The 72,089-nt window shown below is 40.0% G+C and overlaps 1 protein-coding gene and 2 long non-coding RNA genes across 6 annotated transcripts; all 3 read left to right on the forward strand.

Annotated features, from left to right (window-relative positions):
• The first annotated feature begins 5,024 nt into the window (after window positions 1-5,024).
• LOC128806360 (uncharacterized) lies at window positions 5,025-14,654 on the forward strand. Of its 2 annotated transcripts, XR_008436790.1 has the most exons (5): window positions 5,025-5,139; window positions 5,240-5,425; window positions 6,173-6,238; window positions 7,165-7,424; window positions 14,467-14,654. It is a non-coding gene; the product is annotated as an uncharacterized LOC128806360 (long non-coding RNA). The 2 variants fall into 2 exon arrangements; XR_008436789.1 differs by lacking the exon at window positions 14,467-14,654 and having other exon boundaries at window positions 7,165-7,815.
• Window positions 14,655-21,519: 6,865 nt separating this feature from the next.
• On the forward strand, window positions 21,520-23,201 carry LOC128806475 (inositol 1,4,5-trisphosphate receptor-interacting protein-like 1). The gene has a single exon (XM_053976050.1). The coding sequence runs from the start codon at window positions 21,871-21,873 to the stop codon at window positions 23,002-23,004; it is 1,134 nt and encodes a 377-aa protein (XP_053832025.1). The 5' UTR covers window positions 21,520-21,870; the 3' UTR covers window positions 23,005-23,201.
• Window positions 23,202-23,595: 394 nt separating this feature from the next.
• On the forward strand, window positions 23,596-29,286 carry LOC128806593 (uncharacterized). Of its 3 annotated transcripts, XR_008436880.1 has the most exons (6): window positions 23,596-23,852; window positions 24,095-24,254; window positions 25,376-25,482; window positions 26,227-26,388; window positions 27,396-27,546; window positions 28,893-29,053. It is a non-coding gene; the product is annotated as an uncharacterized LOC128806593 (long non-coding RNA). The 3 variants fall into 3 exon arrangements; XR_008436879.1 differs by lacking the exons at window positions 23,596-23,852; window positions 28,893-29,053 and adding an exon at window positions 29,193-29,286 and having other exon boundaries at window positions 23,878-24,254; XR_008436878.1 differs by lacking the exon at window positions 23,596-23,852 and having other exon boundaries at window positions 23,878-24,254; window positions 28,893-29,051.
• The last annotated feature ends 42,803 nt before the right edge of the window (window positions 29,287-72,089 follow it).

A 72,089-nucleotide genomic window follows, 5' to 3' on the forward strand; every position in this document is an offset into this window, starting at 1 on the left:
CATAGCTATTGAAGGACCTTAGGAGTCTTTCACAATTGAGTCAATTAGGAGAAGGACAGTTTTATGAAATTATACCCTGGGTTAGAAAAGTGACTGATGAATATGGGTTAAAAATTTAGCTTCCTTTTTTCATGCATTAAGTAAATAATCACACAGAAATCACAGCCATGGTAGCACTTCAGTGACATTTTCTTTATGGTTCAATAGTTAAAGGTGAATCTGTTGGTTTTGCAAAAGAAATGGAACTGGCAAGTGGAAGGTACAGAATCCTCTGTGTTCCTTTGGGTTACTGGCAGCACACCTGGTGATCCTAATTCTGGTCACTCTCAGCTTCTCCTCTTACTCTCAAATCTCCTGGGTGGAATTACAAACTCTTGGTGTGGCACAGCTCATCATGTCCTTTCTCAGGGTTTTTTAATCATGTGCCTGTTTACTGGCTGAGCTCCACTCATTGTCAGTGTCACTGATCAAACTCCCAGAGAGGAGAAACAGCAACTGAAACTCAGCCAAATATGGAGAAAAGCATTTCATGGAAGAAGATATCAAAAGTGCAAAGGCAAATGTAGGCAGGTGGCATCACTACAGAAAAAAATCTATTTGGACAGGGACATGAAAGTCTTAAAATTCTCATGGGTAGACAGCACAGTTTTGCATAACTTCACTCACTTCATCTCATCTTCTGTGTAGGCAAATAAGGAATAATTTCATATTAGAAGTCTCCACTAGCACTCTCTAGGTCTGGGTTCTCTCATCCCCTTCTTCTGATCCCCATGTTAGTTCATGTCTCCTTCCATCATAGGAGTCAAACCAAATTTCTTCTGAAAAAAAAACTGAAAAAGATATGAAGAGTTCTGCAATGAGGAATTTCCATGTTAACTTGGTGTTCTCAGACCACTGTTTCATACAGCCATAACCAATAGCCCATTCCATTTTGCATGGATTTTACTTACGTGCAATTCAGCCATTATTAGCCATGCCAGGCTACAGATTAAAAACAGAGAACCAATAGCATAGGGTGGGAGAGCCTGAGCTAGGAAAGAAAAATAAAACTCCCAGAAGCAGCACAAAAGCAATTTTTCTGCATTAAGAGATTGTCACAGGAATGGAAAATCCATCAAGGAAGAACACTGATGTGAACAGAGCTTAACCATTCCTGAACCAGTTAGCCCCCTGTCCTTAGAGGGAAATGCAGCTTGCAGGATATGAACTGGCATTACCAGCCAGCTGGGACAAACTGGTCTGGGAGGTTCCCAAATACACCCCAAGGAAAACTGCTTGAGACAGAACTTTGATTTGTGTGTCCATGGTAAAGCCACTGCCTTGTGAATCCACCCTCAGAGGGAAGGAAGCACCCAAGACTTGCAAATGCTCATGATCTAAAGGAACAACAAAAGTCACGGGTCTGATCTGCAAAAACTCCCCAAGTTTTAGTAATTACATAATTGGCATGGCTACGGCTATGTTAGTCCCTAAGCTAGCCTATCTATACATGCCAGGGGGTTTAAGATAAAGGGGTAGGAGGAAAGGGAAGGGAGAGAAGAAGAGATGAGTTATAGGGAGGGAGAGAGAGAAAGCAAGAGAAAAAGAGAGAGAGAGCAAAAGAGATTAGCAGCCATGGTTCCAGTGTCGATCCTGCTGATGGTGGTCTCATTCCTGGTTCAAGCCTTCATCCAGATGGGATTTCCAGGGTCCTGGGAGCACTGCCTGGGCTTGAGGGGGGTCCTTTGCATGGAGGGTTTTCCCTGTCCTGGAGACAGCTTTCTTGCTTTCTGTGCAAATTTGTTGTCACACACTGTCTGCGTTTTCAGACCTTTCTGGAAATAAGTCAGAGGCGTCAGGGCTCTTGAGTGGTCTTGTATGTTTGTCCCTGAAAAGTGCTGTTCTCCCTCTGCATGAACCCCTTCTCCAGTCACAATTTCTCTCGTTATGTTGTTCCCAGCAGTGCTGGGTTACTCCCAGCAGATCTTGTGTGTTATTACCAAGGCTGACTCCACGGCCGTGCAGCTGTGGCTGTTTGAGACACTCACACCAGCCTCCCATCTCCTGGGACTCTCCACCTGTGCTGCTGCCGTGGGATGCTGAGCAGGCTAAGGCCACCCAGCCTGCCTGGGACCCGGCCTGTCCTAATCCTCAGGCTGTCCCCCCATGCAGGGACACCGGCACAGCCTGCTCAGAGCCCAGAGAGCCTCCCTGAAGTGGGAATGTCACCCTTGAGTCAGGAATGGGTCAATAAGTGACACACTCCAGATCTCTTCAGGAGGCTAATAATAATTTTATTAGGAATCTATTCCTTTTTATATACTGTCCCGATACAGGTGGGCCTGATTGGTCATTCAATCAACATACCATCACCATTGGCTAATTAAGAAAACACCCTTTGGTAAACACCTTATGAGAAGACAACTGTTCAAAACACCAGCTGCAAGATTGTTTTAATTCTTTCTCTCAGCCATCTCAAAACTCCCCAGAACAATTCCTAGGAAAGTTTATCTGTTTCTGTCTCTGACCAGGCTGTCAGTATCCGCAGTGGGAGGGATGTGGCCGGTGCACAGCCTGCAGCCTGCGAAGGCCATCGCCTTGTGTGTGCCTGAGCAAGGCCTGTGCCTGCGCTCCTGCAGCGCTGCTCAGGCTTTGGTCACTGTCCCTTTTCCCCTGGGACCAGTCTTGGTCTCTCTTGTCTTTGGGACAGTACTTCCTCACTGTCACATTGCCCTTGGGTCTGCTCTTGATTGAGAGATTCTTTCCACTCTTCCTTAGCCAAGGCTTGGTCTCTGGCACTGGCGGACTGACCCCACCACTGCCTACAGCTTCTGCCCGCTGAGGCCATGGGATTCTGGCCAGCCGGCGAAGGGCTGGCCTGGCTGCAGGGGCTGTGTGGGGCAGCTGCCTGCCTGTCTGCCCCTGCAGCTCTCACCTGCTCCCCAAAGGCAGGAGAAGCTGCCATGGCTTCCTCTTGGAGGGCAGTACCTGCTGGCTCCGAGCCAGTGGCACCGACTGTGGCAGGAGCTAATGAGACAGAGTGAAAATTTAACAGGGTAGAAATCCATTTGGATTTAGGTGAAATGTGCCGCTTTGAGCTTGCTAACATAAGTCAAATATGTTGTTTAGTCTGGTAACTGCAGCACTAGCAAAACTGCCCCAGATGAAGAGAAAGAATGCGAATTTCCAAGCTAAAGAGATAAGAGATAAGAAAGACTCCTCGGACCTTGAAACAGACAGTGCAGAGTGACCCAGGAGTTCTTTCTGTACTTTCTGACGAAAACTGAGTACAAGTGTAACTAGCTGTAAGTGTAACGTGAAATCAGCAGAATGAATATGCATGAACGTATTGTGAAATGCTATGCACATGTAAATTAGTAAGAGTAATAAAAAAGGATCGGGAGTTCTCAGGGGCGCACAATGTCCTTTGAAGGGAAACAATTCCCACATGTGCCCGGCGCTGTATTAAACATACCGTCCCTACAAATCTTCATTGGAATCATGGGGTTTTGATTTTTCATCTGCATTTCACTGTGCTGGGCATAGCAGCGACTGTCTCTGCTGCTGTCTCAGGGCCCAGAGTGCTGAGAGAGCCGCACACCTCCTGGGCAGCAGCGTCAGGGTGCTGCTCATTCACTGGGCCCAAGGGCTTGACCCAGAGGTTGTAGCTGATGCGCTTTTCCCCTTAGGACAGCTCTTTGTCGTTGTTGTTTTCTCCTTGGGACAACGCTTCACTGTTGTCCTCTTCTCCTCAGGACAACACTTCAACATTGTCATCTTCCCTTTGGGACAGCTCTTGGTGTTTCTTGTCTTCCTCTTGGGACAGCTTATTGTCATGGAATTTCTTCCCTTGGCCAAGCCCCTAGGGGCTGTTACCTTGCCCCTATTGTTCTTCCTTGGCCAAGGCCCCTCATTAGGTTGGAAAGTTTGCTTCCAGCCAGTCCAGCACTCTCTGGTCACTGGGGATTTTCTCCAATTTCTGAAGAACTGGGCTGGCTTCCCTGAGCAAGGGCAGAGTGTGCTCTGCACGGGCTGGGCACCTCATGTTCAGCTCCCGTGGGGGCTCCCTCTGGGACAGGGTGCTCAGGTTCTCTGCAGGCTTTGCAGGCAGTGGCAGAGATGTGCTGGGGAGGTTTTGCCTCCCCCTTTGCACACAGGACGCTGCTGGGTCCTGCTCTGACACTTGCCTGGGGCACCATGTCCCTGGAGGCCAGCCCAGGGGAGCTGACACAGGCCTGCCATGTGCCCCCTCCTGCTCTTCTGTCAGCTGCTGCCAGGGCCTCTGGAGCCCAGTGGAGACCACACAGGACATGTACAGGGATGTGGCTCCTGAGCCCCACACAGGTCTGCTGGGATGTGCAGCTGCCCACTGGGCTCCTTGTCTCCAGCTCCTGAGAAGGTTCTGTCTCATGGAACAATGGCAGTGCTGGGTCCTGCTGTCCCAGGGGAGCTGGCACACACAGGCTGTGCTCCCAGTCCTGCTGGGCTGTCAGCCGCTGCCTGGGTCTCTGCATCCCGGCGGAGGCCATGCAGGAGACTCACACAGAAATGTGGCTCCTGGATTCAGTGTGTGTCTCCTTGGGCTTCAGTGCAAGGAGACACACACTGAATCCAGGAGCCACATTTCTATGTGAGTCTCCTGCATGGCCTCCACCAGGCCCTCAGGCTCTGAGAGCTGCTGGCTGTGCCCTGCTTAAGGCTGTTGCCCCAAGAGTTGGGGTTCACCTTCTCCTCCATTGCCATCTCTGTTCTGCTCTGCAGCAGAGCTCTCCAGGGAGCTGCTTCCTCGTGAGGGAGCAGAGTGGCTCTGCTGGGAGGAGATCCTTGCAGGTCAGGGCAGTGACACCCTGCAGTGTCACAATGGCCTCTCGGTGCTGATGCAGCCCCACATCACCAAGGGCCCTTGAAGGCATATCTGTCACAAAGGGTCACACCCAGCACTCGTGGAAGAGTGGAACCATTCTGATTTGCCTGGAAATGGCTGTGCCCACAGGGCTCAGCCCCTGGACTTCCAGACTAGGGGTGCCCAGGGTCCCATGAGGCTCTCATGAGGCTCTCAGCACAGTCCCCCATGACATCCTGATCTCCACATTGGAGAGCTCTGGCTGTGAAGGCCGGGTGATTTGGTGCCAAGCACTTGTCCCGATGGACACAGCTGTGGTCAGTGCTCCATGTGCTGGTGGAGGGCAGGGATGAGGGGTGTCCTCCCAGGACTCTGCCATGGGATGGGGGCTCTTTAATATCATTATCAATGCCACAGAGAGTGGGATCGAGTGCACCCCCAGCACCTTTACAGCTGACAGGAAGCTGAGCTGGACAGGTGACACAAGTAAAAGAAAGGACCATACAGAGGGACCTGGCCAAGCTTGAGAAGTGGAACTGCAAGAACCCAGTAAAGTGCAACAAGTTCAAGGTCCTGCACCATGGATCGGGCAATTCAAGTGTAGTAAGAATAATTCAAATATGCATCTATGCAGGGACACATATAATGCACACACGTATCACAGGAACACATTGAAATAGCTCCTGCAACTTTTTCAAATCAAGAGTTCAATTTAGTTTCAGCTGTCTCTGCTTTTTGACCTCCATGGAGCCATTTAGACGAATCTATCTTGAGATTGGTGAGGTTGGTGAAATCCAATATCAATACTTCCTGTCTCTGGCACTAGCCAGTAGCAAACCCTGGGAGTCTGGGCATGAGAAGAAGTGGTATTCTCTGGAATGCACTCTTGATCTGCTATGTTTTAGGCTTTAGCTTCTTGTGGAGCCACAGTTGATGCTTTTATACTGAAAATGACCTGCTCTTGTGGTCAGAAGAAGAGTTACCATGGAGAAACACATGGTTAACCTTGAGTGGTTCAAGTCAAGCTCTGCATAGCTGTAGGAAAATTTTAAAACCCATAATTTCAGTCTCAATCTAATCTGGCACATCAGTTCTTCAATGACTATTCCCTCACTCAGAAGATCCTTAGTGTGCAGATGGGAATGTTGCCCTCTAAGGGGATATCTCTCCTAGAAATAATGTGAAGTGGAAGATTGCTTTATTTGGACAATGATCCAAGCAGGGATTCATTGGGCCAGATGGCTAGAGTTGTGCTAGACACTCCAGGGTTGGCAATTATGGGGCTGGACGAAGTTGCCAGTGCTGTCTATAGATATGTTTAATTTTTTCTAATACATCTGCCCACAATAGGTTATGCAAATCACACCACTAAGCACCCGTCATTCCTCATCAGCTCTTGGGAGAGTAATTTATGAGGTAATTACACAGATAATAGGAATGTTGCTGCCATAGACAGAACCCCCCAATGTCCAAAACGTGGACACTGCTGCACTCTTTCCAATTACAGAAAAGCCGAGTGTAATGGAAATCAAATTTTTGATTCCACCAAATATAACCTCTGTTACTATCACACCTTCTTAACCTTGCAAAAATAAAAAAGTGTTTCCGCATTTAGTTATATTGTGCCAGATATTATGTCTAACAAAGTTGGTTTTTTAGTGTACTTTTCTAAACTTGCCATAGTTTAGGCTGTCTTGAGAAGAGGGAGTTTTATGGTCAGTCTTCAAATAAGATTATTTTTTTCCCATTTAGATTTTGAGACTACTGTTAAAAATATAGCATTTTAACAGACCTTCTGGCATCATTCATAAAGATTTAGTTTTATGCTTACAGTGAGTATCAAGCTATACTTCAAGAAAAATTGTAATAATGCTTTCTCACATACAGAAATAATGGAAAGATGAAAATAAGATTGAAGTAAAACAGCCACGAAGATCAAACACTTTTCAATGTGTATATTCAGACAAAAAAGTAATGAGTTCAGCTAACTGGCCTCCTTTAGGGCTAGTCAAAGTTTCTTCAGTCAGAAACGATCCTCTAAAAAATGTCAGTAACTACTAAATAATGTTATAGGGCAAAGACAAAACCAGTTAATCTCTTTGGTGTAAAAGAGGTCATTTCTATAGAAAAAGACCCCAAAAATTGAGAGAAAACCCACATATGTAATATATGCTTTCTGGTGTTTTTCCATCCTCTAGGATTTTCAATCAATATTTGTCATAAAATGTCATAATTGCATTGATCTAATGTCAGGTCGATGGCATAAGAAAGATTTGAAATGACAACTTGAGTAGAGGGATTGTTGAATTTAAACTGATATGTTTGCCTTCCTGTCAAAACAGTGCACGATCCTTCAGCTCATCAGCCACCTGCCTGAGCCAAGCCGACTTCAAACAGCAACGCTTCGATCAATATTTTTGGAAACAAGCTCTATTGTTCCTTTGAGGCTTTTGGTTCTGTTTTCTCCCTGTCACACGCTCTTCAAATCTAAATACCAGGTTATGAAGATACTTATTTCACCTCAGCATGGCCTTTGAGCATGGGAAGTGCATGTTGATGCTCCTAATCTGTAGTTGAGCTCACCAGCAAATAGACTGAACAGGTAAAGCTACTAAGGAGATTTCATTTGTGTAGAGTTTGAGTTAAATTTTTCACAATGTATCAGTTTGTAAGAAATTAATCACATTTATATGATATTTGCTTGTGATCATCTAGAAACCTTCTACATAGCGGAAGTCTCTGTTCTCTTTGAATTTCTCTATTCTGCTCCCACCAAAACATATTTTCTCAGATACACTGGTTGGATTCTCCTCTATAATCTACTTTGTGGAAAATCATACTCAGAGGCCTTCCACTGGTGGAAAAAAGGTGTAAACTCTTGTGTCAGCCAATAACAAAATAAGCTAAGAAAGCACAGTTCATTTCCCATTTTACTTTTTTCTTCAAAAGTCATCATAGAACTAAAGAATGGAAAATAAATGTCTTCATTTTGACATTTTTAACTGAAGTGTTTTCATTAGTATTTAAAAATAGTTTTACTTGAAAATGCATTGACATTCATTTTTAAAAGGCATTCAAAGAGAAAATATTTAACTTCTGGGAAAAAAACTGTTCAAACATATTTTAAATTTGCTAAGAAAACAAAGAAAAAAAAATCAGTTTAACTCCTATTTTGTTTATTTTTTTCAAGGCAACTATTAAAAAAAAAATCTATACACACTTGTCGTTTTCTTGAGAAAATGAGAAACTCGCTCAGCCTGCTCCTCTTTAGCTCAACACAATCTTCTTTGAGACCATCAACCTCATTAGATTATTTCTTTCACCAAGGCATCTCCTGGTCCCCATGGTCCAGTTCACCTTGTTAATGAACTACAAAAAAAAAACTTTTCCAGAGAACAACCATCACATTTCAGGCTGGAAGTGCAGAAAAACTCTTTGGAGTGCAGAAAATAGCCACCAGACTTGTGAGAAGCTGTACTTGTGATTCTTTCTTTCTTTCTGTGAAGCTCACCTGGCAGATTTTCTTGTGTCCAGCAATGTGGCTGAGCTTCAGGTTTTCCCTCTAATGTGATGTCAAAATAATCCAGAAACATGAAGGCAAAATAAGTTTGGTTTTCTTAGGAACAACTGAAAACCCTTCTTCTGTTAAATGAAAGCATGGAAAAGGCATTAAATACTTGTGTGTTTGGGGATTGTCCAGAGTGAGAACAGAATCATAGAATCACAGACTGGTTTGGGTTGGTAGGGAGCGTAAAAATCATCTTGTTCCAAACCCCTTCCATGGTCAGGGGCAACTTGAACTAGACCAGGTTGCTCCAAACCCCATCCAGCCTGGTCTTGAATACTTCCAGGCATGGGTCAGAAGCATCTTCTGAAGTTATCTTTTTTAATTCCTAAATTTTCAAATGAAATAGTAAAAAAAGGCTCTAGGGCAGTATTGATTGTAAGTGTTTTGTTAATAACCTGAGATGAGAGGGAAAAAACTTTTTATTTCCAGGCAGGAATAATTTTGAATAGATGCAAAAACTGGTTCAGGAACCGGTTCTAAGAAGAGGCTTCACAGAACAAGGTTACCCTGTGCCAGCAGCTCTCACTGTGGGCACATTTGAGAGACAGGGAAGCAAAAAGCAGCCTTGCATACCCCACAGGGGCATAATTAATGTCATTACCCATCAGGGAGCAGCTGGCACAGGGAGTTGTTCTTACATCAGAGATGTTGTTGCTATTTCCTCCTTTGTGTGCTCCCACATTGTCCCCTTGCTGTGGCTAATCCAACACAGCTTCCACTCCTGGGTGAGGAAGCAGGGAGCAGCTTGGATGATAATGGACATGTTATGTGAGAATCTGACATTGTGGGGCTTGTGATAGGACTACAGCAGGAATTTGGATGAGTTTTGGAAGAGAAGTAACTCTTCTCTGTACTTGTGATGACCCTTTAACTTCCAAAGCTGTAAATTAATGTTTTCAAGTCTTATTTTTGGAGAAATATTTGACAGTGTGCCAGAATTATGACTTACATCCAGCAGCACCTCATCTCTCCTATATGAGAATTGGGAAAGTTTCTGTCTTAGCAAGGTGTGCGTTGTATTTCTGTTTGAAAGAGATCTTGCTGTTATTTATAACACTGAAAGCCTAGAACAAAAATAGACCAAATAAATCACTTATACTAAACCAAATAAATCACTTATATAAAACTCTTTTGATGTATTATATAAGGGCTTTTCCTCAATTTCTAATTCTAAAACTAGAGGCACATGTACTTGTACTCTTTTATTTTGTTTCTAGTTTTCCCCAGTCACTCCCTGTTTTCATGATATATTTTCTAAAGGCTTGTGATGACAGGCACTTATAGCAAGAGCATTGCTCATCCGAGAAAACAAAGCTTAGCTGAATTCTCCTACAAAGTCCCTCTGCATGTGGCCTTAGTTCTAGCAGCAGCAAAATGAAAATGAGGAGTAGATAACAACAATTAGAAATGTGGTTAAAAATCTTGAGACAGCACTCAGACTTCAGTTTTCAGCTATAAACAAAAAATATCAGCAGAAAAAATATGAGTGCATGTATTTGGGGAAAAAAAATCCAAAAACAAACCATGCCTGGAATAAAGAGGAACAGGGTTAAAATAAGAGGGGGGATATGGAAGGTGTTTGCCAGGATAGGAAAAGAGAGAGGATGAATTAACTGTGCAGGGAGCTTGCTTCACACAGGAGATGGGACAAAATAAACCTGAGGAACAGAAAATGTTGTATTTTGTATAACTGGCAGAGCTGAAGAGAATTCTTCCTAACCCAGCAGTTTGAAGCCCTTCCTGAGTTAGGAGCTCTGGGAAGTGGGTCCCAGAGTGTCAGGAAGGACCCAGAGTGGGATTCACAGTGGACACAGCCACAGGGACACAGGAACAGGACACAGAGGGACTGTGACTTTGTGGACAAGGCTGATGGAGCAGATTGCTGGGGACAAGTGAAGAATGGGGGATGCTGTGCCAGAAGAGGGGAGAGAAGCCACAGGAAGGAGAATGGCTGGAGGAAGGTTTCAGGAGGAGGTTCAGGCCATGGTCTCGGCTGGTTGGTTCACAACCCAAACCCTGCCAGTCAGGTGCTTTGCTGTCTGTGCTCCTGCTGTGAACTTTTTTCTGAACACTAAACCTTCGCCTGAGACACTCTGCCCAATAAACATATTGCAGCAGAGAATTAATTAGTAGAAAATTATGGGATGTGTAACAAGTCAGCCTTAAAATAAGTCTCATTGCCACTTTAAGAGGAAAATGAAAAAGGGTTCCATCCAGTCAGATCAAAGATCCACTAAATTCACTGTCCTGTCTCTGGCAGTAGACAGTACTGGATGTGTAGGAGGAGCAGACCCCTTCACTTGGTGACACAGCAGCATGCAGGCCTTCATTCAGTTGCCCCCACATAGAGGTGCTTTGGTTTTTAAGATTCCTGCTTGGCCCTTCACTGCTGCTACAGAAAGCACAGGCACGTGGGAGCCATCCAGATGTCAAACACTGCAGGTGCCTGTGTGTGGGAATGGAACTGAGACACTGAGCTCTTTCAACTCAGCTGACAGGACCTTCCCTGATAGCAGTGAGGATCTGAGGGGGCTGGTTCAGAAGGAGACTCCACAGAGCATCAGAAACAGGTCAGATCAGATGAAGGCCATGTACATGTGAACATTTTATTCTCTGCTGTTTATTATTATCCAGGAGTTTCTGTCTCAAGCAGAAACTCAATGCCAGTGAACCTCAGAAGTCATCGTCAACTTGGGCACAATTGAGTTAGCATGACTTAATGAGTTGGGTCTCATCAGCTGGACTGTGCTAATTGAGTGCCTGCATACAGCCTGCACAAATAAAATGCATTAGCCTAAGGGTTAGGGACATGGATTTAAGCTTCTGTATCTTATTTTGCATTTGTGAAAAGACAGACATGCAGAAAGGTGAGATACTATAGCTTACCTGATGAGAACCTATCACTTACTAAGCCAAGATTTCCCACTCCTACTGGATTATAGATGTGGCTCACTCTTTCAGGGGAGTACATTCCTTTAATTTTTTAAAACAAATGAATCATTGAAAATTTATTCAAAGCACGGTTGTGGCCCTTTGTATCTTTCTGATGCAGAGAATGTCTATCCCTGTGTGCACTGTACCCTCAGGAATAAATAAATGATTTACACGTTTGTAGGATTAAGGCTTTGGAGCACATTTTTGAAAGAATGAATGTCAAATTGCTTGGGTGGTTCATGTAAACATGAGAGTTGTATTAAAAAAACAAAACAAAACAAAACAAAAAAAACTTTAAAGTTGTTAAACCAGATACTTCCTTTCTATTCCTTCCATGTGAATGTGATCAGTTTAAACAAAAAACCAAAACCTGTTTAAACCACACATGTGGATTAAAGGCTAAGGAATCCTTACAGAGATGAACTTGGTGCTTCTGCTTTTGAAGCTTATGGCAAAGCAAATTTGGAGAGTTCTACTTTTTGCCTGTGTTTTTCTTGGTGCCTGCCTGTCCACCCCCTCTGTCACTCTTCCACCTTAACTGCTGGTTAACCAAGTTAACTGCTGGATAACCAAGTCCTGCAATGCAGAATTACCTGTTCTGAGTCTTATCAGATATATGAGAGTTCAAAGGGAATATTATGCTGAAAATTATTGCCACTAATGTGAAGAAGAATACATGGAAATTGAGCTGCTTGGCAGGTGATATGACAGGTTCATACTATGAGATCTGCAGGACATGCCTTGGTAGATGGTTCTGGCACTTCCTGATGCCAGTCCCAGATGCTTGTGAGAAAAACATAATAACAGCTGTGGAAACAGGATGACCATGACAAGGAGCATGGGGAAATGTTCCTACACCTACTTGTTAGGCTGAAGTTTGCTTTTGACTTGAACTGAGAGATTACTTCCCTTTATTACCTTTATAAATACTAACATTCACCTTTTTTCCAAATAAACCTTCACTTTCCTTATCTTTGCTTGGGGGATTCTACAGTATTCAAGTTTTAAAAGCATTCAGTATTTTAAAAAGGCAGGAGGAAAAAGGAGGTCAAAAGACAATAGAAAGAAATATTTAATGAACATTCTAACTCATGGGCTACTGCTTGTGGTATTTAAGAGCATACAGATATTTTCTAATACAGCAATGTATACCTCATAAGTTTTGTTTAAGAAACAGTTGTGTCAAAAATAAGTTTTAGTTTATTTACAAAACATCATCTTGCAGAAACTTATGGGCCAGCATAGAAAAATGTATTACAGGAGAAATATGCTGCTCTACTCTGAAAATGGTAATGCATATTTATTTAGAATGTGTGCTGGGAATAGTATTCATTTTGGAAAATTACTTCTAGATTTTGATGTCTTCACAGTGCTTGTGTGTGTGTAGATTATTTTTATTTTTGATCCAACATTTCTAAATCAATGACCACTGAGCATTTTAAAAAATTATTTTAATGGAAATATTTATGTGCATATCTTAGTATGTCTACATGATTTACCTGTTTAAAAAAACACCAACCTATTGGAAAGTGCAAGTTTTGACCGGCACTAATGGAGTTAAGTTTTAGAAACAAGAGATTTCCCTGCAATTCCATGAATTCAAGGACAAGAAAGTAATGCTCTGAGTGGCATTATAAAAGAAATAAGTAATCAGGTTGCTCTTGATTATTGATATATAAAATAATATTAAATAAATAAACTGGTTGTTCTGAGATTACAAAGGAATGAGACAGTTAAAAACCCATCAATATGGAAACAAAGACTGAAAGTGGAGCCAAGGCTTGTTTCCTGGGTTGGATATTCAATAGACCAATACAATATGGAATGGAATAATTCAAATACAATATCACTCTCTTAAACATTTACTCACACCACTTAGCATCCTGTGATCCTTTCCATAAGAAATGCAGGCACCAAAACCAACTATTAAATACATCAACTATTGAGTGCAGTCCACCTCTGCTGGATTGACTCGAGATTAAATGAGTTAATTGCATATTCTCTCAGTATGAAGCACTCAAGCCACATATAAAGAGAGGATGATGCTTCTGAGAAACAGATTAATTGAAAATGTCAATTAAGAAAAATTATTGAAATATTCAATCTAATGAAACTGGAAAGAAATACATGGAAAACATGAATCTTTCCCCTTATTGAAGCTGAAATGTGAAAAGTAAATCAATGTAAGAGGAAAGTCTGGACACACACTGGGGAGCTGTGTGAGGGATTATTGTAGAGCAGAAAAATCAGCAGCACTTCTATAAGGAATCAACATTTCCTTCAGTGCTGGTGTCTGTCCCAGCCTTGCCTGTAGAGTGTGTGGTTGTGTGTGTAGGCACACAGCTGAGTGCTGTGATCAGCAGTGCAAGATTCATGAGGGCAGTGGGAGATACAGGGGAAAAGCAGCTTGATTTTGTAGCCCAGTGATGCAGCGACTCCCATGGGGTTTATTCGTCGTTCCTGATGTTGTTCACATGTTTTATTCAAAGACTATTTAGTTCGGTGTTGGTAAAAGAGTTTGACACTGCCATCCCCAGAAAGGGAGCAAGCACTAACTGTGAGCTTCCAAAGTCAGTCTGGTTTTGTCTGGAAACTCTTCATCTTTTCACCTTCAATTTTGATTTTTTTTTAGCAGCAGTGTGGTACAGGAGGGATGAAAATTGTCTTTAGTCCAGCCTGGTGCCTGTGCAGGAAATTGGTGCGTTCTCCTTGCTGGGAGAAGTTGTGCTTTTAATTGTTTACTGCCTCAAGGAAATCCACAGCTCCCCATCCTGGGATTTCTAACCATGGGGCTGGCATCGTGGAGGTGGCACCATCCCTGCCTGGCTTTGAGAGAACCCTGGGAGCCACTCTGGTGCCAAAGGGAGACCACTGCTCTTCCAAAGGGAGGTGTGGTTCCTGGAGAACGGGAAGGGCACTCAGACTGGAAATATTCTGTCCAGTGCCACATGAGCACCAATTTTACCTTTTAAACAGTAACTATGTTACAGACTCTCTTAGCACCTTCCTTTTTGAAGGGAAAAGTCACTTCCCACGTTATTACAAAAATATATTTATTTATCCACCTGACAACATGCAGAACTACCGTGAGAACGGCAGTTTGTGTTGGAACTGATCAGCTTGTTTTACCTGTATCCTCCAGCACTCAGATGGACTCAGGCTACACAATATTGGATCAGAGGAAAACTCACCTGACAGAAATCTACCTGGCTCTGCTGACTCAGTGGTGTGGATGCATCTGGATCACACACAGCAGATGAGCAGGACCCCAGATGCTGTTAAATGACATGTGCCACTAACTTCTGTAAAGGATCAAGGACTTTTGTTTTGTTTTGGGTGAAAAGTCAAACTCCAGATTCTGGTAAAAAAAATAGGATGGACAAAAGGGAAAAAAATCTTTAAAAACAAATTAAGCAAATAAATAGAAAATCAACTTTTTTGATATAATGGAAATGTAAGTTGTTACTCTCTAATGGTCGATAGGTAGAAAATAACAGCTCAAGATATAACCTTAGAAAGGAAGAAGCTCAAAGTTTTTAAAGCTGGGTTAATGGAGGAGCCTCTAAAGCCACCATGTTCACTGTGTTAGCTCTACAGACCCCAGGCTGACATCCCAATACTTCACATTTCTCCTAAATTTATTTCCTAAGCAAGTTAAAAAAGAGTGGGAAAATATTTTTAAAATGTAACCACTGCAGGATTGGGGAAATAGATATTATTGAACAAATCTATATAATTTTCCATATGATGATGATACAAATGTGCAAGTTCTTCTCTCTGATGATGGGAATAAATGAAAGTGGAATGAAATGCACACTATTTGCTAAGGCTGCAGAGAGCAGAATTTACATGCTGAAAATAAGGATTCTTTTGAATTTATTCCCTTTGCTGACAGAGTTAAAGATCAAATCTTCTGCTGGTGCACATTGATGTCTCTGCAGCAGCAGCCCAGTGCTTTGTGCCATACTGTAGTGATTTGCACAATTTGTATTTGTGCTTTCTCCTGAACAGCTGTGCTTTGCTCACCTTTTTGCCTGAAAGGAGCAGTGCTTTTATTTAAGCAGCTTCTGGGAATCAAGGTTATGTTCACCCAGTCTTTAGTTTACTTAAACTATGATTTGTCAGGTGTCTGTCTGTTCTGTGACATCATACTTGTCACTTAACAACAAATTCTGTTGCTAAATAGGAGCTCATTAATGAGAATATGGAAGAAGGGGAACCCAGAGAAGACATGAGGTAAAAGCCATCATCTCTCCCCTGAAAAAGCACAGTAGGTCTTTGTTTCAGTTTGTTTCTTTGCAGCATTTGCAGTGAAAATAATACCAAGGGAAAATCCTGTTGCAAAACTTGAGTGTCTGATAGGATTTCTTGATGAATTTTCTTTTAATAATGAAAAAATTGTGAGTTTGATATTAGGGTCTCCTTGGTCATGGCTCCAAACAACTCCCTCCCTCTATGCTGATTCAAAGTCAAAATTTGGTTAAAATAACATGCTATAAAATGAGCTGTGTTACCAGGATAGGAATCAGCAGCATTCATACTTATCTTCCACTGTGTGCAAAACCTGTTAAGATCAAAATAAATATTTGTGCATTGAAGTTAAACAAATTTTAAGATGTTTCATAGAGATAAGTGATGGAAAGAATCTTCACTAGCTGGATAATCATTCTTCCACTGAAAATATGCTTGTATGAAGACTTGACCTGCTTTTACTTAATTAATATTTTCCCATAACCATCCTTCTCAGTTGAGCTGTTTCATGAAAGTAAAATTTGGACCCTTGTTAACAAAACTCCCTCAAGAGGATAAAATTAATGGTTTAAAAGTGTGTACACATCTGCACATATATGTATCTCTCTAATAAATGATACTTTTTAATTCATAAACCATAAAAACTTCAGTCTGACTAAAGAGAAAACAAAGAAAGACATTCCATGCAGTTACTGACATGCAATTTTTCCTATTTTTTAAATTAAAATTTTCCTTTTAATTTTTCAGGATTTGAAAAACTAACTTAGTCTTTAAGTTTTGATTTTTAACATGACCTGGATTTTCATCTCAATAAGGACTGGTTTGTGGTCTGAAATCAACACAGAGTTAACTGGGTTCATGTGGGATTAGAAAGGAACCTTTCAGCTCTCCAGGTCAGTATTGATGCTGACCGTGGTGTAGGCTCCAAGTTATGGGATCCAGCTGCCAAAGCATTTCCTCCTCTCCTCCACAGAGCACTTAACTGTGATGGTTTATTTTTCCCCTGTGCTTGACCTGCACTGTAAAGGTCTGGATGAACCAAGTATCCTTTTTGGAGCTGTGTTGTTTGTGGTTTTCTTTGCAGTATTTTGCAGCTTTCCTCTTGCTTCTGTGTATTTTTCTTCTATGTGAAGAAAGGATGTTTCCTTCCAGGGAAAACAGAGTCCAGGAATGCAGAAAAATACATCTTTAGCCATGAAATATATTTTAACATAAATTAAGGACAGATTTTCCTCTCAAATGCTCTTTCTTGTGCTAGGAGGGATATCAGGGAACAGGACTTTTGTCCCTAGTCCTCTTTCCAGCCCTTGGGCTTCCTTTCATTTGGCTTTCCCTTCTTCTCCCATCTTTCTCTCAGGCAGTCTCCAATCTCCCATATCTTCCCTTAGGCTTTTCCTCCTTCATTAACAATTTTTTTTTTTTTTTAACAAAACAACCTTGTTCTGTGTGCAGCAGTACTTAACTTTAGCAACAGATTATCATTAAACCCAGACTAGAATTTCTTCAGGGCAATATTTCTGCCTGTACATGGTACTTCATGGTGCCATCCTGCATTACCAGTTCTTATGACTAACAATTTGAATTAATAATAACCGCATTGCTAATATCACTTATTTCACTCTATTTCTATATCTCTAGATAGCTTTTTTACTTTATTCTCTGTTTAAACAACCCATCTCCTTTTGTAAGACTATTTTCCATTCTCATGCATCATGATTTTAGCACTAATTATTTTGAACATATATATTCTCAAGTAAACTATCTATCCAGCAGGAGTTGGCACCCCCATTTAATTTTCATTTCAGAGCAGGGTCACTGTCAGCCATATTCTGAGTCAGCTCTGATACACTGAAAATGACAACTACAACAAGGAAAGCTGTCATGATCCAACAGGGATACTATTAATGATTCAATTATAAAAACACAGGAAGAATTTAATGAGCAGAAGGAATGTGGTAAATAGGGAGGCTGTAAATTAAAAAAAAAAAAAAAAAAAGTTTGTATCCACTGTAAGGAACTAAACTGATTAAAACACCAAAAATGCCTGAAAAGGAGCAAATCAGTTTGGACAGCTTGGCTAACAGTACAGTCTTGTTTCATATACACTGTAGATGCTGAGAAACAAATTGGTATTTTGAAGTATGGCAGCACAGAATTAGAATTGAAAAACAGCAGAATAACATCAATGTTATGCAATTACTGTGTGCCTGTGGTGGGGAAAGCAGAGTCTGGAGAGAGTTGGGGGAGGCAAACTGCACTAGTGTAAAAAGTTTTCAGACATAGTTTAACTCCTCTGGAAACCTGAAAGTAGAAAGACACATATTCTGGAGACAATTGTACAGGCAGAGAAAGAGAAGAGTAATGGTTCTCTATATCAGAAAGCAGGAAAGAATACAAACATTTTAAGAATCTATCGCTGATAGATTCTTAAGCTTCAGGATGCACTAGTTTTCCAAATAATTTCTGTACTGTTCCAAGGGGAAATAGAGGGTTTCCTTTTCCCCTGCATCCACAATGGGCCTGTTTGCTTTCATTCCTTCATGACCATGGACAGCACAAGTTTTCCTCTAAAAGAAAATTAATTCAAAGTCTACTGATCAATGCTGTGAGGTTTGCTGTTCACAACCTGTAAGGTAGAAATTGAGCAAAAATGTTATTTACTAATGAATTCTTCCTTCCTTTCTGTGGCTATGTCAGAATATGTTGTCCAGAATTAGATAAACTGATTTTTTTTTTTTTTTTTTGTTTGGACACAGATTTCTTGGACAATCTTTAGAAATTATGTTCAACTCCAGCCATGAATATAATATGAGATTTAAAACCAAATCAACTTCTCTTAGGAAAGAGAAAAAAAACTCCTCAAGTACTGGCACCAGCAGCAAAATAATAATTTCTTTTTTTATCAGCAATTTAAATGTTTGCATTTGTGTGTGGATGGATGGATGGATGGATGGATGGATGGATAAATAGATAGATAGACAGATAGATAGATAGATAGATAGATTAAAGTTATATCTAAGAATACATTAAAAAAAAGAAAAGATTGGATTTGAATGTTCAAATTCCATGAAGATACTTTCCATCAGGAAATTTTTTTCATCTATCCTAGACATCCACCATTCAAAGAGCAAACATTGGTTTGGCACATTTCATTAGCATATATGTGATGAAATACCTTAGAAATAGTTATGGCCTAGATACGAACAAATACAGTAATTAAATATCCTGAGGCAGATTAAGATGGAAAAGTCTGAATTTAGAATCCAGGAAAGGGAAAGAAGTGGAGGCAGTGCTAAATGCTGGAGGTTTTTTTGCATGTAGTTGCCTGGGGATGCACAAAAAAATCCAACAGAGTTATTTAAGTTAATGTTTCACATCAAAATAAAGATAACAGAATAAAATTATGAGGCCAGCCTTGCACAGCTGCTGTTTGAAAAAAGTGCATTGGGGTAGGAGCTGTTCCCTTAAATAAAAGCCTTTATGAAGAAATTGTACAGATGGATCCTTAAGTGAAGCTGAAGAGGGGAGTGGAATAAGAGACAAAGTCTTGACAGGGTTTTGTAAAACCAGGTATATATGAGGCAAAACTCTCCAGAAGAGCAGTTACCCCAAAAGGACTGAAGCAAGCAAACAGGATGTCCTGTTCTGAAGGAGATAGGAGGGAGAGCCTGAAGAAATCACCCTTCATACCATGTTGTGGCAGAGACAGAAACATTCTGGTTTTATTCATTCTTTTAAACCCTTTGGGGATTTCCCTTTTTATCTCTCTTAGAGGATACTCTCCCCAGGGTTTGCAATGTATCTTTATGTTTTCTGATTCTTCTTTATGAATGAACTGAGGGTTAGCCTTCATCTTATTTTCCACCAACAATGCTTGTGCTGTTGAAAAAATATGTTTCCAATCCATAATAGGGCAGTCTCAAAATTATAAAGCATGAGTGAAATAAGGCTAAAGGCAAAAGAACTTGCAAAAATTACAACTTCCAGTCTAGGTCTGGACTTCATGAAAATCAGGAGAGCTTCATTTACTGCCACATTAGGATGCCTAACTCTGGGACAAGTCTCCCACATTCTGTGGGTAAGGTTCTAAGGTTAGGTCAATGCTGACTTTCATACCAGCTAATAAGATGTTACTTCATCCCTAATGCGAATTTATATTGCCTTAAAATGGAAAGAAGGAGTTTGGCAACAGAATCAGTGAGGGCTTCAGGCAGAGCAGAGGGTGTTTCCTGTTGCCTACCCTTATACCTGCTTACACACATTTTCTGTCAGTCAAATTGCTTCTTCATGTTTATATCTTTCATGAATTTATCTCATGAGTTTGATCCACTGGCCAGTTACCTTAATATCAAGCCTAGAAGGATGAATACAGTTCTATAGAGACATTTTAGAAAAATATGTTAAATGACATCTTTTTAAACAGACACATCCAAATCCCTTCCTGCAGAAGCTATAAAATGTCCCGGTAAATATCAATACTGAGGCTGACACTGTGTGCTCAGCAGCTGAAAATGAGGCCTCTGGAAACACCTTTGTTGGAAACACTCCAAAAGGAACCATTTACCAGGGAAATGTTTTTTCTTAATGGGGAAAAACCCTCAGAAGAATTGGTGCATTCCTCTGCTGATGAAATATATTCTCCTTTGGTGACACAATAAAATTCAAATTTGACTGATAAAGTTAATGCAATAAATATGAATACAGGGAGGAAAGAGGAGAGACAGGGGGGTGGAGTAAGAATAGATAAAATTCAATTTCATGAATATCAATATATTTGTATATATCTCTACCAAATAGAAATAAAAAAGGGAATGAGTTTTGCATTGAGTCTACTGGGGAAAAAGACCTAACTGCATTAAGCATTAAAATAAGAATGAAAGGAGGGGATTTTTCATGGTGCCAAGTCTGAGAGAGCTACAGGACACATAATATCACCTGCTAGAAACATCATTATAGTAAGGGTTTTGTGTCTAAGGGGCTAAGCAGTGAAACAGCACTCAGACATCCTTCAGTGGGGGAAATTGGACAGGGAATGCCCTAAGCCTCCACTTAATGCAAATGCTGCAATTCCAAACATCCCCTCAGAATCACAGAAGCAATCAGGTTGGAAAAGATCTCTGAGATCATTAGGTGATCATTAGGTGATATCATGTTAGATGATCTGGTGGTCACCTAACACCACCATGGCACTGAACACCACATCCAGTCTTTCCTTAAACCTCTCCACAAACGGTGATGCCACCACCTCCCTGGACAGGCCATCCCAATGTGAAGAAATTCCTTCTGATGTCCAACCTAAACCTCCCCTGCTGCAGCTTAAGGCTCTGTCCTGTCATCCTATCACTGATTGTCAGGGAGCAGAGCCCAGCTCCCACCCCCAGATTTTGTATCTGCAGAGGACCTTTCAGTAAATCACAGGACTGATTTTACTCAGGTCACATCCTCTGTCCCTGAGCTGTGATGTCTCTACATACTGTGAATGTTGTTATCTCCAGGCTGATGCATTCACAGTCATGTGCACGTGTGTGAGCTACTTCTTTCTGACTGAAAACAATCAGCAAAAATAAAAATTTCTACTAATCCCATCTCTGTGGGACCACAGAAAACCCCTGACATTTGTCTGTAAGCTCTATTGTACATCTGGCCAGAACAATTCAGATTCACCAAAGACCTTGTGTGGGCCTGCTCTGTCCCCTCAGGACAGTCAGGGTCTGTCACTGACCTCTTCAGGTGTCAGCTAAACTTCACTCTTGGAGCTCAAGGCAGAGCTGGACATCTCATCCATATCCCACAGTATCACTAATACATTGTCTTAGCTCTTACACAAAATCTTTCCTTGTTCTGGGAAACTTGGCCTTAGTAATAAAGATAACAGGCAAGTCAGTGTCTCTGCTGATTGTCGATATTTATTAGATTTTGCAGAAACACGCACTAAATTTTATCCTACATAAGCCCAGGCTCAACTTAATCAAAGTTTAGCATGATCTCAAGGCTCCCCTCTGATTCTGTCAGTCTGTGAATTTTTTTTTTTATCTGATTTTTTCAGTACTTTGCTCTGTTCCACGATTGGGCTGGGCAGGATGAAGGTTGGGGAAAATGCCTAGGGGAATTTCTAAGCCAAAGCAAGAGATCTAATCCCTCTGGCCAGGCACTCAGGATGGGTCAGAGGGGCTCAGGGCTCTCTGTGGTGGCACTGGGGGTTTGTCTGCTTTGCCAAGGGACCCTGTGGGAGCTCCTGTGGGTCTCTTGGCATTCAGTGTTGTGATGCCCAGAACTCACTGAGCAGGGGGTGGGGATGGAGTCTGGGGCTTGTCAACCTCGTGATGTGGCCCTGGTGGCTGTGACATCGCAGAGAACAGGTCACAGTGGGAGCCAACACCAGGCAGCTCCTGTCCTGCTGCCCCTGTCTCGTGCTCCCTGTCCCTGCTGGCCCCTTTTCCCCCACCTGTCACAGGCCATGGCCGTGGCAGTCGCGTTCCTGGTGGCCGTGCTGGCCGTGCTGCCCAGGCTGACACACGACCCGCAGGCTGACGTGGCCACAGCACAACAGATGCAGCAGCGCAAGGAGCTCCTTCATGAGGAGATGACACGGCTGTGGCAGGAGGTTGAGCAGATGAGATCCCTGGAAGGAGCTCTTGTCCATTATGTGTTTAAGAACTGGCTGTTTTGGGCCACTGCAGCAGCCATGCTGGCGGAGGTCTCATGGCTGGCCTGGCAAAGGAAGCTTGCCTCCAGCAGCAATGATGATAACAAGGGGAAACAAAACCTCAACAGAGCATGCAGTGGTGCCAGGCTTTTGGCTGAGTCCACCCCGTTACCAGTGCAGGAGCTGCCTGACCCACACAGGAATCTGAAGCAGCTCGTGCATGACCTCCTGTGTATCAGCCGAGGGTTTTCCAGGAGGACTTTCATGCCACAGATTTACCCAGGCAGAGGAATGGATGGCAGCCATGAATCCTGGAGTATCTTCGAGAATAGAATCTTCTACCAGCTGCTCGTGTTCCTGTGGCCACCCCCTGGTCACGCTTTCATCCTGGAGCAGGACACTTTGAGGCAGCACCCAGAGAGGTGCTCTGACATCCGTGTGGTGCTGGAGTGCACGTGCTCCATGGAGCCTGCGATGGGATATTCCTCGTGTTTTGTCCATCGCTGGGGCAAGGAGCTGCTGTGGGATCACAAATCACTGGTCCTAGAAACCCTCTGCACGGGCTTCTACCTAAACGTGGAGCAAATCTCCATCTGGGTGCAAAACTTGCTGTGTGCAGCCTGGCTGCGTTTGCCTCAGTGGCCGCGCTGGCGTCTGACGCTGCTGCCCTGCTCCCGCTCCTGCAAGTTCCTGGTGAGCAGTCCCTCCGAGGAGCAGAGCTGCACTGAGATGTTCTTTGCAGTGCATGAAGGCAGAACAGGCAGCTTCGTAGTCCTGGAGTAGGCAGCAGCTTCCTCATGGATCATCTCAAGTGCCATCATGCAGCTCATACAGGACAAACCTCTTTGGCAGAATGGGCTTGGGAAAGACAGGTCCTGCTGGCCACCCTGATGGTCTGTGACAGGGTGCCTCACATGAGGAAGTGAGGGAAAGGCTGTGGATCTGGTCTGCCCAAATTCTAATAAAGGAGCAAAATTTAAGATTTTTTTTTTCCTTTTGACAAAAGCAAGAGTTTTAGCATTTTTATGGAACATTTAATGGAACATTTTATGGAACATTTCTGCTGCACAAAACCAGTTTATAACTGTCAAAATAAACCACTAATTAACAAACAGTTAAGTGTTGGTTGAGATTTTCCTTCAGTTCAGCACAAAAATGGAATTCTGCTTTGCAGTGTCATAATATTGCCAGCTTCTGTTTTTATTGACTTCCTAACTTCATAAGAACTTTCAGATGATATTGCCCATACATAAGGAATAAGGGAATACCCCAAATAAAGCACATAAATCACTGAATACTTGTTTCATACATTAGTCCAGACTTGAACAATAAGCAGAATAATCCATGCCTGAAGGACTGGATGCTGAGAGATGACTGCATTTCTTCCTCTGTGCTGATGGGCAAAAGGACTTTTGCCACAGGCATCATAATACAGCTGGGGCTGCATCATAATGCAGTTGAGCTGGGGCTCAACTGCCCAGTTGAAGTCTTGTCTATGAAGCATCTATTTTTTTCTCTAAGTGAATTAATGTATCATTTCATCCATTGTAAAGAATAATAAAGCTCAGCCCTTGCAGAGTGCGTTAGGGGGTTACACCTGCTGGCAGCACTGGCACATCTACATACTCATGGTGAGTACAGAGTGGAACACTCATGTAATGTCCTTACATTACATGAGGAGCAAGCTGCCTGTCTGAAAGGATATAAATGCCTGCAGAAATTCTGCAATAAAAGTCACAGTGCAGGTTTTGGAATACCGGGCAGGATATCTCCTGAAACAAATCACAGCAGACAGATTTTCAATACCTACTGCTCTGGTCAGGCCCAAAATAGCATTGTTGTGAAGCTGAAGTTCATCATTTGTCAAGCACAGCGTTCCTATAGTGGCTAGTGCAACGCAGTTCAGATTGTGAAATCAGCGCCAATGTGAGCCACAAGTTTGGTGCAGAGCAGGAAATTGGCATACAGGAAGAACTGCTTGTGACTGAACACCGCCCAGTTAAACTTCAGCTACCCTACAAAGAGCGCTTCAGGTGAGACTGTGGCTTCATTTCAGCACATGATTGCAAGCTGAGACACACCCCCTTAACTAGCATAAAACTGGATCAGGGCAGGTTTAGAATAGATATCAGGAAAGGTTGTTTACCCAGAGGTGGTTGGGCACTGGAACAGGCACCCCAGGGCAGTGGTCACAGCACCAACACGAGAGAGTTCAAGAAGCATTTAGACAAGGTTCTCGCACACATGGTGGGATTCTTGGGGTTGTCCTGTGCAGTGCCAGAAGTTATTCTACGATTCTATGGTTCTAAACTTCTAGCAACCACTAATAGGTAGGAATCATCAGGTAATTTCAATATACAGCTGGAGTTAGGTGATCTCTAAGGTCCCTTCCAACCCAAACCATTCCATGCTTCTAGGAAGCCTCGTTTTCAAGTCTGTGTTTCCCCCAGTTTACTTAAACCAGCCCTTGATTTTAGATGATTCAAGCCTATGATTCTTTTTCCAGACATGGTGGCATGCTTTGTTAGAGATCTGTATTAGTGTCTTTGAAAATCTGAGAACATCAGCCACATAAATATTAGAATATATATAGATGTATAAATAAAAAGGTGACGAAAATTAAAATAAAAATAAAAAGAAGGTTTCAATCTAAGAAAAAAAGTTCAGGAATACTCACAAAGATATGCATTTTAAAAAAAGCCTTACTGAGAAGTGAATCACAGAATCACAGAATGGCCTGGGTTGGAAGAGAACTTTAAGATTATCTCATTTCTTCTCCACTAATTCATGTTGCTCCAAGCCCCATCCAACCTGGCCTTGAACCTCTCCAGGGATGGGGCAGCCACAACTTCTCTGGGCAAATAAGAAAAGACAATAATACGCTATTGATATAGAGACCACGGTCAGAGTAAACAGGCAACAGGCTCCACTTCTTTAAATGTGTCACAAGTCAGCTTGCTAAGAGTTCTCTTATTTATCCATCAGCATGAACAACTCAGCCCTTGTTATGAGGTCCAAATTCCCATTTTAGAGCCCACAGGGGAGCAACAGCGACTTCTGCTGTGAGAGAAAATGCAGATCCATACAAAGAAAAGTGATTCCAGGCTGTCCTGTGGATCCAGCCATGAGCAGGTTCTCCACTTCTGTGCTTCAGGACATTCAGCTACTAGGACAGCAATACTGCCCAGAAGCTTTCCTACCATCTTCATTAGCTGTGAAGAAGCAGGTCTGACAGAAGCTCCCAGGCTGTGGAATCTGCCAGTAAGTCACTAATTGAGCTGTTACAAGCAAAACATCTGTAAACATCTGTCAAAAAAAAAAAAAAAAAAAAAAAAAGGCAAATGTGATTCAGCCACGGTGCAGATGAAGGGATAGATGACCTGCCAAGCTGTATTCTGTTCTCTTATAAAGGAAAAATCAAAGTGAGCCATATTGAGTGGCATGCAATGAAGGGTTTGCTTTATACTTGTCTTAGTTAAAAGCATAGGAATTTTTCTTATGTGAAATAGCTCTCATAGTCTATAGGTTGTTCATTAAATAAGAAAGAAAACAAACAAAAAATCAATTTGTGGTTTTTTTTTTTTTAATTATAGAGCAGAGGAATCGGGTATTGTTTTGGCAAGCACTGAGCATAAAGACAATTGTGAAACATAGTGGGACTCCTTTGATAAAATTAATGAGAAAGAAAAAGACATTTATTTCAGTTATCCAAGAATTTCTCCAAACCCAGTGAAACAAAATGCAAATAACTTTTTTTTTTTTTGTAGTGCTGTATCTGACTGTTGCACATTTTGTAGGTGTGAAGGTGCACCTCTTTTATAGAGAAGGGAAGATAATGAGATTTCAAATACCGATGCATGAATTCCTTCATTTGTGTTCTTTTACCAGTCATCTACACAACATTTAATAGAAAACTATAATTTTCCATGTCTGGAGAAAAAAGATTAACATCACTTGCCTCTTAAAGAGACCTGAAGAAAATGTTTACACTTAATTTCTTCATAGGAAGCAAAAGCAGCAGTCTGAGGCCAATGGAAAGATTGTCACATTCCAAGGAGAGCCCCTTCTGTCCACAACATCTCACAGCAGTGAGTCCTGGAATGGCAATTCAGAGCTGGCCCACACAGTGTATTAAAAATTGATTTCAGTTGAGATAAGACTGTAAAGGTGAGCATAAATCACACTCTTGAAACTGATATAAACATTTCATTAATTATCTGCTCTTTAAATGTGTAATGGTAGCACCCCTGGGATAGAAGGGGAGAATGGTGCCATCTGAAAATCCAAGTTCTGGCTGAGAGTACTTAAATAATGATTAACTGTGTTCATGTGGAAGTTATCTGGGGACATTGAATCTCTTAGTCAGACTTCCTGTGGTTTGCATGCCAGTAGTTTTCTGAAACACAGAATTAGGGGTGTGGGTGGCGTTCACTGGGAAGTCCATTTACATCAGGCAATTACTTTTTGAACAAAATCATACCTCTCATTTCACTGAGACCATGGAGGTGAGCAAATTGCTCTTTTTTTATAGGCACAGCTGAATTACAATCAGATTGCCCTCTGAGGAATGCAAGGAGGTTTTGATTTTCTTTTTCTTTAAATATTAGATTTTTATTAGATAAACTGAGTCACATAAAAAAGTGAGTGATAAAAATTCTATCAGCTATTGAGCCACAAAACCCAGAAATTTCCCCTTCTTTGTTCGTTTGCCCTGCTAATTATATAGATCTTAATTAAACAGGCCTTTGGAAATCAGTTGGAACATAGTAAGCAGACAAAGGATAAATCTACCAGGGAAAGAATCAGGTGCTAGCTGCTCTTTATGGCATCTACCAAACAATAACAAAGTGTGGAGGAAAATTTTCTTGACAAAAGGAATATAAAGAGTCTATAGATCAGCTGCCAAGAAATCTGTATTCTGGGTTTAAAAAAATCAAAGAAATTGAGCCAGAAGTCATCAGCTTTTAATTCTATCTCAGTCCTTGGGACTAATGTTTCTCACTAATTAAGCCCATCTGGAGTCCTGGAGTCAGAGGATGAGAAATATGGAGCACAGGGATTCTGGCCAGGTGAATTTGGGCATTGGAAGGACTGTCCATTCCATGGGCCAGCAATCTGGGAATTTGGCCTGACCTGTTCTTCATGGTTTTCTCTTTATTTTTTTTCCTCCCCAGCTATAACAGCCAAACCTCAAGAAAGGAATGAAGCGCAATTATCTTCAAGTTTTTATACTGATGAGAAAAAGCTACAAGGTCATGGGGAATAGCATAGGAAGAATTGTTTTGGCATGGAAAATTAAAATATAACAAAACTGCATAAGCCCTGGTAAGGCAGGTGCCTGTGTTAGCATTCATAGAAGGTTTCAGAAAGTGAGGAACAATGCAAACCATTTTAATTACAGCTGGTGCATTCTGGTGGAACATTAGTTTTACATCATGAAACCCACCATCACTTTCAAAGCTGTGAGGTTACTAAAACATTACTTTTCTGTTTAATTGTGATTGCCAAGTATGATGTGAATTTCCCCTCCTAATGCAATTTCATGCACCTTTAGGGCAGCATCTCTGTGAAAATTGACCTATAATTTGTGTGAAATATTATTGTAATATCCATGTTGGAAATGGAGCATAAAATTATACTAATATGTACACACAGGCCACATTTGCTTATTTTCAGGGCCTTGTTTCAAGACTATTGTTTTGTCTACTAGTTTTTTTTTTTCCAAATGAATATTTTTGCATAATTTAGTAAATATACGGAGTTCTAATTTGGATCTGAAAAAATTCAGATCACTATTACTCCATTGATATCAAAGCAAGTGTTTTAAGAATCAGACTCAGTTTATTAACTCTAGAGATATAATTTTAAGACACAACTGGATTCTTCAGTTTTACCTGTGATATCTGCAAACACCAGAGTTTAAATGTGTTACGTTTTTACCCTTTTTTTCTTTCATTTAGGACACTGAAATACTTTCTTCATTATTGACTAGTGGAGTTTTAGGACATTAAAAGTGTGGTCCCTGTAGGCTTTTATTTGTGGGAAATTTTTTAATTAAAAATAGAAATCTAGAATCATAAAATCCTAGAAGGATTTGGGTTGGAAGGGATTTTAAAGATTATCTGGTTTCAACCCCCTGCCATGGGCAGGGACACCTTCCACTATCCAGGGTGCTCAGAGCCCCACCCAACCTGGCCTGGAACATTTCCAGGGATGGAATGTCCACAGCCTCTCTGGGCAAAGAATTCTTAAATCTCTCAGTAACCAATGAGGAGAGACATTTGCTCTTGTAGGAATTCTCATCTTGTCATCTGAGCACACTCTGAATGAGCAACTTTTATTTCTCATGTTTAGCTCCCTAAAGTTGTATGAGATGAAGTCAACCAGTAATGTCCAAATCCACAGAAGTGTATAAATACTTGAGTCTAGCTGAATCTCATGAATTTAAGAGACTCTGTTTTTGGACCTGTGTAATTTTCTGGGAGAAAACTCCTAGCATGCCATAATTGTTATGCAAACCATAAGTCTTAACACTCTACAGCTGCTTGTAAAAAAACCCTGATGAGGAAATAAGTTAAGTCTGAGCAATATTTGCAAATCTCAGAGATGATATTAATTTTTGCAAGCTTGCCTAAAACTTATATTTGCTTATATTCCTAAAAATTCAACAGAAATAGAGACCCAGTGATCTCTTGAATGGCTACAATTTCCAAAGCCTTTTTCTGCCTTCGGAGAAAGTTTCTGCATATCACAGCAAGGCTGCAATTACTCCAGCACTGCAGAAATGTGCTCATGCTAAAGAAAGAGCCTAATTATCCTCCTATTTCCAGCTTGTCTTTCTTGGTACAACACTTGAAAGTTTGTGTCAGAGCATTGCCTGTAATCACACATGATCAGTTTGGGTCTATCTTTGGGTCTCAGCACCTGTATTGTGTTCCTGAGTTAATTTGAGGGGACGTTTTATGGTTCAGGTGTCTGCATGTTGGACCTAGAAGACTCAAGGGAGTGAATGGATGATGTCCACATTCAGTCAAGCTGGACAGGAAGTAAATATTTGCAAGAAATAATTGAATTAAGAATAAATAATGTGAATTATAACAGGAAAAGAAATTTTATTAAATAGGTTAGTTCTTGACAATGAGAAAGACAAACTCCTCTATCAAATCATCCCTGTGGGACTGTAGCCCAATGCTCCTTAGGGTGAAATCCTCAAGTTATGGACATTATTTTCTGTTTAAGAAGTTTATCTATGTTCTATGTCACCAAAATATTTTAACAATGTGTTACTCAGCACTTTTTTTTCCCTGTTTCAACAATATTTAATCTTAACTTGGACTAAATTTAGGACACTTTAAATGAAGAAACCTTTTTCTCTGTACAAAGCAGAACTGTCACTGTAAGGTTGGAGAGCAGCTCAAACACTGACCCAGAGACAAAATGATACCCTGAGAGAGAATCGCAAAGCATTTTTTCTGTCATATCTGCTTCCACATCAGATTTTAGGGTTGTCTCTAAATTTGTGATTTATCAACTGACTTGTGACTAAACAAAGATGAACATAAAGCAAAACTTTCGAACTGCTTCTGAACTCAGACTGATCAACTCCTTCAGACCTTCAATCTTGGAGTATAACTCAGAAGAATTATAAAAAAAGGAAGGAGCTTTTCAGCACAGTTAGGAAATTGGTCTTCCTATATTCTTAATCTTTAGGCGTGAAAGCTTTTTAACCTGCTCCATCATTTTAACTGTTTCCATCCTTTCCCACATCAGCATTGTTACCAAATATGCAATGCATACATACACAAACAAAGTATACTGAAATCAGAGGTAATTTATAAATTACATTACTGACCAAAACAGTCTTTATGGAAATCCACATAGTTGGCCATGTTACAAGAATTCAGTGGACCTTTCTGAGGGGCAATAGAATTTAAAATTTTACATGTAACAAATTGATTTTATCTCAGGTGTTTTAAATTCGTCACTACTAAATGTCAGTTGCCTGTTGAATAGCAAGTGGGATCCTTAAGGGGAGTCAGTTAATCTTTGTGGTGAATTATTATTTATATAACACTCAAATACTGTTAGCCTCTACACAGACAAGGATTGTGAGGACAAGTCCTTGCCTCACAGAGTTGAGACTGAGAATCTGATTCTGCAAAATCATTCCCACATGGATTTATTGAATCAAGCAGTCTCACTGAGCTCAGGGTTAAAATTCTTCTATACATTTAAACACACAAAAATTTTTGTATATGTATTCAAAAGTATCACTTGAATCTATTTTTTATTCCATCTCTATTTAATTCCACCTCTGTTTTATTCTCTGTTTAAAACACCTAGACAACGTTTTGGAACACAACAAATAAATTTGTGCCTTGTAAGTCTAATACTACAATCATCTTCTTTGTTATTGAAAAAAATGAAATAGGAAGAAGCTTCCTACAGTCAAGAGAAATTACAATTATAGACATGCTTGGACTTCACCTTGAGGGGGTTTGCACTTTAAGGAACAAATAACATTTCTCTGACATTCAAATAACAAAGGTGGATCCAGCACATATTACTGAATGACTGAAATCCTGGATCCTTCCCCTTCCTATCTTACCCTATATTTTTTCCTGCCAGTAAAGGCATATATTTCTAGTTTGATGGCTGAAAGCCAATCCCTTTAAATCAATTGGATCCTTGACATGAATATAAGAGGAATAGGCTTTAGCCTTGAGACTTTCGAGACAGGAATATATCATTATTTAAAGCCATCTCTGCAGAGGAAGTGGTTCAGGTGTTCTGATGTGCTTGTGGCTGAACTGCCAGACAGCAGACATTGAACCCCAGAACTCTGGATTTTAGAACTCTCCTGCCTGAGGTAAGGAAAGCTCCTCTATTTGCTCATTGACCTTTGAAGTTGGGCCAGCCAATATCAGTAGGGGAAAAAAGACACCACAGCAGATGGGCTACAAAGGCCAGCACCAGCTTGGAGACTGTGCTGAGACATTTTGTATTAACCAGAATTGTGCTTTAAAAAGCAGAAGAGAAATGAGAACCTTGAGAACAAGCAGCCCTGCAGCCACTGCAGTTAAAGTGAGGAGAGAAGGGGAAGAAGGAATTGTTGGGGGCTGTATTCCCATTTACTCCAGCACTTGTCTGCATGTCTCTCTTCCCTGGTGGGATGGGAGCAGTGATGCTGCTTTGCTCCCCTGGGTTCCCTGGTTTGTGAGGTCCTTCCTGCAGCTCTTACAGGTTTCTGGGAAGCTGCCACATCAAAGGAACAGCTGTGGTTTCAGAGGGCACAGCATAAAGGGGGTGGTGCTGCAGGAATGGATATCTCCAAAACTGCCCCTACTCAAATCTGTGTCCAGAGAATCATGGAATAATTAAGGTTGGAAAAGAGCTCTAAGATCATCCAGCCCAAACCATCACCTAGCAGGTCCACCACTGAACCATGTTTTAAGCACCTACACGTGCTTTGAGCCCAAAGCAACAATCTCACTATTTCACCTAAGGCAATGTTATTTCTTTACCAGTACCAAGGGAAATAAAATTAAATTATAAAGAAGTGAAGCCGTTCAAGTCCCTTGGGAGGCATCAAGTCCACTCTGAGAATCTTTTGTGCAAACCATCTGAAGAAAAACATTAGAGGCATTAGTTAGATAATGGATACACATATGCTGGGGTGTGTGAGTTTATATAAGTTCATGCACATCCACACATCCAATTCTAGACCTTTTATTCAGACTTTCACATGCAACATATTTGAGACAGTTATTTCCACATAATCTCTTTTTAAGTAGTGCAAATTATGATATTCAATGGCCATTTTTAATTTTTGGATGACAGCCTGCTTTCAGTAGAAGATGTTAATGTAATTAAGTGCATGCAAAGCAGAAGGAGAGGATACTGGAGAAATTAGAAAAGAGTAATTTTTGTGCTATCACTGCAAAGCAAATAAAAATAGTATTTCCTTTTCATTTATGAACAACAAAAAAATATATCTTCCCCCACGCCTGGCAGTCTAAAATGTACCTTATTGTTCAGTCCCCCTTTTGTACTCATTTCCTTCTCTCTTTACTCCTTTGGCTTTGTGTTTTCAGCTGGGAGCCATCCTACCTAGTAGACCACTCACATATTTATAGCCTGGCAAATTGATTCATCCAGGAACTGAAGTGTTGTCTGAGAGGCAGAAAGATGGAAAGGCACCTAGAATGGAGTATGGTGCCTAAACCAGTCTGCTGCTAATGTGGGCTTGGCCAGCTAAAAAGTGCAGTACCACTTCTGCTATGATAAAAGTGAATATAAATCCCGTGGGCTATCTTCATCTTTTTATGCATTTATCTTCTTTTTCTTTAATAAAATGTTTATTCTTGGCAATTAAAACCTTGAACTCTTTGATTTGCTTCTGTTAGACACTACATCCTCTACAGTGACATGAAATGTTCTTCTGGACTCTGAGATTTAATGCAAAAAAAACCCCTCTCAATCAAAGGACTTGGTTCTTATTCTGGCTGCTGGCTGTAACTTACTGAAATTCATAGGGCAAAGTTGGGTCTTTGAAGAAATGTTCACTAATTTAAATAAATCAAGAACATTGGAACTGTTAAACTTGGCATTAAGGGTTTCTGTCGGTCCCTTTGTTACCCAAATGGGATTGATCCTCCGGGAGGAAAGGTCAAGGCTAGGTGAGAGTCTTAGTCAAGGAGCTGAAATTTCGAGGGCTTTATCTGCATGTGAATAGCTTCTCTTTCACCCTCAGCACTAATGCTTTCCATTTGCAGCTGTCTGCCCTGCAGAGATGAGCCAGCTGTTTGTGAAGCCACTGCTTGAAATGACTGCCCCAGATATAAAGATAAACCAGCACTTGGGTTGTGTTAAAAGCCTGAACTCCAGTGGGGTCAGCAGTTGCTCCACATGTAAATCAGTTTTCTCAGAAACAGAAATGGGGTCAGTGAAGGGTCCTGGGGGAGTAGCAGAAAGGGGACCACCACAGATGATTCATGGTGTATTATCATTAAAATGGGTGATCTATGCAGAATAGAGATGAGACAGATGAATGAGATGAAATATTATGAATATTAAAGAGATAAGTACACATTTATGTATATTAGAGCAGTTAGTATCACTCATTTCTAAAGAGTGTCAAAGGTTGTAACGGAGTAGTTAAAGGCTGCTGCCTTCCTTTTTGGTGAACTATATTTGCATATTTATTTTGCAAAATCTCTTGCAAATTAATTTGGGTCTACCAGACAAAAAAGAGGAAATGATGAAGTTTGATAATGGTGGATGCAATGAAAAAATGAACAGACAGACATACTTGTCTAAATATATTTATACAGATGAGATTTGTCATTGTTTTGTATTATTTTGAGCATTCTATAAAGAAAGAGCAAAAAAACCCCATATATAGATAAACCTTGCTAAACAATAAAATTATCCCTGTAGCTGTAGCTTTGTGACAATATGTTCACACATTTTTGGGATAAATGTTAGGGCTGTGTCTTTTAGGTGATAAATATGATCGAGTCTTTAGCATTAGATAAGATTTTGCTTATTTTCTGTGAAATAAGATTAGCACTGACACCAGTGAACAGCCCAACACAGCAGCATTAACAGCAGTGAAGCTGCTTCTATTGCAATCCTGACAATCCCCATGTCCTGCAGAGAGCAGCAGCTGCTGTGAGAATAGTGGTGAACACAAATAAAATGAAAGTGTGGAATCCCCTGTATGAAAGGTGGTGTGTTTTCCATATTCTGACATTTTACACACACCAAAAATATGCTTTATACAATGAATATATGTAAAGAGTCTTGGGAAGAATAATCTGACTGAACAAAAGGTTTGAATTTTTGGGCTGGCAGCTAATGAGGGATTGCCCCATCCCTGGAAGCGTCCAAGGCCAGGTTGGAAGGGGCTTAGAACAGCCTGGGAAAGTGGAAGATGTTTCTGCCCATGGCCTTTTACTTGGGCTGGCCACAATAATGTTTGCCACCTATTCTTGTTAACAAAAAATTGAAACAGAGTCACGTGGGTGAAATCTCCAAATAATTTAACATTTCCAGTGCCACTTGATGGAATTAAAAACAAAATAAACAACAAAACAAAGAACTTATTGAGATTTGTAATTAGTCCCTTTTCCTGTCTCATTTATATATAGAAACATATCTACGTAGAGAAGTTTAAAAATAATGTAAAATAAATAAAACTGGAACTGCACCAGGTTTTAAAATGTAATTATGATATGCTCTATAAATTTGAAATTCTGTTGTGAAAGTACATTTGTTGTTCCATCAGTTTTGTCACTTGTACTTTGTCATGTATATTATCACGTGATAGAGAAAAAAAATAATATAAAAGTTTGACTTTGAAAAAGTAAAAATGGGATAAAGTACATTGCTCTCTTTCCTCCTACCCAAAACGTCAAAGGAAAAATCAACTTTTTGTTTTTGAATCATTCCCATTTTGATGGAATTGTGGCTTCAAAAAGCAAAAGGGTTCTGTCAAAGAATTTCATGCTGGCTCTATTGCTAAATCAGTCATTTGAAATTAGAAACTGCATTATGAAGGAGCCTTTCAGTATGATCACACACTAACTCTGGTCGGGTTTCTGAGTTTGTTTGCTTTCTTGAAGAATCCCTGTCCCTTTGAAGGTGCAAACTGGAAAGTGGCTGTTTCAGACACCTTCTTCTTCATTGTTTAAGTGCATTTTCTATCTAATTGGCCTTGAAGATAGAACTACTAATTACTTACTAGACTGTTCATGTTTTTTCAGCAATCTTACATCTGTGTTTCTCATGCAAAACATGAAGAAACTTTTGTGACTTCCCCAAGAAATAAGCAAAGGACTGGTTTTCAATTATAAATCTAAAGTACTAATAGATGAAAATATAATTGATCATTTGGGAAGTCTAATTTAAGGAACATAGTTTTGAAGTTATTAGCACTTTGGAAACTTAAAGCATAGCATTTATTTTATCTCAAACCACGATTTAGAGTGCACAATTCTTCTGAAATTTAGACACCAGAAAATGAGGCTCAGAGCACAGTGAAATTTTAATTTAAGTATTTTGAAAGCTTCACAGTTTATTTCAGGAGGAGGTTCAGCACCAAAAGAAACTTCCTGCCCAAACCTCCTCTTGCTGCTCCTCATGGGAAGCGATGAATCCTCAGGACAGGCAGAGCAGGAGCACACCTTGTTGTCTCACCTCAGTTCCCAGCTTTTGCGAGTGCATGTGTGGCTTTAATAAAAATGTTGGCAGACTGTTTTGTCAGTGAATTGTGCCATCCTACAGCCTCTGAGGAGTGACACACCTGTCATTGGTACCTTCCTAAATATCATCATTTTGAGACAAGAATAAAACCTACAACTGCTGCTATGTCCATTAGAAAAGAAGGTAACTTCAGAAGTGGAGAGGCATTTAGGGTAGAACCAGAAGTCCTTGTTTCTGGACAATGTGGAAAGAAGACAAATGGGCTTTCAGTAAAATCAGTAGGATATCGATTTTAGGACTTCTTGACTCAGCAGGTTCTAAATTTTTCTTTGACACAGAAAGTTGTGAAAACAGCCTTTTTAGGTTCAGGAAAGCTTTGTGAGCAACAGAGGCTGAATGAAATGGACTTGGATATAGTGTCTAACATCACAAACCAGCTGGAGAAGGACATGTGAGAAAAGCCCAGACCACCTTAAGGAATCTGTCATATTGCATAGTCCTGGACCAGATGGGCTGCTGCTCTTGTCAGAAACACATTTCTCATGTTCTCAGAGATAAACTGTTGTAATTCTGGCTTATTTGAGCCACTGTGTGGACTTTTCATGTGGACAAAGTCCCATGGTTGAGTGCAAGCATCTTTCATTACAAATGAAATTTGCAGCCATTTCTTGGCTAAGCTATAGCACCTCATCTCTTCAGAGGGTTTGCGAGGGCAGACAGGAAATTACCTCCACTCAGAGGACAACAATACCTTATTGTAGCAAGGAAACTTGGTTGCAGGTGAATTTGAACAGAAAAGATCCCATTTGTGCTGCATCCACACAGGTGAACAATCCTTCCCTCACGTTCTGGGGCACGTGTTGATGTGTATTTTGTGCATCTCAGCAATGACAAATTCTCTCTGTTGCACAGCATTGAGGAATTCTCAATATTTTTCCCGAGATTAAGTAATGAGAACCAGCTCTCTTTGCAGTGCCCCTTTTCAGTGCACTGAGATTTGTTCATCCCTTCTTGAAACAGATAGAATAATTCTTTCAGGAAGACATTTAAAGACTCCAAAGGAGCTGGTTCTTAATCTAGCCTCAGTCATCTGTCCTTGCTACTCATTATAAATGTAGTTAAAATGCTGTAGAGTCTTTATAATTTTATAGCAAATCTTTTCCTTAATGACTCAAAATTTTTCTCTCACAAGCAAAATACTCCAAATGTATCTGAGTTAACTTCATTCTGTTTTGATTGGATTCATCCACTTCTCTCATTCATTTATACACTGTTGCAATTCAGCCCTGTTTGCTGCAGTTGCTGCTCACTGCATTAGTCCAAGAAGTCAGCCAAAGTACTTTCTTTTCTTTTTACTAAATGACATATAAATAAAGCTGTGTAGTCATATATGCAGATGATCTCAGTTCTCACACCAAAGATTTATATTGAGGAGTCAAATGTGTCTGTTATTTTTTCCAGTGCAATATACAGCATGTGGAAGATTTTAATAAAATTTTTGCAGAAGAAAATTGAAATATTTCTCCTTCTAAGTAAATATTCCTATGGACAATGTTTGCAATAGGTTCTTTTTTTTTTTTTAATCCCTCCTCCAGAAGCAGTACTTTACAAAAGCATTTGTTGTTCCATTACTTTATATAGCAGTTGAGAGACCATTACACAATTCATGGCAACTCCTTGCCTTGCTTTTTGATATAACTCTCAATTACCTGCTTTCACAAAAATGAATATACAGTGGGTTCTCTGGCCAGCTCCTGTGGTTAGTAATCATCAAATCCAAGAACATTGCAGTGGTGAATACTATAACTCCATCTCTCACTCTTTTCTTTTTTTTTTTTTTTTTTTTTTTTTTCTTTTTAGAGGTTTCCTGGTCATATTTCTTGTGTCAGCTACCTGCAATCTAAATTCAGGGACAGTTCCATTAAAATAAAACCTGGTGCTAAAATTTTGTTGGAAAACCTTGAAAATGTGTTTTGATATGAGAGGATGAGGACAAGAATGAGAAGGAAGGTGTCTTAAATTTTTCTCAGCAGATTTTTCCCAGTTTTCTAAACATCCATTGAATACCATGCAAAGAGCCCTGGGAGGCTGAAATCTGATTTCCCACGGGGGCTGCTCTGTGATGCTGGGAGAGGTGTTGGTATGAAAAAGCAGAAATCTCTTCCCAAGATGGGCATGAGTCTGTTTTTCCCCGACTGATAGAAATGTCCAGGCATCTCTTTGTGATACTTCCTCTATTTTTTTTCACAGATTGTCTCATTTCTTGGTTCATTGCTCACTGATTCTGCTCTTTCCATGGTTAATAAAGAGTAATCCCTTATTGGAGAGCATTCATTGCTGCAATGCCCTGTTGGTTGTTTCAAGCCATTTCTGCACCTTTTCTCCCTTTGATGCTGTACCTAAATACATTTCTAGTAAAGGAACAACACCTCTGTCAACAAGCCAAGAATACCACTCACATTATCACACTGGTCTAGTAGCTCTGGAAATATCAGTGATTTTAGAATTAGAATTTAGGCCACAAAATTTTTTTTTTTTTTTTTTTTTTTTTTTATTTTTTTGCTACCCAGCATGTGTTAGCAGGCATCATTTGATTGCAGCAAACAGGTTACTCTAAGAAAAGACAATGCAACTTTGTCTCTCCCTCCACTGAAAACTCAATGAATTGCAAAGAACTGAATTGCTTTCAGTGATGTTGGGGTTGTCACCCATGCAGATGAAATGGGCTTCAGCCTGATTCATGCAAGGGTTTATCAGCATTTTGTGCCTGGGGTTGCTTTGGAGATTGCATCAGGGAACCACCTGCTGAGTGCAAGTGAGGAGTGCCTGCCCTGCTCCTACCCCTGCATTCACTCTGGAGCTGCATTTAGAGATGTTCACCAAAACTCCTCCCATTCACAGTAACAGGGTGAAGAAAAATGGCAGGAAAAGTTCTCTATTGATAAAAAACGAGCTATAGAATTTCTTTCCTAGGGATCAAGAGGATGTGAGATAAAATGTACATCCTCTATCTGATTCCAAGTGCTGTCTGGAGTGTATTTAAAGAATCCTCTGATTTCACTCCACCACCACCAGCCCAAATTGGCCCTGAGAAGTGAAGGACCAGCCATCAGTTTTGTCACAGCTCTGTCCACACTGTGCTGGCTCCTCTCCTTTCCTCCTCTACCTCATCCTGCCCACTCCTGCAGTGCAGGAGGGATTCTGCCAGGGTCTGTGTGGCAGCTCCTCATCAGCAGTACGGGCACTCTGTGTGGAAACTCCTCTCTGATGGATCTTCCTACTCCTACATCCCACCCATTCCAGTGGGATCCTCATACAGGGAGCCTGGCAAGTACAACAGGAGGAACCCTCCTCCTTCACACGCCTTTCATTTCAGTTTCAGAGGAGCAGGAGTGTGGAATTATAAAGACATAACACAAATCTCTCTTTACTTTAGTCTTGATAAATTCACATGACAACCTGAATGTTGTTTGATCTTCTGCTTTGTATGGAGACAGCTGAGCTTTGAAATTGCTCTTTAACTTCCAGCTTGATTTTCTTTATGAATAAGCAACTGTCACCAATTCCACCACTGAAAGCAAATTACCCTGAGTAGCACTTAGGCCTTGAGGAAGTGAATGCTCCTGGACAATTTTCAGGTATGTCCTCATGAAGGCATCACTGAGTATCTGTAGCTACAGAACACTTGAATAATCTTACTGGGAATATCAGTTATGTGCTGCAAATTGTGAGATAAAATTGGGTTAAAGCAAAGAAGCCAAAAAAGTTAAAGGAGTTGCCTACACATCTGTCACTGAATACCAGCTCTTGATGCTTTTGCAGCTCTCTCCCATCTCTGGTTGAGTACAGACAGTGTTCCACGTGCAGCTATTTGGTATTTGCAAAAAAAAAAAAAAAAAAAAAAAAAAAAAGAAAATATATATATATATATATATATATATATATATATATATATATATAACTCCTGCAGAGAATTAGCCACTTTGCATTCTCTTTTAATTCAGTGTTAGGCCACACCTCAGGAAAGTTAAGGCTTTACTTTAGTCTGATGCAAAAGAGGCACGGAGACTGTTAGAATAACTTAAAAATTACCACAATTTGAGTAAGCAAAGGGCAGGTACAGAAAGAGCTGCTACAAAATACACCTTTTTCTAATTGCTTAAAATTATTTTTTAAAACTTATGACACTCAAAGACCTGAGTTTGTGCTGCTTAATTTACATCTGAATAGAAATTGTAACTGCAACATTAGAAAGGTATTTACCACCACGATTGCCAGTCACGCTACAAGTTGCAGGCTCTAACACAGACATAAGGAAACCAGCAAAGCAGATGGTGCAAGATTAAGGAACTAATCCATGCAGACAAGCTCATATTTCCCTTTCTCTTTCCATTTCATCCCAACTTTTCACTTTGATCCTTCTCAATTCATGGTCTCATTTTGGTTTTTGGTAGTAAAATCTTCAATGCTCACTTGTTAAAACTCTGGTATATATAGTGCTAAGCACATCTGTCAGGACATTATAATACAGGACAGAAGTAGACTTAGGGCTGCAGTAAATCACTCTAGATCTACCAAACCTGTTAAGACTGCTAAACAAATTTCAAATTTCTGGCAATCTAGCCCTTCCATTTTAACATCTAGTTTTCCTTCATTTAAAATAGTGAAACAGGATGAATCAATATATAAAAAAAAAAAATCTGTATGTGAGACTTATAGAAAGTAATTGATGTAAATTACTGTGGGTTAAAGTTGTCTGCACTGGATCTACCTGACACAGAAGTGAAGGAGTTTGAATGACTACATATAATCAACCTTCACCAGGCCAGAACTCAGAAAGCAAGAGGTTCCCAAACTGCCTGCAATGCAGCAGCCTTTGCTGCTCCTGACCCATTTAGGTGTTTACAACTTTCTTCTCCCCACTCCTTTCTCTTTCTCATCCACCCTCTCCCCCCCCCCCAAAAAAAAAAAAAAAACACACACAGCTTCCGTCCCTTCCCCTCATTTTATTTTCAAAGAATTAATAGGAAATTTTGCCCATGGGAAACTCAGTAAGAAAGTGGCCAAAGTCCTGTTTCCCAGCTGTTTCAAGACCTAACCTGAGGTTCTGAGTGACTGAGCAGCAGTTTTATTTATCTGTCTGCTGTCCAGCCATCACTGCACTGATTTGCACAGCTCTGTGAGTCAATTAACTGAAGCAGGTAAACTTTCCTTCTCACCCCACTCTTTAAGGCAGGATCTTGATTTTGTTGTATTTAAGTTATCTTCATTTGACATCCAGGCTACTGTGGTGTAATGCCTTTGTGGGAGGTCAAACAGCAGCAAAGAAGAAAATCAAAGAGAAGAGGGAGGAAAAGAAAAAGATATGCTGAGGAATAGATTGCATTAATGGGTGTGTTATAATCATTCTTGGCATGTGAGGCTTTACACTGGGGAAATGCTCGATATAATGCAGCTTTTCATGCAGTAAGAAGCAAATGAAGGATGAAGCCAGAGAGAGAGGTTGCTAATAAGTACCTTTCATATGCTGCTGCCCATGAGGCTGCTGCATTGATAAAGTGCTTTACTCCCCCACAAAAGCTTAAATGGGTATATGTAAAGATTATCATAGTGTTTTGTAAGAAAATATAGAAAATAATGGAATTAAGTGTAGACCACTTAATGAAAGGATGAATGTAAAGAGATGGCTAAAAGGAAGAGAATAATGCCTCTGTGAGCTGAATTTTTAAGAGAACCTCTAGCAAGCTAAACACACAACAAAGATTTATAGTGTCTGGGAAATGTGAGTTCTTCTCTAGCATTTGTGGAATTTGAGTTCTTCTCCTGGATTTGCCACTGATTTTTTTTTTTTTCCATCTAGGCTGTAAATAGGAATTGCCCCTTTATACTTTCATATAACACCTGCCCATTCTTGGCCAGCATGATTCTAGTACCAATATTCTATTCACAACATGGGCTTGTTCCACTCAATAAGAGCAGCAAAACAAATCATTATTTTAGGTGATTTCTATATTAATTTGTTACTTATAGCATATTTGCCTATTTAAAATAATTTTTAAAACATCTTTCCCTCAGAGTTTGGGATTTATTATTTTTTTTACTGTTATGCTGATAGACTGCCTCTGTGCCTGGAATTGAATATTATACACCTCTCATTAAAGGAGAACAATATGTGAACAATGGGAAGTACATTTTGAAATTATACACCTGTTATTTCTTCATTTCCTTGACACTTTAAAATTTTGCGATAAAAAAAACTCCACAGAGAAGGCTGTCATTTTTTCCCTACTTTAATTTTAATTTTGGGTTATTTTGAGCTCAGACACTTTCCCCACGATTCCTTTAGATCTCTCTCCTCACAATGATCACAGTCAGTGCCAAAGTCATTGTACTGGGAGTCTGTAGAGCAGCAAAATAATAATCCCACCATTTGCCCTAATTAAATATCTGCCTTTGGTGCATTTTTTTTCCACTCCACTCACAGATGTGAAGGCCATCTGCGCTGAGTTCTTCATGTTGGCTTTGACATAGCTGTTGCAGTTTAAATGTGACCAAAAAAAAAAAAAAAAAGTATTCAGTACAAACTGTACAAACCTCTCAGGACTCTATGTAAATCTGTGAAAAGACTGCCTTTAAATCCTCACTAATGTGGCTTCAACTCCTCTGTGCTTGCAGGCTCGAGGCTCAAGGAAAGTTGGGTGTCTCCTGCTTGTATAAAATCCTCACCCCAATTTCTGTGCAGCAGGTAAGTCTAGAAGATGTAGGAAAAAATTCAGTGTCACATAACAGAGGAGCAGGATCTTGGCTTGGGTGCTTTCCTCTCTGCACGTGTGTTAGGGATGAGCCTTGGATGTCCAGGCTGTGGAAATGAATGTCACTGCCTGGTGGCTGATGGACCACTGAGAACTGCCAGAGGAAAAAGCACCAGGTCAGAGCTTATCATGTCTCTGAGATTGTTTAAAATTACAGTGTTATCAAATAGATTAATTCAGGATGGGGTTTTTTCCTCAAAACGGAACTTTTTTCTTTGGATGTTTCTCTCCTGAAGGAAATGGGAAGGGGATGGGATCCAGCAACCCCAGCTGTTACCATTAAAACCAATCCCTCCTTCAAGCTGAATGCAGGGGACAGCAATGATCCCATCCTTGATCTTTAGGTAAGGAAACTTTTCTACTACAGCCAACAAATAACTAGCAATCATTCTGTGGCAATAACGCTTAATGAATTGCCAAAAAAAACCGTCATTAAAAGTGGTTTCAAAACAACTGTCAAATTTATAATGCACACCCCACTGGATGTCTCCACATGGCCATCGAGCCTGATGCACTCACAGAAGGCTCTGTGCCTTTTGAAGTCACCCTTCAGGTGAGGTGTGTCTTTGTGCTATTGAAACATCCCATTATAAGCATACTTCAAACACAGAAATGCTTCTTTTTATGATTAGTAAGTCTTAAAAAGAAATGGGGAAGTTGGAGATGGTTTAAGGCATAGCAGAAGGCTGAGGAAAAACTTCCTTCTCCTGTCTTTGGTTACAAAGCACTAAAATTCATTTGACATTGCACCTCAGAGCCAAACCCTGCTATGTACATAAAAGAAGGAGGAGGAGGAGGAGGTAAAGATGAAGAAATGTAAGACTTCAAAGCACTTTATCTTTTAGGAACTTACCAAGAGCTATGAATAACATTTTCTTTTCTTTTAAATCTAAAAATTTTCCTTCTTATACTTACCAAATTCAGTTCTAGTTGCTTTCTTTGCACCCCATGCTGAGCTGTAGATGACTCAAATAGTTTTGTGAGGGAGTTTAGGCTACCCCACACACAGCTGCATTCAGAACCTCTCTCACTTCAACTTTGAAGAAGGATCCCAGATTTTAGGCAGCCTTGGCTGCCTTGATTATGCTGCTGCACTACCTTTCAGCTGGAGAGAGGATAATTTGCTGTGAGCCAGTGAGATTGTTGCTCCACTGAAGACAAAAAGGCTTCCATCAGTTTATGCCTTCAGAAGATTTGGATCTATATCTCCATAGCAGTAACTTTACAAACAATTTAGCTGTGCCTGTTTCCAATTTCATGTCTTGCGTGTCATAATTCTTCTGAAATTGTCTGAAAATTTCTGAGAGTGCAAGGCACAGCAGAGAGCTGGAGGTCTCAGCATAAATTGTGCTCTCTCCTTCACCACGAGGCTGAGCTCATAAGACAGAAGAGCTGTAAAAAGGGCTGGAGTGTGGTATTAGAGCCCTGGGACACTTCAAACACATCTGAATTTCTGCACTAGTGGAAAGGGAGGGACAAACACATTCCCTTCCACCCTTCCACACTGGGTCTTTCAAGTGTTGATGCTTCAAATATTTAATGCACTTCTAAAACCTAATTGAAATGTTCCAATTAAATCTAAACAGAAAGCAAAGCCAATAATGAAAGATTCTTATATTAAGGTATAGATATGAAGATCAGCCTTCAGCATGTTTTTTGCTTGAAGTTTCCATTTCACTCTTCACCAGTCACAGAAGAGAAATCCTTCAGATGAAAGACAATAGGAGTTAGTATGCTTATGGTTGAACAGACGTGGGAACAATAGTATTTTTATTTATTTAGAGAAATATCTTGAAATATCCACTGGAATTCAAGTCCCCATTGAATTTGTGTCATTTGGTAAACAGGATAGATGCAGTCAGGAGTCCTAAATTCTCTTGAGTTCTGCCTTGTGGATGTAAATTCCTTTGGAGGTGCTAGTATGACCAATGCATTAAAATATTCCTTAAGCAGCAAGGAATCCTCTCTTTCCATACCTGGACATTTGATTGACATTTTCATACCTGGACATTTTCCTCTCTTTCTATACCTGGACATGTGATCAACTCAGCCCATGCAGAGTTTTTGTTTATCTTTAGTGTGCTGGATTTAACTGATTCCAACACATTTTCTTAACTATTCATACAGCCCAGCCATTTAGCTCAACCCTCACTAAAAATCTCACTTGCCCTCCCTGTCTTAGGTTGACCAAGAATTTCACCAGGGCTATTTTTCACTCCATTTTCCTGGAGATTAACAACAACATCTCATGATACTGGGCCTTGTATTAGAAAAGTTTCAAGGGCAGGAGAGCGAGCAGATGGGACACCAGGCTTATGCCATGTGGTGCAAATCATTACAGATGGGTCATCTTTACTTCAGCCCCATCACATATGTAGTTCAGGTCAAACAGCACATCCTCCTTTTTTTATTTACTGCATTTTTTTAAAAAAAATATTATTTTGTAGACATGGCAAGCAGAAATTTCAAGGTTTCTAACCTTGGTTTGAAGCCTGAAACAGTCTGTGTTGTTAGAGACTTTCTTAACAATCAGATTCTCTTTATAAAGTTCAAGTATCCTGCCTGATCCATCGGCCCATCACTTAATTCCTTCCACAGATCTCAATGGCCTCATCATGGATATTCAGTATCACAGTACTTTGGCAAACACCTGGCACCCATGAGTACAAAATCCCTCTGTTATGAGGTTTCTGCACCTGATTTAGAGCTCTTTGAAGAGGAAGATTGCCCAAAGACAGGCATAGGGCAGAGTTAAGATGCCACAACCCCCACCATGTGGTTTCTGAGGTGGAGCTGGCTCTCTCTGCCTGCTTCCAAACGTAGTCAGGACAAATGCACAGATGATTTCTTTGTCATTGTGCCACCTGGAAATCCAAAGAGAGGTGTAAAAGAAGCCCTTCCTTGTCTTACAGTGTCACCAATGCCATGTTAAGGTGGTGCTGAAAGCCTGGCCTTTTACCAGTCCAGCAGCAATCCTCTGTGGATGTGTTTGTGAGCTGAGAGCTTCCCAGGGCTCTCCAGCCCACACTCCTTTGTTCTGTGCTTTCCTTTCTTTCTGTCATATTTATAAACCACCACTTCTTTTGGGTTGCTGTCTGTCAGTTGTTGAAAAGGGGACAGATGGAGCCCTCCAGCTCATTTGTGATTTATGGCCCATCGTGCAGACCTGACCTCCTGTGTTTGTGCTCTGGAGCTCCTGAAGATTTTAAGTCACTCACAGTGGTGAAGGATGATGGCCAGGGAGTTGCCTTCAAAACCATCCCAAGGCAGCTCCTAATGCTTAATTACTTGTGTGCTTCCTGGCATGGTTTTGGCCTGGGTCTGCAAGTGCTCTCCCAGACATGAATTGCAGGACAGCGTGGCTGGAGATATTTATCAATATTCAGAACATACGAGGCAACACTGTTTTCAAAGGAGGGAAGACAGTTTAGCCATGGTGAGACACCGCTGGGTTTCAAGGACACAGGACAGGCTGGTATTTAACAGCACAGGCACAGATGCAGACAGGAACTGCAGAGGTCAGGGAATGTGGTGCTATCATGCTTGCAGCTCCTGACTTCTGCATTTCTTCCATAATGTGCTTTGAGCAGCTCTGTGATTACATGCTGGGTAGATGAGATGAGGTGAAGAGTATGGCAGGGTCGCCACATCTCAAGAGGGGCCACTGGACTAAAATTCCCCTTGTACAACACCTCACTCTCCTTTTCTGGCAGGGAGGATCTCAGTTTCACATTCTCTGTCTCCTCGTTTCTAACCTGTCCTTGCCCTTAGATGTCTGCTCAGAAATGCGTCATCATCCTCGTGTCAATGACATTCCCATTTCCTTTGCCAGCCTGAACTCACATGTCTGTTTATAAAAGCAATTTTTTTCAATAATTAACTGGTTATCTGAGCAGCTGTTTTCAGGGTCAACACTTTTACATGAACAGGGGAGGTCCAAAGAGGTAGAAAAGATTATTTTTTTCAGACCAAGATATAAAAGACATTTGAAGAATATCACTGTAATTATACAAAAATTTACCTGGTAAATGATTTTTTTCCTTGCAAGCACAGCTGTGAGAGGATGCAGATTAGTGGCGTACTGGCCTGGGAGTGGGGTCTTCAGTTTTAATCTCTGCCTCTGATTTATATTGAGACACTGAACTGGACCTTCACCACTCCATCTACACCTTCAGGAAAGCTCTGACGCTCACTAGGTGCATGTTCATTCCTCAGTGCAAGGTGCTGACTTAAATGAAGCACAAATTTAATGCCTAAAAACTAAACAGTTCAAATGAGACAACTGAGTCTTCAGCTGGGATGTCCTACACAGACTCAAGCTTGAGATGATGTAAAATAATCTAACTGGAAAGGCAGAAAAATTTAATATAAAGAAATGAGTGTCTCATTAATTAGGAGGAAGACGACTTAACAGAGGATGGTGGAAAAGCTTCCTTGTTCCCTGTGATTTGAAGGAAATGATACACACTTTTTTATTCTGCATTGCACTTCACAGGGTTGTCAAATACTGTAATAACCTAGGAAATAACTGTACAGGCTTGAGGATGCAAGATGACACCCACTACACAATGCAGTCTAGCCATCTACATGGTCTAATGATGAAAGGTTACTGGTTTATTTATAAAATCAGTAATGAGTTCAAAAATAATGGTGTCATAATTAATTTAAAATTGCTCTATTAGAATGATTTATACTCATTATACAAGCTCAAATTGGTTTGAGGGTTCATAGTCGCTTTTCATAGTCCTTTGTCTAATTTTAAAATACATTTAAAATACCTTAAAGCAGAAAATTAATTGAGTAGGTAGAGAATACAAAAGCAGGCTTAAAATAGAAGTAAATTTTGTTCTAGCAATTTAAATACATACTTCAAGAGATATGGGAGGGAAAAAAAGCAGAATTATATTGTTTACCTGCAATTTATAAGTTCAGATGCTGAATAAACATAGAAAAAAAAATCTTTCCTCTCTTTGTAACAAAAATAATATTTCATTTCTATGGGGAAAGGAAGGACTAATTTCTCAAGTATAGGTGATGTTTTTGTCAAAGGAAGAGCATGTTTCATTTCAAAAGAGCACAGTCTGAGATGCAGCACTGCTCTGAGATGTGCCTGGACGTGGGACTTGAGCTGCTCTGGTGCTCCTCAGCAGTTGGCTGCCCCAAGGAAGCCTTTCTCCAAAAGTCTCCTTTCTGTTTCACAGCATGGGATTTTACAACTGCTGAACTGTTCATGAAATTAAATTATTTTCCTTATCTCTCCCAAGGCAATACCCTAAGAGGATTTCTGAAAGTAAATCCAGCCTTCATTACATCCTGCTCTTTGCTAGACAATCCGGGCATAATTCTGCTCTTGATTTCACCAGTGGAAATGAAATTACTCTGAATAGGAATGGGTTTAATGGAGGCTGAAATCCAAACTGCAGGATTTTTCTACTCCTGGAAAAGAGGCAAGTCTCCAATCACCCCAAATGTCCTTTGAATAGGAGTCTTGCTGTAGCTGAGTGTCAGCTGGGGATTGAACTACCCGGAGAAAACACCAGCAATACCAATACCCTCTGCTGTGCTCCATGGGGTGTTTTCCTTCAGGAAGATCAAACCCAGGTCAGTAGAAATCCATAAAATGACAAATAGCCAGAATTTTATAACAGTTATGCACACATGTATTTGTAAGAGTTGTGCCAAAGGTTACAGAACAAATCCAGATTTGTATTTTGTGCATAGGAAAACCCACCCTACAACACACAATACTCTCAATGAGTAGGCATGGCAATGACTGTCCTTAAATTAAAGTTAGATGAAATTAAAGTGAAAGCAAAGATGCCTGGGAGCCCAGCTCTGGCCTCATATGGAACTAAAAGGCTGTTTTTACCAACAAAATAACAATGGGATAAATCCAAGGTGTGGAATGGCTCACCATGGCACATGCAAACATCATATGTTCATGATGGAAGGAGGATGGAAATGCCACTTTACTTAAGAGAATATATAAAAAAATTGCTTTTATTGAAGTATGCAAAGCCTGGCGAAACAAATAGAAAATTTTAACAATTCCTCCCTTTTTTTGAAATGTGTGGGATAATTCACTATTAAGCACAGCATATGGTACAGTGCTCTCCAGATGTTCATTGTGAGGAAGGTGTTGTTGAAGAGATTAAAATAGCTTCCATTAGACTTTTTGTCAATTTTCTAATGAGTTTCCATCTGCAGATATTTTTAGCTGCTAAACACAGATCCACTAACTGGATTAAGAAAAAAAAAAACACCTTCAAATTCAAATTAGTCATTAATCATACTCTGATTCTTTTGTATGCTAGCTCACATCAATGAAACATTAAGGAAAAAATAGTGAGTAGCTGTTTCTAGAGCAGGTTCTGAAGGTAGACCCTAAGATTTCAGGGGGAAAAGGCCATTTTCAACATTGAATTTGATTTGTAGGGTTTTTTTTTAATAATTCAAATTTGAAAATTTCCCAAATTGTCACATTTTTAATACACATGGCCCAATCAGGAAGTCATAAGGGGTCAAATTCTCAAAAAATTCACTTCAAATTTATCAACTGTCAGATGTAAATGACCATATTTTATAAAATTTGACCTGATAAGGAAAAAAAAAATATCTTTTTTATATTTTAAAAAAGGATAGAGAAAGAGAACAACCTTTATTGTGGGACACATTAATGGCCCAAAGATAGTAAAGTTTTCAAGGTACAGTTTAATAATCACTCTCAGTGTTGAAAAGGAGTTACGTGACCGCTGTCTAATTATCTGACATAATTATCAAACCACCTCTTTCCTGTGAAGCACAGACTGTTCTGTTTATTCAGAAAATCCTGTCTGGTGGGAGTTTTTCCCAGAAAAGACAGAAAATGAGGTGTGAGAGGCCCTCAGAGCTGTAGTGCCTTCTCTTGCATGGGCAAGGATGAGCCCATCCTTGGCTTCCTTGCACGTCTGTGCAGTGTCCATGCAGCTCTCAGGTGGTTTTGCTCACACTGGAGTTCCATCAACTCCAAAGCCATTTAGGAGCTTCCTCCTGCCTGCTCTGGGCACCTCAGAGAGCTCCTGAGAAAGCACAGGAAGGAGGAGCCTGAACTAGGTGATATTTTTCACTGTTTTATAAAATTTTTGTCCATAAAATATGTGTTGTTGCTGCCAAGTGAAGATGGCTTTCTGTTCATATTGATGCCTACTGCCATCCAGGTCATGAATAATGGACCCAGTGGTATAACTTATTGTGTCTTCTAATGCAAATATAATAGAACTCCAGAAAATTTTGCATGTTATATATATCTTTATTTCACCTCTCAGTGTTACATGAACATACAGAAATTATCACCTTGTTCCCACAAATATAGCCTGGCACTTCAATATAATTCTTTATGTTTAATTTGGTCTATTCTGTAATTAGGGGGAAAAAAAACCCTAATATAAATATAATCATTATGAAAAATAAAATAGCTATCCTTTTAAAAATCCAATCTGTTCTTGCACAGCTTTCCCTGTGTTTCATTTCCATCTTCTTTTAGTGGTATAAGATTTCCTTCTTTTGCCTTATGGCTATGGCTTTGGACAATGGGCAATCTTTTGTATGGCCTTTTAAAATATTGAGATAAATTCAGGCTTGTAAAGTCAATAAATTTAGATTTTTGAATGTGAGGTTTGTGATTTAGAATACAGATTTCTTTTTTCCTCCCCAGTGTAACTCAGAAGAGCCCTACTTAGATTTTTTTTGGCAGACAGCAAGCAGCCAGGTGTCACTAGGAGCAAGACTAAAGTAACCGGAATATGAAGAGAGACACCAATACTGTTGCCCTTTATTCAGAGGGAATGAAGACTAATGGCAATAATTTATTCTGAGATCAGCAAATTTTCATTCAGCCAACATCTTATCTTCCACATCCTTCTCCTTGAAAAGAGGCAAGTTCAATCAGATAATAAAATCATATTTTCAGCAGAAGATCTGTAAGTGTCAGATTCATTCTAGCACAAAAGCCTGAAGATATCCATGGGTAGTTTGGGCTTATTTCCAAGCAATTTTAAGGAGAGGCAAAATGTATCTCAGGCCTTGCAGCTCTAGTAATTCTAGCCCATTTCATGCATTGTCTTCAATCTCTTTTTATGATACTAGGCCTAAAACAGGAACCTTGTGATTGAAACTATGAGTCTGCCTGAAATCCTCCAGGATCCACTGGGAGATGCCAAAGGGAAAAGTGACTGTGGGGTGGAGCTTGGCTCTTGGTGAGTCTCACCAGCAATGGTCTGTACCCTACAGCATGGTTGCCAGCTCTCAGCTTCTTTTCTCTGCCTCTGTTGAGGTCAAGATTGAAGGCACTCAGGATGGTATTTTGCATTCAGGCTGAGATGTTTACTTTTTTTTTATCTATGTTACAGTCTCACAGCAGTGAGTTCTGCAGTCTTTCATTAACAAGGTACAAAATGGCTCACTATCTCTTGTTACAAGGTCTTTAAAGGCTAAACTGTCCAATCAAGAAATGACACCTAAATTATTTTCATTTTTAACCCAATGACTGATCCCTCTTGTCCCTCAATGTGGACTTTTCTGTCCAATTGCAAAATACCACCCAAATCCATGGAGAAGAAGGAAGAAGGAGGTGAAGAAGAAAGAAGAAGAAGGTAAAGAAGAAGGTCCTGCCTCTGCCCTAAAACCTTAATTTTGCTTTATATATATAGTACTCTATTCTAAAACCTTAAACTCTAAATTTTCCACCCTGTGATATTACACACTTCTATTCAAACTCCACACCCACAATCCCAGTGCTGTCAATCAATTTTGGAAGCCTTCTCCACGGCCTCAGGTCAAATGCAGTGCTCTCCTGGGAGTCAGAGTCTGTCAGTACAGAAAATCTAAAATTCTCAGTATCCAGGACTCCAACACATGGTATTGGTATTTTGGCAATGAGAACCAGAGCCCTCTGAGCTGGAAAAAGGAGATGTCATCCCATGCCAGGTGCACAAAGCTGTGTAAAAGCATTCCAGCCTTTACCCAGAAGTTCCTAAACTTGGGTTTAAACTTGGGTGAGCTGCTGTTGTACCAACTTCCTTCCACACAGTCATATCTGGGGCCATTTAAACTGTGCTGGAAACAGTCCTGCAGCCCAACAGGAGAGGGGGTGGCAGCTCTAATACTCACCCACATAAGTAAGTACTCTTACACCTCCAAAGACAAGAAAATTTGCTTACACTGCTAATTTTTGAAGGTCTGAGTATAAGCTCAAAACTCTCTGTTTGAAGTCTGTCCATCATTTCCACAGCTTGATTCCTGGGAGGAGAAAAGTTTTATACTGAGGTTCATTTTTAAGTCACATTTATTTTGGTGCTGTCAGGAGCACTGAACCCAAAATAACACATGTAAAATCACCTTTCAACTCCCCAGAACTATTCTCTCTTCTGGACTTTTAAGTGCTTTGTATCATTCACTTGGGGTCAAATTTCTGCATCTCTTCTGATGCTTTTCAGCTCTGAAGACTCAGGGTTTCTAAGTGAGAGCAGATCTGTCAAATCTCTCCATTAATCTGCAGCACCACAACTAACTCAATCCATATTTAATTTTACAACTCTCACATTGAAAATAAATGTGCATCTTTACCATTATTGTTAATTTCCAAGGAGCTACATGAAACATGCCACGGTCCTGGAATAAAAGTGCAAGATCCTTGAATTTTCCACGGCACTTAATGTTGCATTGAAACATTTAAATAAATTGTGATGAGGTTAAACATCCCCAATTATATATAAAAAGGTTTTTTCCTTCCTTCAAATATTTAAGCAACTTGTTAATACTTTATCTCTGGGTACAAAGGAGGGAATCTCAGCCACATGCAGGGTTTGTTTTGTTTCATTGGTAGGTGAGGGATCAGCAAATTTTCATCTCTTTCAAACAACAACATCCCTTTTCTCCACATAAATACCACTGAAAAATATTCTCAAGTTTTGTCCATGAAATGCTGCTTGAATAAAAATAAGCTGGGAAACTTCCTCCTTGCATAGTATAGCTTGAGGGAATGCAGTGGGAATCTCACTGAATTGTTATGGGTGATCACAAAGCAAGAGCTATCGACAGAAAAACTAACAGCTATTAAAAAAATGTTACTTTAGAGATTAGTGCAAAAATGCAGGTAAAATACAGGCATTTTGTAAACACCTACAGCTGTAGAAAATAGGTGCTATTCAAATATTGTTTAGAAGTACTCATTTAGCCAGTTAACACCCAGGGCTTGTAATTTATTTAAGAGCTAAGTGGTATGTGTGCTTTAGACCTTCTTCATTAACAGAGAGTGCTGATAGGAAGTTATGTTTTTGCTTCAGTAATTCTCAGTTGTTAACTCTGGAAAGCACAGAAGCAGATGACTGTGACTGATCATCTGTTACCTGTGTTACACTGAAAATAATCAATTTATAACCTCTGTTACACTGAAAATAATCAATTTATAAAAAACTTATAGATAAAAGTACACGATTCTAAAAATACATTAACATTTGCTAACAAGCTATAAAGTTATGTAACATATGTGCATCTTTACTTAAGGATAATAAAGCAAATATCTCTGTCATTAGCATTTTTATTTTTAGTTCTTAAAATTATTTAAGTACTTTAACTTCCTGAAGACAGCTGTTAAATTGATTATCTGCAAATTTACACACAGCATCTGAAAAATAACATCTTCCTAACAAGATTTTCTATTCTTAACAATCCTGAATTATAATGTCAATAGGATTAGATGGGATTGCTATTAATCACAAACTATTCAGCCTTTAAAATGTGCTTCCAACACCTGCTTGGAAATTCCATTTCTTGGAATTCAATTTTATCCTTGCTTTGCAAACTGATGTTCCATGGCCATGAAATCCATGTTCTCCCTGCCTGGTTCCCAGCTTCAACCATGGTCTGCAGTGTCAGGTTTGGGAAGAAAGCCCACAGATGATGAAAAGATTGAATCAATTAACAGAAAGTCCCAAATTTATTGCTCCCATCTTTTTGAACTCTGTTTGCCAGAAGGGAAAAAAAAATCCATAATCTGATTCCCAGAGAGTTTCGCCATGCATGGCACAAATGAGCTTGGCAGACACCAAATTTTTACTGAAATAAAGGCCTTTGGTGCAGGCTCTAGAAATGATCTGCATAAGGAAGGATGTGCTGCTGCACACCCTGGATAAGTGTGGGGCAGCCTTCAGGTAATCCTCAAACAGCAGGGCAGGCAGACTTTAAGGAATACAGACCTCAGTGTACCCAGAAATCATAAACTGTGCTAAGGTTTGTGAGGGTTTATGTAGAGCAGCACAAAGGGGATCCCCATGTCCTCTCTCCCCTGTAGTACTGGCATTTCTCCTGTGACTCTCTTTTCTCTGTCTTTAGCTCTTATCACTCACAAAAAACATGTTTGAGGCTGGTAAATCCTTGGAGGATAAAGGTCTTCCTAAGTAGGTTTGTTTCTCATGGGATATTTCAGGTAGTACAAAAAATGTTGTCATTGTCAAAAACATTTTTTCAAAACCGTGGGAAGTAAGAGAGAGAAAAAGATCAATATTTTCTTTTATTTTCTTTCTTTATTCTTTTTTTTTTTTTTTTTTTTTTTTCTTCCTCTTGTGGTCAACTCTTATGAGAAAGAATTCAGTCACTCCAGCAGTGAAATAGGAATAATAGGAATGAAGGATGCTGATGTGAGCAGCCTGGTTAGAAAGGACAATTCCTGAAGAGAGAAAGGCAACCTAAGAGCTGGGAGTCTGGAAACCCAGCTTGGGAACCAGAAACATTCTTGGAAAGTGCTGCTGGGCCTCTTTGAAGTACAGCTGAGCTCTCTGGAAGCTGGACATCTTGAGGTTATTACCAGTAAACACAAACCCAAGAAATTGTAGTGACAACTTCTTGTCTGAAAAAGTGGAAAATGGAGGAAATCAAGTGGGTCTGAAAGAAAAGGAAATATGATCTGTTGGCTATTACAGGGGAAATATGATTTTACAAAGCATGTTGGTTGCTTGAAGTGATGGTATCCTGCATCCTCTGATGTCTATATGGTAGAAAAAGGGGTTAATTTTTATCCAAAATTACATTTTTCTCTGTGAGGACTTCTCATGCTGTGTGTACTCTGTACCTAAACAGCTTACATTCTCCATGTGAGCTTTCTTTAAGATCTTGGATGTCACTGGGGACACCTGTGTGACTCCAGACTGTGCCATGGATTATCTTTGGAGGGAACCTGTCCACTGATTCATGTGGGGCTTTTGTTTGTTTGTTTGTTTTTGTTGTTTTGGTGTTTGTTTTTGCTTTTGTTTTTGTTCTTTTGCTTGGATGAGGAGGTGGAGGAAGTAGACAGTGTGGATACTGGTACAGATCTTTTTGAAATACCCATTATATGATCACAAAGCTACTTTCTATTCCTGCTTGTTACATTATTTAAATAAGCCCACATATTCTATTAACAGAATTGGAAGGATATTTTAAAGACTGTGGTCTAGAAGAGATAAAGCAATTTCTAAATATTTTAGGTGTGATCCATAGATATGATAACTCTGTGGATAAGTTACCAGCTATAGGTTGCTCCCTATAAATGAAACAGTTCCATATCTCACTTTTTAATTGCGTCCCCATTTTATGGCAAGTTTCAGAACAAAGGATTTCCTAGTTTTTCACAGGGTTTGGTAGTGGACTTGATTCACATTCCAGCAGATGTGACTGGAGCTAAACTGGGAACATACTGAGCTATCATAAAGGACCTTGTGACATCCTGTGAGCCAGCTTGGCACAGCCTGGGACCCTCTGTGCAGGACCCTCTTCCCACGCCCTGCTGCCTGCAGGACATAACCAACACACACAGCTCACACACTCTGCCTCACTGAGTCTCACAAAACCTTTTCCAGCCCAAAACTCTTGGGCTCTGTGGAGCCCTAAATCCCTCCAGGTGTTTTTTTTGTCTCAAAGGTCATACAGAGACAGATGCACCAAGTGACTTGTCCTGCTCTGGGGGCAATGTGCAGCCTGGCACTGACCCAGGCAGCCTTGCTGGAAATTGGTTCATGTGCTAGAAATGTGCACAGGGCTGGCCTGTAGCTTAGGTGGTGCTTTGCTCTTCTGGGGCCTTGTTCCAGCATCACTGCATCCATCACAACTCTTTCTATTAAATCCATGACTTTGAATCAGGCCTTATGGTCATATTTTTAACCTAGAGCCCTTTGGCATTTTAAACAGCATCATTATGGTCCTCATTTTATTCCTTGATGCTGGTGGAATTATTTCCACTGAGCTTTGTCAAGAATGTAGTAAACCTCCCAGTTAATATAATGCTGCATCACATGTATTCTTTCCTTGGAAAACACTCAGTCTGGCAATGTAGGTCTTTACATTGAAAGGCTTCAGAAATTATTAATTGAGATTGCCTTGAGATTATGAACTTGCAGAACACTTTTTCCTCCCTGTGTTTGCAGGGATTGCCTGCTTGATCTATACAGGGAGCCTGAGGGGTTTCTTGGTGCAGAATTTAGGGGAAAAAAAAGTGCTTACTGGTGTTGTGAGTGGGTGATTTGGATCGCTTAAAGAATCACTGTCAGAGGTATTAGCAGGCATGGATTTAATATGATGTTGTAAAAGTGCAACTGAATGGTCTGGGTTGGAAGGGAAAATAAAGATGCTTAATTCCCAGCCCCCTGCCATGGGCAGGGACAGCTTCCACTAGCCCAGGTTCCTCAGAGCCCCACCCAACCTGGCCTTGAACTCAGGGATTGGGCATCCACAGCTTCTCTGGTCAACTTCTGCCAGGGCCTCACCACCCTCACAGGAAAGAATTTGTTCCCAATATCTAAATAAATATTAGGATATTCTAAATAAATATCTATTTCTTCCCAATTTCTTCCCAGTATTCCCTAGGGAATGCTAGGTATGATTAGTAAGAAACTGAATCCCAGCATCTACTGGTGGGAAAAGACCCCTGACTTATAACAGGTGGAGATGTGCCATCTGCCTCTGATTTCTGTGGGCTGACTTTTCCAAAGATCCCACCCAGAGCAGCGGGTCCCATTTGACATTTTATTGCCTGCCATGATACTTCAAGGTCATGCTGTAAAAAAGATCCACAGGGCAGGTGAGAGCTGCCTTTGGTAGCCCAACTCTCCCTTCTGCAGGCCCTTGCCCTGAGGCTGGCACGGGCAGCTCTGCAGCACAGACAGGCTTTGCTGGGCTCTTTGGAGCAAACCCGCCCCTAAAGAAAATACATGCTCTGAAATCCCAAATATCACAGCACTGCAGCAATAATTCAGGTCTAATACAGTGCCACTTTTCTTATTTAAAAATGGGAAATCACATCAAATGTGAAAGCAATCTGCTCCCATCAGGATGCTAAATACTGTTTTGTGGCTGGGTTAAATAAATCTTAATTAGGACGCTCAGTGTATATTTTCATTTATTGCCTTCCTTCCTCTCTTTTTTGCCTCTCCTCACACCCAAGGATCTGACTAGAATATAGTGAAAAAATTAAAAACAGGGGGGGAAATACACAAAAACGAAACATGTGCATCTTCCCAGATGTTGAAATATTAAGAGCCTGCTTTTCTCATAATTGCAGCCCTTTTATTTGTGTGTCTATGTTTGCACATGTGCATATATAAAAAATATAAGCATATAAACATACAAAGAAAGGATGAACACATTCAAACATATTCTTTGCAGCTTATGGGGCAGAAAAGTCTATAGAGCTTCAAATGACCATTTTCTGCAGTTCAATTTCCTTTGTAATGAAAACTAACACCACAGAAGTATGTACATTGTTCAAATTAATATGGTCAATGAAAATTTATATCCCTCCCCTTATTTTATTCTGAATTATATTATTGCAGAAAATGAGCAGAGCACATGTGATTCAAAGGGAAAATAATCAGTTTTCATTTCCTGTTGGCTCAGGGATATGAGTGAGCGAGCTTGAAAGAGAAGTTTCTTTAGCAGAGCAATATTTTGTAAAGAGGTTTTTTGGAGACCTGAGTCACTTGAAATGATTCCAGCAGTGTTGAAGTCTAATTTCCAAGCCAGAAGCATAACTGGGTATTTACACTCCTGTAAAGAGTGCTGCTGTTCCCAGTAGTGAATGTGACATTTCAGCTGCACCAGACCATAAGTGGAGGGCTGTGTTCTTTGAACCCAAATAGACTCAGGTTTTGGATAAGTGGAAAATGAAAAGTGTATTTTCATTCATGGCATGCTCTTTTCACCCCTCTCCACCACAGGCACAGCCACTGCACCCCCCAGGTCTGTATTCTTTTAGGAGAGGGGACATTGAGGAGCCTGGTAGTGGCAGGGCTGGGAATAACCACAGGCAAAAAACCTGGTTCTTTTCCACCTTCATTTTTGTAGCTACAGAACTGGGGTGATGGGACTGAGTTTCCCAATAGACAGATTTGAAAACATGGGAACTAAAAATGCAAAATTACTTTTGAAATATGTGTAGGCAAAACATTGCGGGTGGTTGAGGCCTTTGTGGATACACCAGATATTCCAGGGAATGTGGTTAGACCTGAGAAACTGACAGCAAAGTCTTCATTGTGTTTTATATCTTCACGAGGGACATCCCAGCTGATTGTCTATGCACAACTAGATTTATATATCTACAGCCAGTGAGCTGAATTCAACCAAATTGACTAAAAGACTTGAGAAAAATTGATATTAATTAAATGCAATATGGGATCTTCCTCCAGGCATATGCTATCTGCAACCAGTGTATATGAATTAATCATGAATTATCTTGAATAAATGTTCTTAAGGGAAAAAATTGCTGTGAAATGGTAGCAAATGAGTCAAAATGATACAGATATCAGGATTCCTTCTGTTTGCTTCTCTGCTATTCTCCACTATAAATAAATGTATAATCTTCCATTAACTATTTAGCAAGCTTTTTTTTTTTTTTTTTTTTTTTGTATTTGCAGCATTTTGACATCTCTTCATCTTTTCCTTCCAAAAGTGGGTACAGGCAGCCTTTGACTGAGGCTAAGCTGGAACCAGATGTGATATATTTGGGCTACTAAGGCCAAAACAAGAAGTTGAATTCTGTGTCTGTATATCAGTCAAATCAGGCATTAGTGTGCCGTGATCCATTACGCAATGTAAACAAACAAAATGTGTTTTCATTAAGGGCTTTGAAGTCCTTGATGAAAGGAATGATCTGAGAGAAGGTATTGTTGATTCTATAATGAAAAAATCAGGACACTTCATGTACACTAGTTTTCAGGAGTGTTGAAGTGCTAATTGAAGTTGCAGTGAAGATTTTTTTTAAGCAGACCATGGAGGCACAAGTTTGTTTTCCCAACTGTACCAATTAATGGTTTTTATTCCCCCAAATATTCCCTTTGCTTTCCAGGAGAGTACAGGTCTCTTGTCTCATGTCTGCCTGTCTCGTGGGGATGGGGTTTCACAACCTGTAATCAATGCAGACAGAAGGTTATTCAGGCTCCTCTAAAGAAAAGAACTGAATTTCAACAATTGATCAGAAAAGAACTGAATTTCAACAATTGATCAGACTCTCTTAATCCCATTTGCCAACATTTACTACATTTCCATTGAATGCATGTTTTAGCTGCCCACATCTGCTGCCCTTTTTCTTATGCTTTGGGCATCCTTTCAAACTTTCAAGTGACCTTAAGGGCATCTTTCTTCTCTAGGTCCTGAGGGCAGATCAGAGAGCATTAGAAATCCAGGTTCAGGCAACTGAACCCCAGTCTGGGTCACCAGCTGAGCTGTAACTAACTGAGCTAACCTTGACTGTGGAGATTAAGGTGTCACATCCTCTGTGTCCCTGTAGGACATGGAAAGCAGAGCTCTGGTGGTCACCAAATTCAGAAAACAGGTGAAACGCTGCATAGCTAAACCAATTCCACCTATGGAAATAGATGCATGGTGTGGAAATTTGCATTCACAAGCATTGAAAGCTATTTACATTTACAGTAAGTCCCACAGGTTTGCTACCACAGAAGGGTTTTGCTCTCCAAACATTTATTAAATGCATAGAGACCAGTGCAAGAAATTGCAAATGAAGTTTCTAATGCCATTCTAATATACATTTAGCAACTCAGTTGTGAAAATCATCCACCTACAGAGCCAGAATAATGGATGCTATAAAGAATAGGGAAGTACAATGGGAATAACAGGGTTTAGTTGGGCTGTTTTGTAATTACTGTGAAGAACATGTACAGTGACTCATCCCTAATCCTATTTCTAATACATTTTTTAAATTTTGAGTCAAGCAGAGTGCCATCCACTTTTCCTCTTGATCACATTGTCTTTGACTCTAACTGGAATTTTATTTGTATGTGCCTCCTAAGGCCAGACTGCAAAAGTTTCGTGTTTAAACCCTCTCTGTAGGGGACTCTTCCACATCCTTTAAAATCACCCCTGCCATAATGCCCAAAGAAAATTGTCATCTGAAACCCACAGAGCAGGAGAGGAGCTGTGGTTATTGCTGCTTCTGATGAGCCAACACACCCAGGCTTTGCTAAAATAGCTCAGCACCTTTGCTGGATTTTGTCAGATGCATTTGTCATTTTTTAAAAATTATTTTTAAATTTTTTTTTTTTTTTGTTACCTGTGGGTTCATGGTTGGAGCTGCTATCATGCTTTATCTCTTTGCTAAGTTTTTAACAGAACCAAACTCTAACCTGTCTGTGGCCCTTGCCTACCTCGGGCTGCCAAACAAAACTTAAATAGAAACCTCTCCCTTAAAAAGGTCAGTCAAAAACAGGAAAATACCCCTTAGTGCCAGCTCTTGCAGAGGGGGCAGGTAGGGCTTGACTAACACAACAGATGCTTCACTACTCATTTCTAAAAAGGCTCATGGTGCAGTTTATTTTAGCCTAGAAGGAATCAGTTCAGCTAAGAAAGTACTAATCTCAAAACAAAACCCTGACAGTGTTGCAGAGGATCCAACAGAGAAAAGCACCTTGGAAGAAAATTAAATGCAACATAAAAGCTCCTGAAGCTTGATAGCACGTTTTAGGCTCGCCAGAAATCAGTAAATAAATAAAAAATAAGAGGCAAAAAACAGATTGGAGAGGTGTTTATTTTCCCCAGGGAGAACTTGAACATCCACTGGAGACCAGGGAAGAGTGTTAATGAAGCAAGTTCCATCAGGGGAGCTACTTGACTTAATACAGTCCTTTATTTTATTTATAGAGAACTGATATTTCAGTCCAAATGTCTGATGTGGGCTTACAAAAAGCCTCCATGGGGAGGAGAGAAGAAAACTAAAGGGACTCCCACCTTATCACAGACTTCTAACTGATCTATTAGTGATTTTATTAGAAATGTGCTTGGGAAGCTCTGTCAGGGCTCAGCTCAGAGATGGGTTACAGCTTTGAAAGCAAGGCTGAAAATTGCACAGACAACCTGTGTGCTGTCTATGACATCATGGGTAGCACTGCCACAGGAATTTCTGCATGGGAAAATAAAAATTGGAAGGAAGAAAGAAAGCCATGGCTGCAGAACTCCTGTTTCTTTTACAGATTTTTTTTTTTTTTTGTCAATAAAACAGGCCAGGACTTTCTCTCCTTTCCTAAAGACAAGTGACATGGCCCATCTTCTCATTCCTCTCCTCCCAGGAGGAGGTAGCTTTGCTCTTACTTCATTTTAGTTATAATCTTTGCCCCCTTTCACCTCTCCTTATCAGGCATTTCCTAAGAGCACTAATTAAGTGTAAGTAAACCCAAGTCTTTGGCCACAGAAAGTTCTGATGTAGCCACACAGACTCGGGACTCCAGGAGAGAAATGACCAAAAAGGCTTTAATGTACTGGTGTGTGACTTGATGTTTCCTTGCTGGGAGCTGCTGTGGCACAAGGGCACAGCTGAGTGCCCTGAAAACCAAACAAAGGGAAATGTTTTGCCAAGGAACCTTTGCAAAAGGACAGATGGTCTGGAGCAAGTGGTTAACTGCAGAGAATTGATACAGTTCTTTTCATAATTGGCAATAAAACTCTATTTTACCTTTGGGGGATAATTTCTTGAAAGAAGGTAAAAAAAAAAGAAAGAGTTTGTTTATCTATCTAGATAGTGCTACTTGTTTTGTCATTGTAAATAAGCTCTGGCATCCCTGAGAGAATTTTGTGCACTGGGAATTTGAAAGAAAGGCCATTCCCAAAGCTCAAAAACAGTTGCCAGACTGACAGGTTATGAGGGAAAATGCTACAAGCCCTTCAGCCAGGTGAATCCTCAGAGGAAATCTCCCCCCCCCCGACCCCCGAAGAAAATCCAGGCAAAAATCCCACCTAAACTGATAAAGATTAGAAGGAAGTAACAAAAATATGGAGCCAACACCTAGAACTCATTGTGTACATTTATATAAGCAATTTGATGTGAAAAGAAAAGACAAAGTTGATGAAAGTGAGTATATATTGCAACCTTACTCATGGGCAGTGAGGAAACTTGAAAGAATCATTTGGCCATGTATAACCAAAGAAAAAGGTTGTAGCAGCAGCCCTAACACCCAGCTTTGTCAGAGGACACAAAAAGGAGTAAAGGAAAAGCAAGGCACTGAACACAGGTGATATATTAAGTCCATGAGATCAATTAAATACACATTTCTCTGTTCAAAGGGAAGATGAAAATTGGTAGAGAATAAAACTTCAAATTTCCTGAGTCAATTGTTTGAGGAACATGAACCCACAGGTCCTGTAGAATACAGGTTCAATTTAATCACTCACCTAAAATGTACATTACCCTGACAACCTGGTGTGTTGGGAAGGAGGGAGACCAGGAAACTAGAAAGGCCAGTCCAGAGGAAAAATAATAGATTTCTCAGTCAGAAAACGGGATTTATATGTAGTGCTTGTCATGAAAAATAGGTATTGTCACACAAGTTTTGATTGTGTGGTAATGTAGACATTTAAGCAGCCAGTTGAGGAAAACCTTTTCTTTCCAACACCAGGCTGTGATTTATTTTCTGCATATGTGCAGGGAAATCACAGAGTACATAACCACTGGTGGAATGAGCTGCCAGACTACTACCAAAATACCTGATTTTTGTCTGTATTTCATTTTGAATGCTTCAAATCAGTCCTTGCCTCCCCTTCAAAATCCCATGTATTTCTAATATCTCACACAGGAGCTGTGTGAGAAAGTTCCTTTTCAGACTCAGGCACTTTAGTTCTTCTTTCACCTCCCCCAGCTGCAACTGACAGTTGTTCAGGCTGCTCCCCAGGTGAACCCAGGCATCTTTCCAAGCTTAAAGGCCAAAAGCTCACAGATGTCATATGTTTTTTCTGATATTTCCAAACAAAATTAATGTTCAGAAGTAATTTCCATTTCCCTCTCTGTATTTTTCTTCAAGTGCACTTCCCCCCCTCCTCATTTTCACTCCTTTTCTTCATTTTATCCACTTTTCCTTTTTAGCTTGCATGTGTTTCCATCTGCATGTTCTCCAGATGTATGCTGAGAATTTCATGCTGACTCCAAAAGACATATGAGAAAACACAGGTATCATAATGCTCAAGGGGTAAAAACCCCAATATTATATATTGCAAAATATCTTCCAGACCCTACACCATGGCTTGCCTCTGTGCTGGAGACTTTGGAGCAGGATACCAAAGACTTGAACTTCCAAAAACTTCAGAATGGTAATATATTAAACCAGCAGAAAATTATTTCTGGGTGTGTTATGGGTTGTTGGGATTTTTTTCCCTATATTTTTTTTTCATTTTCTCTTTTTCTCCTTTTTTCCTTGGTGGCCTAGTTTTCTGCCCAGCAAGTGGACAGAAAAGGCTCACTGAAGGTCAGATGAATACCAGAGATGCTGCAGAGGAAGTTGAAAGAGAATGAAGCTAAAAGGAGGGAATGGGAAAAGGGCAGGAAATGGGACCACAGCAGGGATCTCTTAGATCACCCCTGGAGTTCATCTGGCCAGGGCTGTATGTCAAGACTACAAAGTTGTAGCAATAGTGATTATTTTAAATCCCAGGAAATTATTTTCCTCTCAGACTTCTCCCTTTTAGGAAATTATTTCATTATTCCTCCTGTAAAAGGACTGATTTAAGAATGTAATTTTAGTGATGACCACGAAAACAAGTTCTCTTGTGGGTTATAGAAATGTATTTTCCTCCTTCCACTTCAAGCATCACCAAGATTTCTCCTGCTTTCACAGTGTCTCTGCATCTCTATTCCTATTCTGTTTGTGAGTACAAAAATCAGTCAAGGGGTATATTAGAGGTCTGCACTGAAATAAATTAACAAACTTTTTTTGCTTCACACTGTTAGACAACTGTATCAAATTCCTTTTGGAAATCCTTGCATGAGCAAAAGTTCGACAAATTCATCATCCTTAGCAAGACATACCCCACTTTAATCCAGAAACCACTTTTGATGAGCTGCTGTACTCTTGAACAGTTTTATTTGACTATATCTACAATATTTTTTCTGTCACCATTTGTTCCAACAAGCCTTGCACTGAATTAAATTAAACCCAAAAATGTGTAGATTTGTAATGTTTTTTCAAAAACCTGAAAAAAAAACCCCTGTTTTGAGCACATCAGCCTCTTTTCTACTCTGGGACAGAAGCAATGGTCAAGCTAAGCACAGGTTAGAAACAACTTTTTTTAGTCCCTGATTTGCCTTAATTAACTTAGACAATTGGAGAAAATTTCCCTATTGAGGAGCAAGGAAAATATTCCCAGTGTGATGGATGCTCATGCAGTCAGTTCCCACAGGACAGAGATTTTTAATACCCATGGAACAGAGAGGGAAACACACCTCAACTCATAGAAACATCTACTCAGGTGTCAGTGTAAGAAAAACTACAAATGTGATCAATATACAATCAAATCACTCTTTGGAGAGGTTGTTCAATGAAAATTATTTTGCCTTCATCAATGCCACTTTTAAGGAAAACTGAAGAATGACTTATGTCATTCTTGGACCAGACTCAGATTATTCCTTCTCTTAACTTTACTGTCAAATTGAATATTTTGTACATTTAGAGACACAGCAGAAAACATTGTTGGAAAATTGAGAAAATGGGAAACTCTCATCTTGAAGTAAATCTAAGGTTTCTTATAAAAAGTTTTCAGAATACATGAAGAAGTTGATTTTTGTGGTCTCATCACAGAATTATCAAATACCACATGAAGTTAATACTCAAGCTGGGTGTCTGCCACTTGCAGGGAAATTAAATCTGGCCTAACAAGTTTCATAATCATTCCTATGCTTTTCCAAATAAATCTACAAATAATTACCACTAATACACTGAGGTAGCTGCTACTTTGTTTTTCAGAGACCTTTGGTAAAATAAGACTGAAGGATAAAACTCTGTTTATTATGCCAGTCCTGCTCTAACATCTCACAGGCAAACAAGTATGAATTCTCAGGTAATGTCCACTTGAGTCTTTTACTGGCTTAAATGGATCCTGCATCAATCACATTTTTATTAACTGTATCTGCTGCTCACCTACACCAAACCACAATTTTATCATAAAACTTCAGTCCATTGCTGTGTAGCCAGACTGAGTAATTGTGCAGAACTGACAAAGATCCAAATCTAATAATACAACTAAATGTAGCTTTGCAGTTTTACCAAATGACACCTCTGGTGTCTTTGATAATGTGGAAACAAGAGGCAGGACTGGAAGATGATTTGTCATGGATACAGGTGTGGTGAAGGAAACTGAGCACCAGCACAGCTCTTTCATTGTATATCTCCAGCTTCTTATTTTCCTTCTGATAATCAATGTGGCCAACACACAGCTTTGTTTGTAGTAGTTTTGCTTACTTAATAGTACTATGTTATTTTTAAAAGAGTAAATTACAGATCAAATCTCCCACTCAACTTTGATCTAGATTTTTTTTTTTTTCCTACAAGAAACAAAGAAAGGAGGGTAAAACCTTATCAGGAACAGAAAAAGTGTCACAGAATATTCCAGGCAGGAAGGGACCCACAAGGACTGAGTCCAAGTCTTGGCCCTGCACAAGACACCCCCCACCCTGTGCCCAAGAGCATTGTCCAAACACTGCCTGAGCTCTGCCAGGCTGGTGCTGTGCCCACTGCCCTGGGGAGCCTGTTCAGTGCCCAGCCACCCTCTGGGGGAAGAACCAGGATGACACACATGGCTTTCAAAAATACCAAGGGAAACTTCCTGTCCTCTGGGTTCTCCTTCATCCCAGATCCTTTGCAATAAAAAACATTCTCCCTGGGCACTCTGTAAATGTAGTCCAGGAACTTAAAACTAGCAGATATGCAGACATCAGTAAAATTGATGGGGCTGTTAGACTCCCAGAAGCTGTATTGATTAGCTGGTGGGACACTTTATCAACTTGTCACAATTAAGTGTTATTTTAATAGTCTCCTTTTCCCAATTAATTGTTTCTCTTCTTCATTAACAACGTATGAGGCCTAATGCTAAAAGAGTGGCATTCCTTCCAGAGGGATTAGCAGTTTCTGCAGGGAATTGCCTGTTTTGCACACCCCTCCAACGTGAATTTTACCACAGCTATCAGCTGAAATCTGCTCTTGGTTTGTGCATCCACTGAGTCCCAGCCCATGGAGATTGGCAGGATTCACAAAACTTCTCATGTGTGAAGTGTGAGTTTGTTTGGTCTCAGAGTGGTTCCCACCAACACTCCACTCCTGCACAAATGCATTGGAGGCTGATGCAACAGTGAACTCACTGCGGCAGCTCTCAGTTATCTTTATTTTAGGTTGGCTGTGAGGAATATTCAAATTTATTAAGATTCGTCTCTTTTTCTTTTAGAAAAAAATGCAAATTTGTAAAAATGTGCTTCATTAAAACTGAAGTTGTTGAATATTTCCAATTCAAAGACAGAACCTGCATATTTTTAACAGCAGTTTTATTTTAGCAGGAGGGAAGTTTATCAACACCAGCAAAAAAACCCAAGCACTTGCCATCACATATTGAAAGGGTGTGACAGCCAAAAAAACACTTCATGCCCTTTGAGGTTTGGCTTTGATACATTGATCATATTTCCTACTGTTTTTATAACATCTGTCATCATTTTTACACAATCAGCCTTCTAGATATGTAGAACCCAAATCCCTTTACTAAGATCCCCTTTTCAGTCTATAGGAAAGTTAATGATCCATGAAAAATGTCATATCATTTATTCAAAGGACAACAAGGATAATTTGTGACCTCCTGCTGTCTCAGGAGCTGATGACACTTCACTCTTGCCTTTTCCTGTTGATATTTCCATGCAGGGCAATGTCTAGGTAATTAAATCACTTAAAGTAAACTTCATTACTGAGTTTCATGTAGTGCTTTTTCCCCTTCAAAAACCTTAAGTGAAATCCACCTGAGTAGTTGAAAATCATTAAATATATCAGAAAACACTTCAAAAATATGGTCAAAAAAGAAAAGGAGGACACCCTGATAATCTTCCCTGCACAGGCTTTCCCTTCCACCATTAGGAGGTGGGATCAGTTTTCTCCAGACAGAACAACTCTGGTTTGTGTCACTGACACCCACCCTAGGTAAATATAAAGAAATTCAAATGTCTTGCATATAATCCTTGCCTGACTGCCTAAACCAAAGCAAACACAGAGCACAGCAGTAATTCAAACACGGGGAAGTGAGCCAGGTGGGAAGAATGCAAATGGTCTTTATGGTCTTGTTTATGTGGCTATATGGAAGTAAGGTCTGGGCTTGATGTTTATCATCAGATCTTATATAGGGGTGTCAAATCTTAAACAAGTGTTCTGCAAATGCTTTAAAGCCATGCAATTATTCCTGACAGGACAGAGTAAAAAAGACAGCCCTGCAGTGAGGCAGGAAAGGCTTAGGCAAAACAAGAGAAAGGAAAAAGCCATTCTTGGAAGGTTTGTGTGTGGGTGCTGTGGATGTTCAGGTCTCTTAAATTGTCTGTGCCATATTTCTGACCATAATGCATTAAACAGGGAGATTACAGGAGAGCAAATCTGTCTTTGAGGACAGAACTATAGGGTGCTGACTGGTTTAGTTCATTGTTGATTACTACAGAATCCAGATGCTTTTCTTCCCATTTAGGGTGACTTTATATAAAAATAGCAGAAATTTGTTTCCCTATAAAAAGTAGAATTGTGTTACCCTTCATCACATTATATACAGCAAATATTTAGCTTATTTTTCTGTACATGCAGCTCATTTTCCATAACAAAATTTCATTCATTTAAAAGAGAATCTAGGAAAGAAAAAAAGGCCAGAAGGTTCCTATTGCTTCAACTACTTCTTTAAAGTTGAGAGTGTGGAAGATAAAAAATTACATAATTATACAAATGTAAAAAAGCCCCAAATGCATGTATTAGAAGCACACACCAATATTCTTTAAACTTCTCAGTTCTCAACTCCATGAAGTGCAATGAATTGTATTCTCAGTGTACAAATCGATTCAACACAACTCCACACAAACACACAGCAAAACTGGCATTGGATTTAAGAAAATGAGAGGTGGGGGATTTTGTAATTACTTTCTGTGCAATAAAAAGGGCTGGATCCATGCTGATCCTCTCTGCACATCACTAAACCAATTTATCACTTTTCAGCCACTTAATAAACTTCAGTGGGAGCCAGGCAGTCAGAACTTGTGTTATTCTGCTCGTGTCAGGGGCTGCATTTCACAAGATCTCACCCTTCTCCTCACCCTTCTTGCTGCCACTGTTTCCAGAGCAGTTTCCCCCCAGTGACCAGCATGCCCATTGCCTCTCCCCCATCTCTGAGCACCACTGGTAATTACATGCACTGAGAAGACACCTCTGAGCTTTAATTCCTCCAGGCCAAGCAGTCCCAGCTCTCTCAGCCTCGCCCCAATGAGAGATGCTTCAATCCCTAACACTGAAATTAAAATAAAGCCAAAATTTCGGATGTCTGTTATCCGAAATAGCAACGCTTCTTATAAACCGAAATAAACAGTTTTCAGAACTAGGTTCTCATGAATAAAAAAGTGAGATAATGACAGAGGAAGATCAACAGGAAGAGATGGCAATACATTCAGGGGAAGCTACTACACTCAATGCTGGATAAAATCTTGTCATTCAGTAAGGTGTGTGCAAATTCGTGCATACACAAGATGATAATGCAAGCTCTGCAATTATTACCAAGAATAAAAGGACTTTATCAGCAGATCTCAATGGGTGTGTTACAAAGAACTAGAATAATTTGTAAAATTAGGAACTGGGACATATAGCTGCAAAGTGACTGACAGTCATTCAGAAGGCCAGTGTTAGCCCTGGGAACAGAACCAAGGACATTCTAATCCCTGGACAGAAACACTACAAGTTATCACTCTTTTTCTCCAAAAATGTGGTTTTGTCAATGGGTCATTATCTTGAGCTAGGAGCATTGTTTTTGAGGTCTTTGTGCCCATTAATTTCTTGGTGTTCCTGTGAAACAGATGATTTTTATCCCCCCTGTGGTTCCTGCCACAAGAACATCTGTGCATGGGGACAGACAGAAGAGTCCCCAGTGTACTGATCCTATTATCCAGCTACCAGAACGTGTAATGTTCTGCTCTCTGCAAATCACAATGGACTTGATTCAAAAACTTAAATATAGAAACCATCAATTCCCCAAATGGCTAATTATTTTTGAAAGGGATACATTATTCCTGCTTTTTTTTTTTTTTAAAGAAAGGCAGATGCTGGGGAAAGAGCTGCTTTGCAGCCATGATACTTCGGGAACGTTCAGGACCAAAGATGACTGGTACTTGTTTAAGACACGAGAGCTGCACTTTTTGGCTTCTAGGTAGCCAGCACACCAGGGCAATAAAGAATGCGTTTGGGAACACTTTAAATTCTAGCAGATGCTAGAAACAATTCAGGAAACTGCTAATATCCAAAGATTAAGGGCACTTCAGCTGATCCAGGCCTCCTTCAGTACCAGCATCCCAGCAGGCAGTAATGAGCAGTGAAGTGTTCAGGAACCATTCTTGTTTCCAGCTGAGTAGTTCCTTGACTAAAGCTTCTTTCCAGAGGTCTTTGGAACCTTTGGAAAGGAAGTGTCAGGCAAGGTGAGGTGATGATTTCCATCTAAACTGCATTTGCATTTCAAATCACAGTATTCTTCAACCTATGAACAGGTACAGTCCTGTTTCCTATGGATTTCTATGGATATTTCCAGGGAATTGTAGGCTTGAGGCTAATATTAAGCTGGATAATTACCATTGCACACTTACAGCTTTGTCAGATTTGCTGCCTTCTTTTATTTTCCTTTAACTTTATGCTTTTTTTCCCCCCTTCTTTCAGGTGAATTTATTCACAGTTTTAAAAGTGTTACAGAAATATGGAAGCCATCAAATTCTAGTATTAAAAAAGAAGCCTGAAAGCAACAGCAGTGGTGATAAATGGGGCTGTGGATTGCTGTGCTTACAGGGATTTAATTATTCACCTCTGTGCTAGGGAAAACTACTGCAAAACATGCATCAAGGGTCAGTCTGCAGAACTTGTACAACATTCCTCTGAATGATCCAGAAATGTACAAAATTACCTGCCCAGGGCACAGAGTAACACGGCATTTTGCCCACAGACTTCTTTTGGGATGGAACTTATTACAGAGTAAATGGGTCTTCACCTGGCCAGGTACACACAGAGGAAAAGGAGGCTCATTAAGGGGCATCACCTCTGCAAAGAATTTGAGAAAAGCCTTTTGGGGGGAGGATGAGAGAGGAAGGAATTGGATAATTTAAAAAATAAGCCTGAGAAGTTGTACTTGAGCATTTTCTTTAAATTTCAGTGATACCATTCTCTTTAGGAGAAGGCAAACAAGTTTGAACCCTCATTCTAACACAGATTCTTTTGGTGCTCTGCATATTCTGACCTGCTGAAATTTTGTTCTCAAAGCTGTTAACTCCTGAGCCTTAAACTCCAGGCTCTGAAAAGAAATACCTTTCAAGGGGTAAATTTTTTGGGGGGTGGGATTTTTTGTGTTGTTTTTTTTTTTTTTTTTTTTTTTTTTTTTTTTTTTTTTTGAGGATTTTTTTTTTTTTTTTTTTTTTGGTTTGGTTTTATTTTGGCTTTGTTTTGTTTGGTTTTGTTTTATTTTGGTTTTGTTTTGCTTGTTTTTGTTTTTAATATATTTGTTTTGGTTTTTTGTTTGTTTGATTGGTTTTGCTATTGTTTGTTTGTTTGTTTCTTTGGGGAGGGGTAGTTTTCCCTGGGAATGCCCCACTCCCTATTGATTTATTGCTTTTTACCACTACCTAAATAAAAGGGGCTGCTGTGCTCTGAGCCTTGCCATCCTTCCCCATTCCATGGGCTGCTGTCACCCTGCCCCCAGACACCTGGCAGTGCCACCAGGAGCATTTCTGTCACCCCTGGAAGGTCTCTGCTGCTGTTTACACAGAGCAAACAGGGGCACAAGAGGAGCTGATGGCTCTGCCCTTTCATGGAATGACACTGAAAGCTCCCATCGAACAGGATTTAATACCAGCAGGTGGGTATCACCCACCCTGGCAGAGAGAGAATCCTCCAGCCTTTGTGAGCACTACCAGGGGCTGGGAGCAGGGGCTGTCTTTTATTCCAGGTGCAGTGACAGAGTCCTGACATGGAGTCTATAAAAGTTGCATCCTCAAATTTATGTTTTCCAGTGAAAGATTCCTCTCACAAAGCTTTCCAAGACTGAAAATGCAGGGGATGTAAGGGAAATTGTTAAACAGTAGTAATTAAAAATACAGGCAGCTCGTAAAATCAAAATTAGGGATGAAATTGTCGGCTGTTGTTATTTAGGGGAGCAACAAAAAGGTTTTCTTGCATTTTTTGCAACTTATTTTTTCTTGTGTACCAGAGAAAACCACCCAACATACACCAGAGGAATTCCAACATGAAAGGGAGAAATAATATAGAAAAACCTTAAGTCCTACAGTAAGAGCTCTCAAAAATAAATTAACAGAGAAATGTGATAACTCATATCATTGCCATAATAATTTCACATTCTAGATAATACAGAATAAGTCTATTAACAATTCTTAATAATTCTGCTTCTAGAAGTAAATTTTCAGACTATTAGAATAAAATGGCTGAATTCTGTTAAAATGCAATTAAATATTAGGAAAACTTTGCATTTCAGGCAAATAGCTCTGATTTGAACTGAAGATGAGGAACAGTGTTATCACCAGGGAGCTATTTGCTACTGTTTGAATAAAAGATGTTTTTATTCACTTGAAACAGGCTAACAGTCAAGCACTCTTGATTCTGTCCAGTGAGCATGCTTAAAGCAGAACCACATAACAAAATGCAATGATTCTCTGGGTCAAAAAAACACCATTATTTGTCTCAGTTGCCAAAAATTTTTACAATAAAAAAACAAAACAGTTTTGAAAGTAAATTTAAAATTTTCTGTTGAAAAAAGACCTGCATTTGAAACTTTGCCTAGGACTGTTACCAATACAAAATGGTGTTGTAAACAGAATTTTAATAAAAGAAAATTCTCAGGCTGTGTAAGAGTAACTTGTGATGACTAGAGGAAATTCAGAGACATATTTAACTGACTTTAAATATTCTAAAAGAAAAACAAAGAGCTTGAGCTTATATTAAAGCTTAACAAAGAGCTTATATTTTTCCTTTCACACTTTTCGTTTGTGCATTTTTTAAGAATATGGTTTTTTTTTTCTAAGAATTATCTAATTGCACAATTTTATTTTGAGGTTAATGTAGATAAAATCCCCACCCCCAAGTCTGTTTCTTTAGCTAACAAAACTGCTTTAAAAGTCAACTATAATTCTGCAAACACTAAGGAATTTTCAGGATATTTTCAATGTTATTATGAAGCTTCTTTAAAAAAAAAAAACTTATTATTATTATTTCTTTTCCCCCAGAAATAAAGCAAAAAACTAATCTACAATACAATTCTTTTGTTTTCCAGCAGCTTTTCTACTTGTATTCCCTGTATTTACATCTA

This window comes from Vidua macroura, chromosome 4, assembly GCF_024509145.1.
Source record: "Vidua macroura isolate BioBank_ID:100142 chromosome 4, ASM2450914v1, whole genome shotgun sequence".
Taxonomy (NCBI): domain Eukaryota; kingdom Metazoa; phylum Chordata; class Aves; order Passeriformes; family Viduidae; genus Vidua; species Vidua macroura.

Coding starts and splice junctions, on each gene's coding strand:
- LOC128806475 (XM_053976050.1), top strand. CDS start 21,871: ATGGAGTCTGGGGCTTGTCAACCTCGTGATGTGGCCCTGGTGGCTGTG.